At 27.2% G+C, this 72089-nt stretch overlaps 4 protein-coding genes across 7 annotated transcripts in view; 1 reads left to right on the top strand and 3 right to left on the bottom strand.

Annotated features, from left to right (window-relative positions):
• Positions 1 to 3535, bottom strand: part of LOC100200423 (prenylcysteine oxidase 1) — an 8787-nt gene extending 5252 nt beyond the window's left edge. The window contains exons 1-4 of one of the 2 annotated variants that reach the window (XM_065795949.1): positions 3216 to 3535; positions 2918 to 3075; positions 1034 to 1247; positions 600 to 775 (exon numbers count right to left, since the gene is read on the bottom strand). In XM_065795949.1, the coding sequence (XP_065652021.1) occupies positions 600 to 775; positions 1034 to 1247; positions 2918 to 3075; positions 3216 to 3427 (760 nt within the window). In that variant the 5' untranslated portion in view covers positions 3428 to 3535. Of the gene's footprint in view, positions 1 to 599; positions 776 to 1033; positions 1248 to 2917; positions 3093 to 3215 lie in introns of both variants that reach the window. The other variant, XM_065795950.1, reaches the window with a different exon arrangement.
• An 11352-nt stretch (positions 3536 to 14887) lies between these two features.
• Positions 14888 to 49221, top strand: LOC100215940 (uncharacterized). Of its 2 annotated transcripts, XM_065795947.1 has the most exons (18): positions 14888 to 16006; positions 16487 to 16679; positions 16783 to 16913; positions 19453 to 19553; positions 19637 to 19731; positions 19819 to 20015; positions 21186 to 21270; positions 21354 to 21456; positions 28153 to 28236; positions 42819 to 42974; positions 43293 to 43412; positions 43597 to 43676; positions 45463 to 45529; positions 46414 to 46538; positions 47294 to 47365; positions 47538 to 47733; positions 48755 to 48821; positions 48857 to 49221. In XM_065795947.1, exons 1-18 carry the CDS (start codon positions 15765 to 15767, stop codon positions 48864 to 48866), a joined length of 2124 nt encoding a protein of 707 aa, XP_065652019.1. In that variant the 5' UTR covers positions 14888 to 15764; the 3' UTR covers positions 48867 to 49221. The 2 variants fall into 2 exon arrangements, with proteins under 2 accessions (XP_065652019.1, XP_065652018.1); XM_065795946.1 differs by having other exon boundaries at positions 48755 to 49221.
• Positions 21742 to 25973, bottom strand: LOC136079719 (uncharacterized). 2 transcript variants are annotated; one of them, XR_010638156.1, is made up of 6 exons: positions 25795 to 25973; positions 25513 to 25621; positions 24833 to 25160; positions 24335 to 24452; positions 22072 to 22252; positions 21742 to 21972 (listed from the first exon to the last, which is right to left on the bottom strand). XR_010638156.1 is itself a non-coding variant. In XM_065795948.1 (5 exons), exons 1-5 carry the CDS (start codon positions 25895 to 25897, stop codon positions 21803 to 21805), a joined length of 681 nt encoding a protein of 226 aa, XP_065652020.1. In that variant the 5' UTR covers positions 25898 to 25973; the 3' UTR covers positions 21742 to 21802. The 2 variants fall into 2 exon arrangements, 1 of the variants encoding a protein (XP_065652020.1); XM_065795948.1 differs by lacking the exon at positions 24833 to 25160.
• Positions 49222 to 60422: 11201 nt separating the features above from the next.
• LOC100198097 (DNA replication licensing factor MCM3) overlaps positions 60423 to 72089 on the bottom strand; it is a 72846-nt gene continuing 61179 nt past the window's right edge. Inside the window, exons 16-21 of the mRNA XM_065795945.1 lie at positions 68521 to 68613; positions 68350 to 68439; positions 65115 to 65165; positions 64786 to 64999; positions 64584 to 64677; positions 60423 to 60774 (exon numbers count right to left, since the gene is read on the bottom strand). Coding sequence (XP_065652017.1) covers positions 60573 to 60774; positions 64584 to 64677; positions 64786 to 64999; positions 65115 to 65165; positions 68350 to 68439; positions 68521 to 68613 — 744 coding nt within the window. The 3' untranslated portion in view covers positions 60423 to 60572. The remainder of the gene's footprint in view (positions 60775 to 64583; positions 64678 to 64785; positions 65000 to 65114; positions 65166 to 68349; positions 68440 to 68520; positions 68614 to 72089) is intronic.

Raw genomic sequence — 72089 nt, 5'->3', positions numbered from 1 at the left:
GGAAATATTGGACGAAAGTCAAAAGTAATTAAAAGTGACAAATATGTTGGCATAAGAATCATTTTTTTTTCTTCCATACTCCCAAATGCAGTAATCTATATATATATATATATATATATATATATACACACATATATATCAATCAATATTCACGCACATACATATCAACCCTCGGAATTGGGGTCAGCATTCGGCAATGCCGACCTGAAAGTATTTGAGGTTGGCAAAAAACTGCCAACCTCATTTCTATGTTTTATGGTTAGACTTTTGTATCAAATTTTTATTTGATACAAAGGTTGTCAGACTCTTTTTAAGGCCGACCTGATGCCGACCTCAAAAAGATTGAGGTCGGCAAATTATTGCCAACCTCATTTTTCCTAATTCTGAGGGTTGATATATATATAGGCCTTGTTTTGAGATTTTATGGCACAACAAAAATGCATAACGCTAATAAATATAGCTTTAATACAGTTTTTTTAAATTTAAAAAAAAATTCAACTATACAATGGAATTAAAAATAATTCTCATAACCAAGCAATCCAAATAAAGTAATAAGTATAAGAATATAGTATAAGAAATAATTTCATTTTCACATATACCTGCAAAAGCATTTATGTTTGTATTTTGTCCATAATTAACTCTAATGGCAGCAGTAACTAGTTCATCTATTAACTTTTTACTAACTCCTTCTTTTAACATTATATTTGCCAGAGTTTCCTTAGTGTATTGCAGAAATTTTTTTCCCCCAATATCTACAAGAAGTTCCTCTACAGTTCTAAAAGAGCAAAGTTTAAAATGTTAAAAGTTTAAAAGAGCAAAGTTAAAAAAATTAAATTACAACATACATATAAAGTCAAAATATAATTATATAAATTAATGTAAAATATTGCTTTGTGAATGAGTTTTTAGTAAACTCTAGTTTGACCCTGTTCTTAGAAAGTTCTACTATTGTTCTTAGCTGTTTGTGTAATACAAAAAGAAACAAAAACAAGTAGTTTGGCAATTATATTGTTCTTTTTAAAGTATGGCTCACCTGTATGCTTTTTGATACTCTTGCAAGCTATATATGTTATCAAACTGCTTTAATGTTTCATTCACTACTAAATTCATTTTGTATAAGGTATATGGCCCATATCTCCACAGTAATTTAAGAAAATTACAAATTTTAACTCCACTTTCCACAAAAACAAAATGTTCATCATTATAGATACCGAAATTCTTTTCAGGTTTAAAGTTGGGTTGAAGTCCTTAAAAAATATAACAAATATTTAACAATATTTACAATAAATATTTAACATGATTACATAATGAAAAATTAAATATTTATTATTTTATTTATACAAAAGAACAACAGATAAATGACAAATCAAAAAAGTTTTTTTAGTCTTATGCTCCAAATATTATATTAAAACTCCTATTAATTCTTTCACTACTGCAAGCCACCAACAGCAGTTTTAGTTATTTATTTATTTTGACTACAAGCCATTGGTAGCAGCTTTCTAATAGGCCGCACATTTATTCCATTTTATACATAAATTACATTTTTCAACACATTTGATTGGTTTGTTCAAAAAACTGAATTAATTCTTTGTATAATTAATAAAAATAAAAGTCATGTTGTGTAATTATATAAAGTTGTTATATATTAATGTTTTATATTTTTAAAGTCATATATTATTTTAAAAGCTATATATTATTTTTAAAGTCATTAAAAATAATATATAGCGCAAATAATACTTCTAAAAAGTAATGTATAATGCAAATAATACTTCTAAAATGCTTGAATCAAGATCATAGTAAATCTGAAAGTTTGAAAACAGACCTTAAGAGAATCAGTTGAAGTTTGGTTTGATAATCAACGGATAATGATTTGATTAATAAAGATGATGAAATTTCTTCATAGAAGCTGCTATTATAAATAAAAGTAAAAGCACTCATATCTACTTATTGTAAAAATAATTTTTCATTGGTACATCTTGAATGAGAACCCATTAAAATCCAATACATTTTTTTGTTTTTTCTCCTTCCAAAAGACCTTAACTAAAACCAAACACTTTTAGACTTTTTTAAAAAACTTTTTAGTGATGAAATTCAAGACGAATTATTTAGTATTTTTTTTTTTTTTCATTTTGTATCTTTTTGTCTTTTATAAAATGCAGATAAACATGATATAAATGTTTTCTAGTCAATTAGTAGTACTCAACTAAGACCCCAATTAATAAATATGATTCTAAATAATAGACCCTCAATTAAAGACTATTTGTCAATAACTGACATTTATCACACCTTTATGAATGAAATGGTCATTAAATTTAAGACTCCATGAATAATCAAAAAAATAATCAATATAACACCAGCAAACCAAGCAAACACCCTATTTAAACATTTGGTTTGTTGTGACAGTGTTACTGGTTATGCCTATAATATTTTATATACTTTGGAAGTGATAAATCCTATAACCTAGGTACATAATACCTTTTGGGAAAAGATATTAATATATGAAAAGAACAAAAAGTAAACGAATTTTGCCATATTTTTACCAATAGACATTACACAACAGGCTCCTTGATCTCTTATCTAACATAAAAATCACTAAACTGAAATCTTACATACTAATCTATATCCTAAAAATTAAATAAAAAAAAAGTTGCATTATCTTTAATAAAATTAGACTCCTCAATTTTTGAACATTTACAGTTTAACAAAAAAAGAGCCAACAAACAGAAACTCTGTTTTTAAATGGTTTTTAACAATTTCTAATCTCATCTCTATATACTAGAGAGAGTGGTTTAAAAAAATCTTAGACAAAAATAACTTTAACTAAAAAAACTCTTGAACAAAAAGCTTTTTCAGAATTTCTACCCCTGCCTGTACTTTATTGTTGTAACATGAAAACAAAAATTTGTAAATAATGTACCTGTTTCTTTCATGAAGTTAACCATATATTGATTTTTATTGTGTATAATACTACCTCCTGCTTCAAATTCATGGTCTCCAACTTTTACTATAGATAAGCGACCTCCTACAATATGACTTTTCTCATAAACATCAATCTTCACATTTGGCATCAATTTTCTTGTGAAAATAAGTTCCTTATCAAAACAAACCACTCAAAAAATTCATTATCTTTTTTATTAATTTTAAATTTTTATGATTTAATTAAGCAATCATAAAACTTGAATAAATAACTTAGCTATAAATTAGATTATTTGTACCTCAAGAAATAGGCAGCAGAACAACCTCCTATTCCAGAGCCAATAATTGCAACCTTATGACAAGATTCATTTAAATGTAATTTTTTGTTATTAGTTACAATTTTTTCTTTTATCTCACATTCAACTTTAGTATTTAAACTATGGTATAATGAGTGGCATCCAAAACAAGAAAGAGCAGTGGCAGTCGCAGTAACTGATACTAGTTTTAGCATTTTACAAATTCAAAAGGAAACTTCAAAAGTTCAATTCTAAGCAAATAAATTAGCAAATTTAACATCATTATTACAGCCTTTTGAATTAACTATACAAAAATTGATAAACAATTTTCTAAAATATTTTCTTATTATAACGGTACATAATCAAACATTTTTTTAAATATTTCATCATTATAATGGTATTAAAATAAACCAAAAAAACAATTTTCTAAAATATTTCAATATTATAGTGGTATACAACAAACCAAACAAATAATTTTCTAAAATATTTCAATATTATAATAGTACATAATAAATAACATAAAGTACAACAAAATAAAAAAAAACATAATGACAAACGTAATTTTTCTTTAGAAGTATTTCAATCATGTAAAAACATGATTGAAATACTTCTAATTTTTACATGATTGAAATACTTCATATCGCTAATTTTATGCATAAAAATCGTAAAAACGAAAAATAAAAATTTATAAACAACAACAAAAACATAAAAAGAATACATTCAGCCAACTAACTTACAGATTATTTTTGTTTTAAAGAAATTATGAGGTAATCATCAGAATTTTCTTTTCGCTTCTTGCCTCATTTGTCTCGATTAAAAAGATTTTTACTTTATTTTTCTGAAGTTCAATAAAATAAAATGGAGATAGTGTCGATAAAACTCTTTTTTTATTTTAAAAGTGTATTAGATTGTTACTGTAAAAGTTGTATAAAAAAAATAAAAATAAAATTGCATAGTTGTTTTCTCAACGTCAAAGATTTTTTGAAATAAAAAAACAACTTTGCTACATTGTTTTATTTTTGTTTTATGCAGTTTTATACTGTATATGTAAAACATTGTATCACTTTATAAAACATTATTTTAAATAACGTTTTAAATATAACATTAAAAAAACATAAAACCCATTTAAAATAAAATGTGGTTTGTTGTCATTTGTCAAAATAAATGTTGTATGAACAGAATTTTTAGTTCTTTTTAGAAAACTTTCACTTGTTATGGTCTTGGTTATAAGAACCGGGGCGGTCACTTAAAACCATGTCTTAAAAAAATGCAGAGTGTTATTTTAAAAATCTAGGATAAAAAATAATTTAATGAACTTATCTCAAAGTAAAATGAACTTATCTCAAAGTAAAATTTTTGTTTTGTATTTCGATAGCAGCAGGGTCACTGAAGTTCATAAAGCAAGATAACGATTAGCAAACAACCTGTTATTTTAAAAATCTAGGATAAAAAATAATTTAATGAACTTATCTCAAAGAAAAATTATCAAACTTATCTCAAAGTAAAATGAACTTATCTCAAAGTAAAATTTTTGTTTTATATTTCGATAGCACCAGGGCCACTGAAGTTCATAAAGCAAGATAACGATTAGCAAACAACCTAAAAGATTTCAAACTATATGAATCAGGAAAACAAAATGAAGGGACTGAACTCCAAAGAACTGATGTTCAAGGAAAAAAACTAGACAGAAAAGAATTTTTCGAGTACAGTAAAAAGTTAAAACTTAATTGAATGACGAGTAACAAGAGAATGAATTTTAGTAGATGGCACAAGGACTTTAGCTCATTAGAGCAGCGCCAAATATAGTTTTTATAGAAAAGAGAAAGAAAAGCAACATTACAACGATGTGACAATGGTTGAAAGTTATTGCAACAGCAGGACCAACTATGTTTACAATGCATTCTGCACCTTGTCCAAAAGAGAAAGAGCACCATTTGAAGAACCACTTCAGATATGGCAGCAATATTCGATAAAAGGACGGATTTGAGATTTATAGAGAAAAATAATAGAATCCGCATTAAGAAAGTGACAAGCACAAAAAAAAATGCAACCTTAGCAGATGCTAATTTTGCAATGGGTTTGATATTTGATTTTCAAGAAAGATCGAAAGTAAGAGTTAATCATAGAAAACAAAGTGTAGATGACTTATCGAGTGAATTACCGTTCATAAATATTAGAAGATATAGATTATTGCGATAGCAATTAGCTGAGTTTTATTTGATTTAAAGTTCACCAGTCACTGAGAGCTCCGTGCTGCAGCAGAAATGAGATCTTTTTCAAACTCAAATTTCCCTCCAAAAAATCAGAGCTTCTTATCAAGACAAGAATAAATGAAATTAAAATCAACGAACAATCCCACCTTAGATGTGAGAGTTACTCGGAGATTGTTAATGTAAATTAAAAAAGTATTGGGCCCAGGATAGAACTTTAAGGAACCTCTGAAATTGCAGAAACTAAAGAAGAGTATTTATCGAGAACAACTTTTATATACGGTTGTTAAGAAAGGATTCAATAATCTTAAAGATGCTACCTGATACACCGTAAGAAGAGAGCTTATAGAGAAGACCAGTATGCCAAACTATATCAAAGGCTTTTAGAAATGACGAAAGCAAAACCCCTAACCTCTTTACCTCTATCTAATGAACAATAAAACTTATCTGTTGTTACTCTTAGCAAACCAGCTGTAGAACGAGAAGATCGAAATCCATATTGATGATCAGAAAGTAAGTTATTAGATTCAAGATTCAAGATTAAGTGTTTGTTAATTAAAGACTCAAAAACCTTGCTTATGATAGTAAGAAGAGTAATGTGACGGTAGTTAGATAAGTCAGATCGCTAGAATTTTTTAAAATTGAGATAACAGATGCCGCTCCGACAAGCACTTCTTAAATAGTTTTTAAAGGATAGACAACAGCTCCGGAGAACACTTCTGCAATACTATAACAGGTATGTTATCCGAACCACAAGCTGAAGAAGAGTCTAAGCACAAAATTACTTTAGATATAGAAGCTGGAGTAATATGAATGTCAAGCAATGGATAAACTTGTTTGTCAGCTGTATCAGGTAGGATGGGATGAGTGGAATCAAGAGACAAGATTAATAAAAACTTCTTAGCAAATAATTCAGCTTTGTTTTTAGGTGAGGTAATAAAATCTGAACTATGCAAGAGAGTTGGAATAATAATTTTGCCTTATTATAGATATTCCTTCAAGAAGTTATATAAAAAGTCAGCGGGAAGCCGAAAGACTTCTACCCCAGGGCCATCACAAAGAAAATCACGGAAAATGGACTATATGACTATATATAACTATGCAACTATATAAAAGGACTTTATCAATTTGATCAGAAATCACATCAAAAAGAGTGCAGTCTTGAGATGAAGGAGAGCAATATAGAACAAAGAGAATGGTGATAAAGTAATGTGGTGCTTAACAAATACACATAAAAGAATATTCTGTGGATTTAAACCTAGTTTAAATCCACAGAATATTCTTTTATGTGTTAAAGGAAGATAATCATCAACATATTCTTTATGAATTAAAGGAAGATAATCATCAACACTAAGATCACAAGATGAGACAGCTGAGATAATAGAATGAGTTGCCTAGTCATAAAAATAAAGGCATTGAGTCAAGAAGATCCAGCATTCAACATCTTAAACTGGAAACAATAAATTATACATACATCTTTGCCAGCTTAATTGATGAAGAAGGGGTGAGAACCTGATCAACAGGTAGAATTTGTTTATTTAAGCCTTTGCCTTGGAGGTCTTCTACAAGACAGTAGCCGGATGCCTTTTCAAGCCCTTATTTTTACCGGTTTTTGATGTTTCAACCAGATCAATGAGAGTCTTAATGAAGCATTTTTTGCAATGCAAGTTTTAAATTAAACTTGCACAAGTTAAAAATACTCACTATAAGGTTTTTTTTGAGGATTTTGTGGAAAAAATTTGTATTTCCAAGTTTATCGTGATTTTGCTATATTCATTTACTTTGCCAAAAATAATGCTTTATACTCAAGACGAGTCATCTGCTTATCATGGGTCAATATTTATGTTTGAAAACTTTTTATATAATATATATTTTGATGTAAAACGAATTTATACTGAAGATGAAATAAAGATAAAATATTTTGCTTGAAGTTAAAGTAACAGCTTTAGTGCAGCAGTATTTTTCAGTCGTTTTGCAATTAGTTTTATAGTGGCAATCTGACCATCTGGGGTCCGAAAGCTTATGAAGCAAGACTTAGTTAGCCATCTCGTGGGACAACAGTTGAAAACATAAAAAAATTTTGATGAACTTGTACATCAAAAGTTCCATATTAATGAAGAAAAGCAGGCCAGGCTTTTACATACTGACAATTAACATTACTGCAGCCGAAGTAGCATCATAAACATTACTTTTTAAAAGAGTTTACTGAAGGTGCATCAATTATATCCTGGGATAATTTATACTAATGGTTCGCAACACAGTTTGTAAAAAAGTGCTGACGTTTAGGATAATCTTTTGTTTTTAAAGACGTGGAACAGATTTGTAGACAATAATTTGATACCTTTAGTAATTGTGAAAGTTGCATGTCTGAAACTTCCATTGTGTTATCTTGAAATAAGAATTTTTACAATTTTCTCTTATTATTACTGCTTTCGGGTTTTAAGAAATATCTTTTACTGACTTGTAGAATTCAATCAAAAGTAATTTTACATTATATCATAAAGCTATTTTACAAGTTTTGTGTAACTTTTAACATATTATATACCTAATATCATTGCGTGATTGTATGGAAATTAAACTTCATACCTATAAGTTTTTAAAACTGAAGAAATATTCTGTCCATAAATATAGCCAATACTTGTGCAACAATTATAATTCTTCTTTTTTACATGGCTCCTTCGATATCCCGAATGATATTTTTTTAATATATGGGTACAAACCCCTAAAGTTTGATGCAATTATGAGTTACGCTATAGCAAAAATAGGAGACATTGGAGTATCTGATGCTACTTTCAAGTGTTTTGAAACTTCAAGCTTTTATCAAACACTTAAGAAAAGATGGACACCTATTCTACTTAAATAAGTAAAAACTTTGAACTTTGCCAAGTACCTACCAACACGGTATTATAAAAATCAGACCTGGCCGACCAACAAAAACTTTCAGCGCTTGCAGTCATAAAGTTCAAAAATACAAAGCGCAACATCTCCTTGAATTAATAAGCCAAGAGCAAACTATGACAACGGCAATAAAGCCAAGGAAAGAAGATAACAGGAATTCAGCTTCCATTGTTAAAAAAGTTTAAATATTTTCTCCAAAATGATGTAAAATTTCAAAAAAGACGCTAGAGCAATTTTTAAAGCAACTAGCATTATTGTCGGTAAAAAAAACTTGCATTATTAGTTGATGATAACCTTTCCACTCAATAGTCAGGGGCGGGTCGAGCATTTTTTGGTCTTTGAAATAGCTAACTTTTAGACATAAATCAAACTCTAAACGTTTTTATGTTTATACTTATGTCAAGCAAGGATGTTTTGCAAAAAATTGTGATGGTTGGAGCTTTGGAACAAAATAACCCCCAAAATTTCACCCTCGCCGCCCTGAAATATTATACTAACAAACTTAAAATTTATTGAAAAAATTTTTATTGTATAATATATAGTCATATTATATTTATTAAATATAAATCTGATTAATAATAGTAAAAAACGTTTTTTATCAACTTGTTACTCTTACGTTTGAGGCAGGAGGGAGGTGGGACAAAAAATTTAAGTCTTTTTTAGTTCCAAAGCTCCAATCATCGCAATTTTTTGCAAAGCATCCTTATTTGACACAAGTATAAACATATAAATGTTTGGAGTTTGCTCCATATCTGGAAGTTCCATCAAGCCAATCTCAGAAACCAAAAAATGATGGATCCACCCCTGTCAACATTACCAATGAATTTGCGAGCAAGCTGATAGCTAAAATTGCAAGTTAAATCCTTTGAACAAACTGTTTACGGTTAGTAAGATAACTTTGAACCGTAACAGGGTTTCATTTTTAATACCATATGAGATTAGATTTTTTAACAGGATTTGATGGTTGGCAATATCAAATGCTTTTAATAAACCAATAAACACTCCTAATGTAAAATAAGAGTCGTTAAAAGCGCCAGTTATATTTCTTGTAAGTTGAAGAATAGCATGATTGGTTGAATACTTTTTTTCAAAACCAAATTGGTTCTCGTACAGAATTTCATTTTCCACAAGATAAGAGTAGATTCGGTTATATATTATTCTTTCTAATATTTTCAAAAAAGAAGAACTGGAAGAACTGAAGTAGGGAGATAACTTTGTTGTATACGATCAAATGTCTTAAAAATTAAAGTTAGTTTTGCTATTTCGATTTTATCTAAAAAAGACCCTTATGCAATGGATACTCTGAAGATTTTATAAACAATATCTTTTATAACATTTTTTTTTTTTTTTTTATACATGTTTTATTTTACAACTACAAAGTAATTACAAGTTACCAATCACCGATTGGCAGTAAAGATATACAAATTTAAATCATAAATATAAAGTTCAAAATATACGAGGTAAATAAAAATATAGTTGCTAACAACTCCGAGACATGAATAAAAAAAATATACCAATTACAACAAGATAATAACGTGTAAGTAAAAATAATCCGAGAAATACATCTCTATATTACTCCAATTAAAATAAAAAATACAATAAATAAAAATAATCTGCTGATTTTGTGGAGGAGAGTTTAGATGTTTCACTATAAGTTAATTTACCACATTTCAAGATAATGTTAGTGTATAAATATGATAAAAACAAAATTTATGTAAGATTGATAAGAAGAAATACTTATTTGTAGTGATAGGAAGGTATCTTAAAGTTGCCTGTTGCTCTTGTATTGTATTTATTTATATTGTTTTTAAAAAAGTGTACTGTAAAATGCTCTGGAACCAGACTTAGTTTATATTTAAACATGAAAAGTATATTTAAAAAAATATTTATTTGGAATATATTTAGTGCGTTCATTTGTTCCAGTAAGGGTTGAGCATGAGTAAATTTGCTTTTGTTGTATACTAATCTTGAAGCGTGTTTTTGACGTAAGTAAAGTGGTTGTAATTTAGATTTGTGGGTACTGCCCCATGCTATATTGTAGGAATTATTAGGAATATATAGGAATACATCGTAGGAATTAGTCACAATATTTGAGTTAATATTATCATATCCAGTAGTTTTATCGAGACAACATTGCCTTTACTCAAGTTTTATTTTATTTTAATAACTTAAAAGCTTTAAATTCATTATAAGATAACTCAACGAGATTTATATTTGAGTTTTGAGATTTATATTGGTGTTTCAAACTCATCAACAAGTTTAATTTTAATATATGGAATATTATTGATTAATTTTGTGCTGATAGTTTGGTGTTTAAACCTATTTCCCTTAATAGAAAACTAGAAACAATTGGTAAAAGTTTTTTTAAAAAGTTGTCATAAAATCTTTATCTTAAAATCATCGATGTTAAGATAATCTATGTATTTATTTATATTGTTTTTAATACATATTAAGATAATCTATGACAACTTTTTTAAATTTACCAAGTGTATGATTCTAGTTTTCTATTAAAAGAAATAGTTTTAAAAAATGCATATTTAAAAACTTTCTCCTTTAATCCTCCTTTAATTATTATAAAAATAAAAATTTTCTCGAATTTTGATTTTCATAATAATTAAAGGAGTTTATGTAGAAATATCTGATCAAGTAATATTAAACGATTAAAAATATCGAATCGTAATTTTACTTTTCAAAGTAAATAATCTCATACAGAAATAAAGCAGAACATTCACAAGCTGAATAGTTAGACATTCTAGAAAACACTTTCAGCGTAAAATTACTATCTATTGTAGCAATTTTGTTATTTTTGAACTATAAATTGAAATAAACTGATGGTCTATGATTTAATACTAAAATCTCCTAATATATTTTGTTAAATTTTATTAAATTAAATGTTTTCTATTAATATAGCCACAACTGGGTTACGCAAGACATATTCTTATTTTATATATATATATATATATATATATATATATATATATATATATATATATATATATATATATATATATATATATATATATATAGCAAATACCATCCCCTCCTCCCACATGGATACGTCACTGAGCATAGTAATAGTCTTAATCATTAATAATAGTCTTAATAGTTCAAATCTAAGCTAAGGGTTCTCTCTCTTTTTCTACAGATGTCGAAATAATCTTGAAGACACTTGATTGTTTATTCTGCACACAGATTTGTTATGGGAACTTCCAGTCTTATTTTAATTTTCCAGAATTTCCAGTTTAATTCTTTTATGTGACCGTGCAAGCTGCTACGTAGTTTCTGATAATCATCTGCATTGTACATTTAGTCAGTAAACCAATGGTCCGTCCACCTGTAAAATATAAATATAAAAATGAAGAGTGAATCATTTCTCTGTGGTAGAAGAATAAATTCCAAAAGAGCTAGTATTGTTCGGGAATTCCATCTTGCTTTATTTAATTTAGGTATTTTCTGAAACTTCACTTTAGGAAATATTCCAGGTTCTTCAAAAAAGCGTAATACCCGAGTTAAATGAAATAAAAGTATTCAATATTGAGCAAGTTTACAAGTTTACAAACTTTTCAAGTTCTTGGATAAAAAAATATTATACATATGGTTTCCTCCAAGTTTTTTATCGCACGTTTACTACGCACAGAACTCGGTCAAAAATATGATGTTGAAAACCAATGAGTTTTAGTTTTTCCAATTTTTTTTTCGGCAATTTTTCTCATCTTTGTAACTGACTGACAATTCCATTCCTTCTTCAAGTGTTTGAATTTGTAATGTCCGCTACATTTATTTGTATACACTTGCATTAAATGAATTCATCAAGATTAGCTGTTATACCTTTAACAACAGTATCTGCTTTTCCGTCTGGTAGATCTAGTGCTTGTAGCTTAACTTCTCTTTATTTATTCTTTAACACTAACACTTAATATTCTTGTGACTAATACGTTTATCATAAAAATGCAGAGACCAGCATTCTAAATGTAGTGTTTTCTTCTTTAAGTTTAACAGCTTCTTTAATAGTTGATCTTAATATACCAGACTGTGAAGATGTCTGAATGTTCATCCCATCTTGAGAAAACTGTTAACTAATGGATGCTGCTTTGCAAGTTGATAAAAATGGTTGCTGCTTTGGAGGTTAAACTTTGAAGATGGTAATGATTTTGTTGCAGCTTTGGTTTCGTTGTAGTTTTTGCTGGTACTTGTGGACTGTTCTTCTGAATCTTCAAACTCTCGATATTCTGCCTCACTCTCGGATTCGTAAATTTACGTTGTTGCCATTACCGTGGAATTTTTTCTCATCTGGAATCTTAAAAGTTGATTGTAATAGGCTTATACTTTTCTATAGCATGGGTGGGTTTTATTTTGACTTTTGCTGGTTGTTTGCTGATTGATATAATTTAAATCTTCATGTGCAGTAGATTGACGGTGTAGCTGGATCATCACGTTATCTAAATAAAAAAATAGACAGCCACACTTCCATAAATCTGCTTCTTAAGCCTGTAACTACTGCATCTGTGCCGTAATTACCAATAACCTAAACTTTGTTATTTGTGGTATTTTTCAAGCCATTGTAACTAACATAATGTTTTTGAAATCACTAAATCAGGAATTAATTTAAACTATATAGTTATAGGCTGCTGCAAACAATAAAAGTATTGCAACAAGTGAATGCGGTGCCAACTATTTTACAAAATTAATGCATGTCAGTACGGAGTAATGCGCGTAACAATGTACTGCAAAAATAACCGTATTGAAAGATATTAAAAACTCTATCTTTTGTTGCAAAGTATTCTGAACAGTCTCCACATTGCATAAGCCATTATAAAATACTTTCTTTTATGAGCGAATTTGTTGTACGGGATGTCATTCACATTATTAGGGTATAACTTTAAAAAGTTCAATTTCAGTAAGAGGCAAATTCTTGAAATGAAGAGGATGCAAAAATGTGAACAAACTAGTATACTTCCATGACCTGTGTGTGGCCAAGGAAAAACTCTAGTCACATCAACTACATGGACGGCAGTTGACATTGTGCAATACCAATAACAGGATAAAATTCATTTTATCATATGCTTAACAAATATTTTTTTTGAAACCTCTGATCTTATTGCATGTTGTCATGATATATGAACCTATATATGATATGTCATGAACCTGATATTTCTCTTACGGATGTTGGCGAACGTGCTAGTTGTGTTCCAGATTCTGGCAAGTGACTTTTGAAGTTAGGTTGTCATGGGGCTAGTAAACAGCTGTGACATAACTGTTAGAGTGATGATCTATGGGAGAGCACGCCTTTAACTTCAAAAGTCACTTGCCAGAATCTGGAACACAACTAGCACGTTCTCCAACATCCGTAAGAGAAATATCAGGTTATATCATGACAACATGCAATAAGATTAGAGGTTTCAAAAAAAATATTTGTTAAGCATATGATAAAATGAATTTTATCCTGTTATTGATATTGCACAATGTCAACTGCCGTCCATGTAGTTGATGTGACTAGAGTTTTTCCATGGCCACACACAGGTCATGGAAGTATACTAGTTTGTTCACATTTTTGCATCCTCTTCATTTCAAGAATTTGCCTCTTACTGAAATTGAACTTTTTAAAGTTATACCCTAATAATGTGAGTGACATCCTGTACAACAAATTCGCTCATATAAGGAAGTATTTTATAATGGCTTATGCAATGTGGAGACTGTTCAGGATACTTTGCAACAAAAGATAGAGTTTTTAATATCTTTCAATACGGTTATTTTTGCAGTACATTGTTACGCGCATTACTCCGTACTGACATGCATTAATTTTGTAAAATAGTTGGCACCGCATTCACTTGTTGCAATACTTTTATTGTTTGCAGTAGCCTATAACTATATAGTTTAAAATAATTCCAGTGTGCGCAACACTTTAAAAATTCTTTATTGCAAGGCGACTTTTTAGTGTAATTAAGTTAAAGCAACTTTATATAATATAACGCTGTCTTCTAAAAAGAACATTTGGTAACTCGAGAGTGTCTGATATTGATTAAATGTCTGATAATAAAATTAGTCGGTTATATTAGCTTTTAATAATATTTTACTTTTGTAAAAAAAAATTTGAATCAAAATAACCAAACTGCTGAACTGCCCCTCCAAATTATTTAAGAATTTTTAAATATAGGTAAACCAATCTAAGCAGAACAGCAATTTTTTTATCTTATATAGATATATTCTACACATAATTTTTATTTTACGCATCATTTTTTTTTTAATTGAAAAACGAATTGAAAATGTAAAATTTTTTAAGAAAAAAAGAGTTATGAAACATTGATACAAGTATCGAACTTTTCCCTATAAGTACTTCCTTTATTTTACTGCTTTTGCTAAACCGTGTTTTAATGTTTAGCATAACCTTTTAGTGGGAACTTGTGTGACCACGAAAACTTGTTTTATGGTCAAGGAAACAGAAAAAAAAAACAATAATATTTATCAAAAATTAATAAAAATAATTCAAGTGGTTCATCACACTGAGACATGAATTCTTTTTTAATTATGCATATTTTCTGTATAGAAAACTTTTTCTGCGTTGCTAACAAATTTATTATATCTAATGAAATGGCGAACGCGTATGTGGAAACTTATTGCAAAATCTTAAAAAAAAATTTTTAAGAACTTTCGTAACACAAATAAAATCGGTTTTTAATGGTTTATTATTAAATAGTGTGAAAGGTTTAAAAGTAAGAAAATGTTTGCAGAGATAAACTGAAGGCTTCTGCTAAAAAAACAAAGTTGTTTAATCCAACAAAATTTTGGTTTTATTTCTTTTCTTTTTTTCAGGTTCTGCTTTAATATTTTATTAATTTAATTAAAATAATTTTATTTGTTTGTGTTGTACAAATTTTAGATCTTCTTTAAGTAGCGTTTTAATCGCAGTTTATACCAGACATACAAATCAAATATCAAGAGATACAAGAAATTTACTATTATAGTATGTTAACGAATAATATAGTATGTTAACAAACGATATAGTATGTTAACGTAAATTAAAATAAATGTAAAGGCAAAACCTAAAAAAGAAAAAAAAACTTTGACTCATTTAGTCAAACTGTTATTTATTTTAATACTTTGTTAAATACAATATTAACTATAAAGAAATCTGTTTTTTAAAAACACCTCTTGGAACTCTCAATTTCATCCCAAGCTCTAGTTAAGCCCCAAAAATGAAAAAAGTAGCTACGTATACCCAGGTGAGTTAGATGAATATTATTTAAAATAGCCCGACATATTTTACATGAAGAGAATTATTGCACTTAAAGCCTTTGCAAAAAAATAAATGAGAGCCGTTTAAAAAATATCTTCAAGATATTCTTGAACAAAAATTACTGAAATATTCTTTATTAATCGAGTATTTTTCTATTGTCTGAGTAAATTGGTTTTATTGTTTAATATTTTTTATAGATAACTAATAAGAATGTATCGAGGAGAAAGAGCGGTCGTGAACGATATGCGAATCTTTCGAAAAATTATCGATGAAAGATTTGCGAGTTTAATTCGCATGGATATAGAATTTAGACAAATATTAGAAGATCTTGTCATTGACCTTCATGAAAATCCTAAGGGTATGATTGATCACTTGGTTGAACACAGATACTTTAATGAATTAGTTTATGGTATACTAAGAATTATGGATCATCATACTCCAATGGCTCCAAGGTAATTTCTTTTGAACTATACAATTTAAAATTAAGTAATGCAAAATTAGGTTGCCATGGGGCTAGTAAACAGCTGTGACATAACTGTTAGAGTGATGACCTCAGGCCAAAACGTTCAAGATTCAATCCTGAATTTGCCGTAAATGCAACGTATGTAAAGAAAACGGCAGAAAACATTAAACTTTTAATGATGATTGATGTAGATAAAATGCCTTTTGGTTTTCGTTTTTATATTTTTTCAATTAGTTATTATTCATAACTATTTGTTATTATCAGTTTTGAAGTTATATTTTACGATCATATCAAAGAAAAACTAAAAAATTTTGTGACAAAAGTCTGAGGTTTGTGACAAGTGAAAGGGTTCAAAAATATCTAATATATACGTGATGTAATTTATGAACAGTTTTTAAGCAATAATATTTACATTGATAATAAACATTAAGTAATGTTTTTTTCTCTAATATTAAACTTTTGATTAAAGGATTGCTGGAAACGCAGCGTATGTCATTGGAGCTTTAATTGATTCACCCGTCGGAAAAGAAAAGGTTGTTGCGTTACTTCAAAATGAAGATCGAGTTGAAGATACGCAGCATTGTTTACCAAACCTTGCTGCTATTATTGAGACTGGTGATCCTGAACCAATGACAAATGCATCTGGAACTGCATCACTTATTGTAAATATTTGAGATTTAAACTTTTTTTTGCTTAAACTTTAAAAAATATTTAAATGTTTGAAATATATGAACGTTAAAAATATTTTAATATTTTTTTAAAAAGTTTGAAAGTGAACAATGTTTGAACTGGGCTTTGGAACAACCATCTTGTGAATGGTTTATATCAGTGTTAGGTCAAGCACTTGTTAAAGGTGACATGTGGGTTGCCAGCAATTGCGCGTTGACTCTTGCTCGGTAAGTGTCGAACATTTTAATGCACAGTTACCATCAATGTTTTTTAATATTGATTAAATGTTAAATTTGTGGCATCATATAAAATAAATGCTTTGATTTAAGTAAATATTTAATATCATTAAATATTAAATATGCCGCACCATATAGAATAAATTATGCAAATTTATCATATTTTTTAATTTTACCTCGATAAATAATTTTATTTTAAAAAACTTCACTTTTAAAAGTTTCTTTCAATTGCGTTTAGCATCTTTTACTATTTATATTTAATAAACATTTAAAAAGGTTCAACATAACATTCAAAAACATAAACATTTAAAAAGGTTTAACATAACATTCAAAAACATAAAAATGACATAGTGAGAGTATACTCCCGGTTATTCGAAGTTCCAAGGGAAATTTTTTTCAAATAACTATTATTTCGAATAACTGAAAATTATTTAAACTCTATTTTTAATCAAATTTTCACAGAACTTCAAAAACTTACGTTATAATTTATGTAAAAAAATTTGAAATGCCTTCAAATTTAGAATGTCTTAATGTTAAATCAGCCGTCGCACAGTCGTCGCGAGCAGCCGTGGCGCAGTGGTAGTGCACTTGCTTCAGAAATAAAGGATTCGTTGTTCAAACTTTACCTCTGAAAAAGTTTTACGACATCTGTTAGGAAGGAGACGTGAACTTCCAACTAAATGCTCATCTGCGGTGCTCTGTGATTAGACCCTAAGGACTTTTTGGGGCACCTAAATTAAAAAAAGTAAAATAAAAAAAAAGTCTTATTCTTGTAAAATAACTTTAAAATTTATTGTAAAATTTACAATCTTTTGAAAGAATTGTACATTTCTAAAAAGTGGTTGTCGAACTTCTCAATGATATGATACTTAGTAGTTGTCTAAATTAACCAAGTCTGTTTTCTAAATAAGATCACCTACTGTGCATATCTCTGATATCAGATATAAAAAAATATCTGTCCGGTTTTTTTTGTCAAAGGGGACATCCTTTTGACAAAAAAAATCGGACAGATAATTTTACGATAAATTGATAATTTACGTCACGCTAAAGGAGGGGGAGAAGGTTAGTGGTTTTGTTACCCATACCGAACTTTTTACAAAAGAGTTACAATATTGTGATAGGGTGGGGTGGGGGGTGGGGAGGAGGAAGTTTAAATCGGTCAAAAATTGCGTGACGTAATTTGTGGACAACTCCAAAGAAAACAAAAAAATCCCTTTGAATAAACAAAATTTTGAATTACCTCAGGTTCTAAAAGCTGAATATTTCACGACTTTGTTAAGTAAAGTCCGCGGGAATAAAAATTGCTTTGAATTAGAGAAAACTTTAAATAAGTGTCAGTTCAACGGTTGTCTACTGTAAAGAAAACGTTTTATTTATTTATCAAACTTTAACAAGAGGAAAAGGTTTTATTAAAGTGTAAGATGAAAACTGTCAGTAAAACAAAAAAGAGTCTTACGCTTGGTTAAATAGAATCATAGTTTACAGTCAGGGCCGACAACACCGGGGAAAAGAGGGGAAAATTCCCCCCCCCCCCCTTCTTCCAAGGTAAGGTCATATACTATTTTAAGTAACGGTTATTATCTTTAAAAAATAAATTTTAATTTTTTTTTAGATTTTGTGAGAATTCTAATTTTGCAAAAAAAAAAAAAAAAGATACTAGCATTATGATTCGCTATTAATAATGAGGGTTGTTTCTAAAAGTTTATAGAAAATTTTTGAAGCTTTGAAAAGTTTCCATAAATTGAGTATTTGTATAGAGGATGGAATGGAATCTCTGGTTAATTAAAATTTCTGTTTTGCAACTTTTGTATATTGCATTAAAAGGATCGAAGTTAAAGATTATGTATCAAAGTTATACGGAATATATGCGATTAGATAGGTCAGAATTTAGTGTCTGTGGCGGCAGCAAAGAGTTGGTTCCAATGGTTTTGTAACAGTGATTTGACGTTGCATAATCAACCCATATCATTGGATTTAAAGCGTTTAAAGCAGCATATTAAAAGCAATAGTTAATTAATTGCATAAATCGTTGTTGTAAAAATCATTGGAGCTTGTCTGGTAGGTGTTGCCTCATTTGCCCAACTTGTCTGACTTAGCGCCAACATATTACTTTTCCGATTGCTTTCTGATCGCAGTAGTCACAAGACGGAAAAAAAACCCCGTCTTTTAAACGTCTTTAGAACTTTTATAAGACGTCTTTTTTCAAACCCCGTGCTCACTGGGTGAGCAACAGTTTGCGCAATAAAAGAATTGATCACGATAAAGTGCTCCGACAGCACCTCGATTACTTCTTTAGTTCAAAGTCAAAAAAGTCCAACGACAATAGCATTCGTTCTTTGTTTAAGCATTAGGTCATTGACAACCAACTTTTTTGAAAAAATGCTTATTGCTTTTTGCCTACCCAAAATATTATAGATGAGATTTAAATTTTAGTTATGATTGTAGATGCATATAATACATACATTATTATTGATAGATGCATACATTACTTACACATATATGATAAATTGCATACAAACTCATATTTTAGAATTTCTATGAATAAAAATGGTTTGGAAAAAATTGCGAGACATCCCGATTTTGACGAACTAGCAATGCAATTAATTGCTTCTGTAGGTGTTGACGATGAAGGTAATCTTAGTTTAAAATTGCTTTTGAATTACTTGATGTTTGATAAAAAATTATAGTAAAGTTTTTCAATTTAATTTGATAAGGACGAGGCATGAACGCAGCATTTGCATTGGGATATCTTTGCGAAAATGAGGATTTAATTGCAAAGATTGTCGATTATAAAGAGTTTTGGGACCTGGTACGAATTTATTGTTATTTTATCACCACACAACATCAAACAAAAACATAAAAAAACTTTAAATTCTTTAACTTTACTTAAATTTAGATGCATGGTTTAATTCAGATGTTAAGAAGCCTTGATGATGGTTGCAAAAAAAACTCGGCTTTTTGTCTTAAAGCAATTTCACAGTGGAAAATTGGTCAACAACAAATAAATGATGATCCTGATATCACTTACCTTCTTGAAATACTTACGAAACTTCTTACTGCAGGTGATGAAGATCTTGCAAAAATGGCTGCCAAGTATTCTTTTTTGAATTTTGATTATATGTAATTAAAACATAACAGTAACAAACAAGAGGTTATCCAAACATAACAGTAACAAACAAGAGGTTATCCAAACATAGGTGTTAAGAATTTCAAAAACTTTATTTTATTTTACTAATCAATTATAAACAAATTATTTTTTACATAGCTATCGAATCACTATAATTTTTATATCATAATAAGATCTAAAAATGTTAAACTATATAATTCGATTGATCTAAACTTAAAACCGTTTAAAAGATTAAAAAATAATTACAGCACGTCATCGTTGATTTTTTTCCCCCGACAAAACACTGGACGTAACTTAGCAAATTTTCATTACTACAATGATAAAGTAATTATTTTTAGTAATACCAATTAATTAAGTATAAATTAGGGAAAAACAAGTCAGATTGTTCAGTAATCTGGTAAACAGATTTAACTTATTTTCAATGAGGATAGTAGACATTTCATTAATTTTAAAAAAGGATAGTTTTTGCTATCCTTTAATATGCTAAAAAGTAATTTTAATAGAATCCTCCAACAGCTTATAATTTATTAAGAAATGCATTGTGATAATAATAAAATTTCTAAGCCGTATGATAGATTCGGTACAACCATAGATTTGAACAAATGCGTTAAGTTAATGAATTCCAAATTTTATAAGAGCTTTGATTGATTAAAATAGAAATCGAAACAGATTATAATATATTGCAATACTATTTTAATAAAAATATTTTTTGTATTTTTGAACTTTTGTTGTGATCTGATTTTGTTAAAAAAGTGAATCACAACAAAACTGCTAAAATTAATTTTCAAAAAAATTTTTGAAAATTAATTTTAGCAATTCTACAATATTACTATTAGTTTGGTTAATTTTATTTTGGTGTTGATATTTTTGACAGTTGTTTTGTCACAATTTATAGACACTAAACAGACAAGTCTTAGGTACTTTTTATAGATGTTAAGATATTACCATATTGTTAAAATATTTTCAAAATACCTCTAAAGTTGTATTATATTTATGCTTCCCTTTTTTATCCGAAATTAATTGATTAAAATCATGATAGCAATCGGACTCAGTTATTAGCTTTACACTGCTAAATGATGCATTCATAAATGCCGAAACCGTAAACACATTATACATACTTTTAAATTATTCTTTAGTATTTTGTGCAACTTGGCTCAAATAAAAAAAGGATATATGCTGCAAAAAGATGATGAAAAAATTGCTGTAAAGCCAACTTTAAAAGTAAAAAGTTTAAAATTTTTCTTAAATTAAATAAAAAAGAAAAAGTTTTTTTAACAATATTAATTTACAAAATCTCATTTTAGCACGTGTTATCTCAAATGTCAATAAGTGAAAATTATAGAGAAGAAGCATTTAAAGCAATGAAAGCTTTAATGCTAGACAAGCCAGACCCTCCAGTGCTTAAAGGTAAATCACTTATTTTAGTATCACTCTTATAGATGTCACATCTGAATAATCTGAATTTTACAAATCCCCAAAGAATAGTAATAGTAGTAGCAGTAGTATTAGTAGTAGTAGTAGTATTAGTAGTAGTAGTAGTAGTAGTAGTAGTAGTAGTAGTAGTAGTAGTAGTAGTAGTAGTAGTAGTAGTAGTAGTAGTAGTAGTAGTAGTAGTAGTAGTAGTAGTAGTAGTAGTAGTAGTAGTAGTAGTAGTAGTAGTAGTAGTAGTAAAAAAAGCTAAAAATTATAATATTATAAACAGTAAAATATATATAATACAATACAATAATATATAATACAACAGTAAAATATTTTACAAATATTTCAATAATTTTCTATCTTTAATGCTCATTTGTGTAAAACTGTTGATTAGTTTAGGATAAACATTTGAAGGGATACTTTCTATGTTTTTTGAAAACATATCAGCATACGATGAAATGTATCTTGTCTTCATTATAGGCAAACATAAGGTAGCGGCGGGTACTATAAAAATAAAATATCTTTTTTATTACATTAGTTTGAAAAATCTTTAGACTGATTTCTTTAAAACATGTTTTTATACATTAATAATGCAATCATTACCTATGCCATTTGCAGCAATGGAGTTCTTGTGATAACATCCGTATCTTGATCGAGGACCATTCAGAATTGTTTGGTAGTTTGCCCATTTAGCTGAGTTTATTTTTTCTGGAAAGAACTTTTCATTTTCATCAAAAACCACTGTTTGATGCTTTTCTTTTTTTCGATTTAAATAATAGTCAGCCTTCAAAAATTTAATTTAAAAATTTTTAATTTGTTTAAAAAAAAAAAAATTAGAAAATTCTAACAATGTCACAACCTTAACGTCACAATGTCACGACCTTAACGTCACATGTTCCAACCGTAATGCCAAAAATTTATAATTGATAGGCATCTTACGTAATTCATCTCATATAAAACTTTTTTTTCAGTTTTTTAATTTTATCTTTTAGTTTTACAATAATAATGATAATGGTAATAATGATAATGGTAGTAATAATATTTTAAATTTACCTGATACGTTTTATTTGCTGCTTAGCTGAGTTTTTTTTTAAACTTGTTTTTGTAACTTCTTTTTGAGTTTAGATAAACATTTTAAATTAATCTTTGAAAAGTTTAATAACAACTTTAAATAGTTGTATTTTGTTTCATATTTAGACAGTAAAGCTGTCAAAACTTTTAGCTGTCTAGTTTTGTTTTACATGTCATAAACTGTACTTTTACCATTTATTTTATATACCACGAACTTAACGTGACAAATGCCTTGAGATCTTACTTTTAATTAGATTTGGCGCATCGCAATAAAATGATTTTTTCGGGAGGCTGAATAAGCGCGAACTAGCATATGTGCGAATTGGCAAAAGTGCGCCAAAAAATTTTGCATACATTGACATAAGTGCAAATTGGCATTAGTGCGGTCTGGCATAAGTGTGATGCAGTTACAAAAACTGGTACAAGTGCGAACTGGTATAAGTGCAAACTGGCATAAGTTAGCCGAACAAATTTTGGCATGAGTGCAAATTGGTATTTCGAACTTATGCCAATTCGCACTTATGCCAGTTCGTGTATATACCAATGTTTGCAAATTTGTTCGGCGCACTTATGCCAGTTTGCACTTGTGCCAGTTTGCACTTGTGTCAGCTTTTGTAACTGCTTCGCACTTATGCCAGTTCGCACTTATAAAATTCGCGCTTATTTTGTCGTCCCGATTTTTTGATTGATAAATGACTAGAAACCATTTTATCCAGAATAATTTTATTGCCTTTGTTCTTTTCAATATTTATGAAAAAAATATGAATAATAGATTTTTGCTTTATTATATGTAGTAAAGTTCTTTTAAACACAAAAGCCGTTTTTTTTTAAATGAAAACAGAAAAGTTTTTTTCTCATTATGGTTTTCTGTAACAAGAAAGCCATAATAAGCAAGACAAGTGAAAATGAAAAATAAAATTATGTCCCCTGATCTGATAAATAAGCTGATGAGTAAGGTTAATGGTTAACAAATTTGTTAAAATGAAGAACAAAAAACCCCTTGACTGGGCTAAAATAAATATGTATCATCTTTAAATTATTTGACAGAAAAACTTTTATAAACACCTATAGCGGGTAGAATTTTTTTTTTCACGATGGTAGGACGGGGAAAGGGAGGTGTAAAGATAGTCAAACTGCGTACGTACTCGCTGTCTTTAACACTCCTTTCTTCTTTGTACGCTTTAGTACGTTTTCAGTCAACCCCCTCCCCTATACCTGCCTACGTACTTTATGGAAGATTCTTTTAGATTTTTAATAACACATACCAAAGATAACTGACTAACCAGGTGACACCAATAGCAAGAAATATTCTAAAATTATACTATTTAGTCAATTACAGTTAAACTTATGTAATTCGAATCCTTCGAAGGGTCTCAAAATATGTTAGAGTTACAAAAGTTATTCAAACTATAAGAGTTCAGCCCTAAATATTTAACCCTGAAGGGATCGAAGAATTTGTTTTATTTAAATGATCTTTTAAATTATAGGAGTCCGAATTACAAATGTTCAACTGTGTGTTAAAGTAAGGTTTTGATGTCATAATATGTAATCTACATGTGCAAAACAGCAAATAAATACGACACTTAAGTTTGTTTTTGCATGACAACATTTTTTTTTAAATCATGCAACAAGAAGAAATTAAAACGTGTTTATTTTTGAAATTTACTCGGTATCTTAAGTAATTGAGAAAAATTCTTAAGTTAAGTCAAGAAATTTTTGAATTTTGAAACAAACAAAAACTACCTTTCAAATAAAACTCTTTAAAAAATGAAATATGCATAATTAAAAAATTTACCTGGTAAGTTGATTTTGCAGCTTCGTGTTGTTTTTTATTGCAATTTATAATTTGTTTGTCTTCCGGTAAACTTTTAATATACTTCCAGATCATAAAAGATTCTTGAGGATGAGGTTTACTAAATTATAATATTGTAAAAGAGTCACAATAAATTTATCGTGTCGATAATGTATCGCGTTTATAGAATTCAACAATACTATGAGCACGAAACTTGTAATAACAAGGAAGAAGTAGGTTGACAGGAATAGTGTCGAAAAATGAACTTCAGAATAGTGTCGAATATATTAAAAAAAGGCCTAATGTCGCAAAAAAAAAAAAGGAATAGTTTCGCAAATGAATTTAATGAACAAATTGTAAAAACGGAATAGTGTTGCAGATAGTTAATTTCAGCAAGTGCTTACTCGTTTTGCTTATCTTTATAGCATACGGCTTTTACAGAAGAAAAAAAAGAAAAGAACAAAGAATAATGAAAGAAAAGATTGCTAATAAACTACAAACCCTTAGTCTTGTAGCAGTACTCCTTTGCGGCAGCAGGATATAAGATAGTTGGCGTATATATATATAAGATAGTTGGTGTATGTACTGAAGTCCCCGGCAGCAGGCTATTTCAGTATGACATCAAATATGTTATCTAAACACACATTTATAGTTATTATTATTTTTTTATTTTTGTTCTATTTTCAACACTATTCATTAAATTTATTTGCGATACTATTCCTTTTTTTTGTTTTCGACACTATTCATTAAACTCCTTTGCGACATTATTCCTTTTTTTATTTTCGACACTAAATTCATTTGCGACATTATTCCATCGGCATCGGCGACGCTACATTGATATGCAAAAACTTTAGACAATATTATTTTGAAATATAAAAAATTAGCAGAGAAAGTATTAAGAATTAAAATATGGGAAAAAAAGTTTATAGTCATGACTAAGAAAAGAAAGATGCAATCTAAACTAGCTAAAATTTTAACTAAAATTTCAAAAGTTAAAAGTAAATCTTTACAATTATAACCTGTTTTTACAAGTTTTGTAATTCAAGTTCATTTAAATGGAGTTTACTTATTTGAAACAAAACTTTTTTACTAAATATGATTTTTAGGGGAGTGGACAGAGTTATTAAAAAGCTTCCTCTTCCTCTCTTCTTTAGAAAATATTCCATAAGTGCAAATTATACTTTTTTCGATTTTTTTCTGTTGTAACCAAATGAGTGTAATGATTGTCTTCTTTGTTTATTTCTTTCCAGCCAAATTCATTGTAGTATTCCGTCTTTCCAGTATTTATATCTTAAAAGCAAATTGAATTTCAATATTTTACTCCAATTTGCAAATGTACTTTGACACACACGCATGCTTATTTACAAATGTATGCATATATGTGTAGGCGCGCGAGTGTATGTATTTAAACTATCGAGATATTAATTAAAAGTTATGCAGCTAAAAAATTATAACAATTGCACCTGAAAAAAAATTTAAAGACATAATGGCTGGAAGCTTTGACATAATGGCTGGATCTCCATGAAGACCTTTAAAATCTCTTCTGTTTGATGTTTCGTATTCCATTAGGAAAAAAATATGGTAAAACTTAGTACAAAGTTTGAACAAGAATTGATACTATAAAATAAATGATGACGTTAAATTTAAGATGACGTTAACATACATATTTATTTATTAATTATTCCTTAATTTTTACTAGGAGTAAAATAAGGAATAATAATTATACATACTAATTAAATAATAGTTATAGTAATTTGTTTATAAGACTTTATTTATTTATATTTATACTTAAATATATTTATTATATATATAGATATTTACATATATTTATATTATTATTATTATATAAATAAAGTATTTTGCTAATAAAAATTTCTATGTTTTTAAAACTCTAAAGCCTTATTGCATTTTGTAAACTTTTGCATTGCAAAAGCATTTCCAGATTTAAAGCAATGAGAAATAAAAAATTGGAGTTTTTAATATACCGCAATTTTTTGGTTTGTTGGTGGACAGAAATTGACTAATCAACTGTCAACAGTTGATTAAAGTCAATTTCTGTCCACCAACAAACACTATTAAATTTGCTGCGTGTTCTCCATTTTTTGAGGTAGTTAAAAACCTTTTAGATAACCAGAAAGTTAATAGCTTTAAAACATGTTTGAAAACTCTTTTAATTAACATGATTTCTGTGACTTAAAGATAAAAAAATTAAAGCAACGGTACCGCTGCGCTAGACACAATGTAAATAAAAACACTACTTTTATTTAAATAATATTTGTGATATTTCGGGAATATATGGGCAGTCCCACCATCAGACAACAGCGTTAAATATTTTTTACAAAATCTTTAAAAAGAAAAAAGTATAAAAACACTGCCCCAATTTTTAGAACGCAAAAAACGGATCATTAATTTCCGAAACTAGTTAAAAACATATTGGTTGTCGTCTAGATTTATACCATGAGGTCACTTGGTCTTGTTGATAATGTTAAATTTCTAAGGCCTCCTACTTTTTTTCAAATTTGTTGGGAATTATACTTCCTTATTACCCCAGTTTATTGCACTTTGGTACAGTTTTTTTATGACTTGATATTTCAGAGGAATCCCAATCAGAGGCGATTTTACGAATTTACAGTCGATTTTTTTACGAATTTAGTCGGCTAGTTGGGTATTTGACACAACTCAGTTGGGTGAATTTTAGTTTTGAGAACCTATTTTTTTAGAAGCCAGCCCTCATTTTATTCATAGAATTGCCTTTGATTTTATTTACAATTTTAAACGGATTTCTCATGTTGTAATATTGTTGTTGTTTATAAAAAGTTTTGGAAACCAATAGCAGAGTTTTTTCAGTTTTTTTTTCAACGATTTTATAAAAAATATTATAACGATTTTTAAAAAATAAAAACATGTTTTCGAGCATAAAAAAACCGTGACAAACATATTTTAGCTGAAAAGGAAATGGTTGCTTTTTTTTATAGCAAAGCCTTAAAATTATTTTCAAGATGGTATTTTTAAACATTTAATTTTTGGAAATTAACGACCACTTGTAAAAATTTTGTAAAAAATAATACATTTACTTTGCGGTATTTGATTTATATACAACAGTCCAGAAGTTGATTTATTTTCGTTTAGTTACCTCTATTTTTATCTCGAAATTCAATGCTTTCGTTAAAAAAAAGAAATCAGACTTTAGGAGAGAGGTCGTCCATAAATTACGTCACACTCTAAGGGTGGAGGTGGGTGGTTAGTGGTTTTGTGACGGCTCATTTAGGACTTGCTACTAAAGTGTTACGATGTTTTTGGGTCCCTTTCCGCATACCTGCGTACGTACATAGTGGAAACCCAATATTATATTTGAACAATTATTTTTGAAGAGACAATAACTATTTTAAATTGAATTCTTTTTGTTTAGTTACTTTAATTTTTTTTCACTAAAGTTATCGACCAATTAATTTTCAAAAGGCCCATAAAGATTTTCTAACTTCTTTTTATAAATCTTAAGTTATATGAAAGACATCTGTACAAAAATGAGAATGTCCACACAAAATGTTTTTCAATTTTTTGTCTTGATTATTATAGTAGCTAATTTTTATTTTATTTAAAAAAAAGAAAGAAACGCAGTTAATGAATAATTAGTTTTTCAAATGAAATAAGAAACTACAATTTTAATCATTCTGTTTACTTACTTAAAACGTTGAAAGGTAATTTGAATAAACTTTTCTTTTTAAGGAATTACTTTTATAAATTTTTATAAATTGTGAGACATAATGACTAATATGATTAATCATAGTAAAACACAATACAATCATATACTTTAATTTTAGTTCTTGATGCACATTCAATTCATGCCACTTGGGAAGTTATTTCGTCCAAATGCAATGCAAATGTTCAATACGAATTGCAGTCTGGTACAATTTCATATTTTAATGTCTAAGTTTAAAAATTTTATATGTTATAAATGAATATTCTGCGTTAGTGTATTTAAAACTTAATTTAAATACATTTATATAAATAGTATGGTGACACAATTATTATCATTTTTAATGCCATTAGGGTTACCAGGTGTCCAGTTTTTATGTAGGAGAAAGTACAATGTCATACCTGATAAAATTAAAATTTTCTTGATTTTAATAGAATTTTAAAAAATAACCCTACAAGTAGGGTTGCATCCTACAAGAAGGGTTACCAGATGTCCAGCTTTTACAAACGAGGACACAGTGAAAAAATTTATTTTTACAGGTTTGGCACTGTTTCTTCTTCGTAAAAGCACAATATCTGTCAACCCTGTCTACAATCTTTTTTTTAATTAAAATTTTCTCATATATAATTAATGATTTTATAAAAGTTAAATATACAAAAATGTTAAACATCTAAAATTAGTTTAATGTTATCAAATTTTTTTTAATCAAAACAATGTATGTATTGTTCTAATTAAAAAAAGAGCTTTGATTACATTTAGCAGTTTTCGACTAACAGTATTTCAAACTTTTTGACACATTAGTTATTTACCGTAAAACTTTGTTATAAGTTTTTGTTTAAAAAAGCAATGATTTGATTTAAAATTATGTTGAAAGTAATACTTTTATAGCATAAAGTTTTTTTTTTCAAAGTTTAGTAAGTGTTTTAAAACAAAAATTAAAACACTGTACAAGAGTTTTTAATTGGCTGGCGTATAAAAACTATTGACTGTCGATTCTATGTGTTAACCGGTTTATTTTTTATTTTGTGTTATATATATATATATATATATATATATAAGAAATGGCAGTGGTAGCAGACATGATAAGGCATGGTCAGCTTCAGACATTCAACAAAACAATTCTGAGAATTGAAAAAACAAGAGCAAGTGCATGTGATATTGTTAATGAGATAAAAGTATTGCAGAATAATCTGAAGGAGAGATTTGAGAATAAGTTTATTCTACTGGAAGCTAAAAAGATAATTGCAAAACTATTTGAAGACGGAATTATTGACGAAATTGCTGTCAAAAAAGAATTTACTGGTTTTTACGAGAGATGTCTTTCTTATATTGACCTTTGGAAAGATAGCTTTGCTGATGCTGAAAAGTTCATGCGGATTCAAAACAGTGCAATAACATTTCCAGTGTTGGAAGAAGCTGCAGAAAGAATTAACCGAAAAATTGGACGTACAGCAATAAATACTGATGAACTATTTGATGAAGTTGTTTTGGTCAAGGCATACTTGTCAACTAATTCTGAAACTTGGAAATCTGATGATATGAGTTGTGAAGAAAAATGGGTCCTGATGATGAAACATTTTGGAGAAAAGGGCATTTCAGTAGCAAATTTTTCACTGGTGTTGGAATACATTCTCAGTCTTCCTGGAACTTCAGCTGCTGTGGAAAGGGTGTTTTCAATGATGAACAATATTTGGTCTCCTGAAAGAGGTTCTTTGCTAGTTTCTACTGTGAAAAGTTTGCTTTTTTGTAAGTTAAATATTGATCTCAATTGCTCACAGTTCTATGAAAAGATAAAAAATGACCAGTTGTTCCTGAAAAAAGTACACTCTAGTAAAAAATATGACTGGTTTAAAAGCAAAGAAAAGAAATAATTCTTGTAGTCATTACAAAAATGTAAAATAAAGCTGGTTTTTAATGTTGTATTTTTTGTTATTTTCACTTTTAGTGTGACGAGCTTTTGTCCTGATTTAGACTTTCTGCTTATTTATATTTGTCCTGATTTGACAGGATAAAAAAGACATGATGTCCTGATTTGTCCAAAATTTCATATGGTAGCCTTATATATACATATATATATATATATATATATATATATATATATATATATATATATATATATATATATATATATATATATATATATATATATATATATATATATATCTGAAAGATGACATCTTATATGAGACTTTATTATATATTATTTTTAAACATCAAGAAATACAGTTTTTTTTCGATACTAATAATTTCATTATTTAAGAAACTTTTGTTGGGTTATAGATACCAGCATCATCAGCTTATTGAATATTACAATAATTTTTAACCGTTAGTTTATATAAAATTGTTACTATTGACTTCAGCGGTTGAATGGCTTCTTTCCCTTTTAAATTTAAAAATGGTGTCCAAAGTATAGTTTTGACAAATTGATTAATCCAACCGTTTTGCGCAGAACACTTGTTTTTTCGTATTTCTAGTGCCTTCCTAACTTATTTTTCAAACATTTTATTTTCTACCTTTAAAATTCTTTTTTTTTCCCAAATTATATCTTGTTTGCAAAAGATTTTATGAAATGCTAATGCAGATTGATAAGGTTTCTTTTTGTCAATGCTCCTCTGTTGTTGATGCATCCGTGTATTTACCTGCGTTTTTGTTTCACCTATGTAAACTTTGGAACAGTTGCGTTTTATTATATAGGCTTCAGACTGGTTTTTATTACGTAGTTTTGATTTGTTTTTTGATGTTAACAAAGATCTTAAATTTGGTTCTGATGTAAATACTGCTCTGGAAATCTGCTTTTCGGAATATTTTTCGAAGTTTTAATAAAGGCCTGGTACCCATGGTAAAGATACTGTTTTTTAACAAAAATTTTTTTTTGGAATTCCTAATATTATGATTTTTTTTACTTAGTTTCATTCAATCTTAAGACAGCTGTTATAAGCGTATGAGAATGTAAAATATGGTCGGAAATGTTCCGTGTGCAAACATTTCTGTTGCTAATTTATTTATTTTTGTTATGACAACTTTTCAAAAGCTCTGACAAAGCTATCGACAAGTTTTACACCAAATTAAAGTTACTTCATCTGAATCATTTGATTAAAAGCTGCAGGACTTAAATCCCCATTTTTCAATAACAGTTTTGTAAGGTATTTTTGCTTGCTGATTTTGCTTTGTATAACATTGCTGCGTTTATTATTTTGAATAGATTTAATAAAAACTTTAAAGGTATCCCAAACCTCTGAGACATTTTGTGTTCATACTCAAGAAATTAATAAAAAAAATGTTTGGGCTAAATTTTTTTGATTAAAGCAAAAGAATAAATGCATACCAAAAAAAACTAACTTTTTTATTTTAGTCGAAGCTTGTTTCTCCGTTTTGTTGTAGGCCAAAAAGTCAGCATAATATATGCCGCAATCTACAGACTTAATAATTTATTTAAGTGCATTTTATTCCTAAGAGTTTTAGTTCATGATGTCATTGATTTTTTTGTTTGTTTACATAATCGATCTTTTAGACATCTTTAGCTTACAACAAAACTAGGAAGGCGAGCTTCAATTAAAATAAAAAAGTAAGTTTTTCTTGGTGCATTATTTATTATATATGCACATTATATATGCATTTATTTTTATTTTTTTATCAAAAAAATTTCGCCTAAACATTTTTTTTATCTTTATCTTTAATATGAACACAACATATCTCAGAGGTTTGGGATCTCTTTAACTTGTATCAAATATTTAAAATTTTAATGTTTTTCAATCAACATGTTTCTTCTCTACATGTGTTTAACATAACTATACCAGGACTAAATTTAATAGACTTTCTAATCTTAAATAATGTTAAAAAAGCCATAAACATGTAAATTTTAATGGTTTGTTTAATATTATTAAAGATCAGTTGTAAACTATTTAAGATCAAATGTTACGGTTATGTTTATAAATTATGTTTAATAAATCATTAGATTTTAAAACTTAATAAAATAATAATCGTGCTATAATTTCGAGTAAAATAGTGTTAGAACATTTGGAATAAATTTGAGAAAAAACATCATAAATTTATAATAAACGAATATTACATATTTTTTATATATATTTATTTTTGCATACTTTTATATATATTTATTTTTGCATACCTTAAGAGATTTAGGTCGGTAGCTGTATGCCGTCGTAAGTAGATAGCATAGGAAATTAATACTTAATAATTAATTAGAAATTAGTGCTTAATGGAAATCGCTTCAGGCATGCATAAAACAGCTTTAGGCGTAAATAAATTGCTGACAGCGTAACGCTTTAAAACTAGACCTGATATAAATATATATATATATATATATATATATATATATATATATATATATATATATATATATATATATATATATATATATATATATACATATATATCGAGGCCGTTGACAACCTTTTTGATGTTTAAGCTAAGCATCTTTGAAACATGAAGAAAACTCCATATTTAAGTATGTTCATGAGGATGCTATGCAAAAAGTTGTGGTGATTGGAGACTGGAAACAACAAAAATCCCAAAACGTTCGTCCCCCCCCCCCAGCCCCAAAGAAGAGAGCAATGAGTCAATTTTGTCATTTTTTTAATCTTAAACTTAATCTATATTTATCGACGAATTTCAAATTTGATTCAATAATCTTATGTTGATCAGCTTTTATGACCTTATAAAGTTTACAGCTCCCTCAATTTGAGGGGGGTGTAAACTTTATAAGGTCCAAGTCTCCAAAAGTTTACACAAAAGTGTAAACTGTTGTTATTCCCAGCCTCCAATCACCGCTTAGCTCAAAGATCAAAAAAAGTTGTCTACGGCCTTGATATATATATATACATATATATATATATATATATATATACATATATATATATATATATATATATATATATATATATATATATATATATATATATATATATATATATATATATATATATATATATATATATATCAGGCCTTGTTTTAAATCGTTACGCTGCCGGCAATTTATGCGCAGAAGTGTCCCGAGGAGGAGATCATAAGGGGTGTCTAGCTCCCTACTAAATTTATTAGTCTACATATTATACACTGATGTTAGTAAAATTGGATCTATAGTTGGCAGTTGGCAAAAGTCAGGTAACAAGTACATTTTTTTTTCTTTTTTCTTCTTTTTTAAATCTTAATCGGCAAAAAAAAAACGATACGTCACCCCCTCCTTTTAAACCTCTTCAGGACGACCTTGTGTACGCATAAAGCTATTATATGTACAGCGGTGGCCAAATTGTTAGACAAAATGCAATTTTTGATGCATTTGTGAAACTTATTCATAAATAATGCAACATTTTTACTTCAAAACATTACAAAAAATTAGAAAAGTTAAGAAGCGCAATATTTTAATGTAAAAAAGCACAAAATTGAACCGTTTAAGTATAAAAACAATTAAATACAATACAAAATTAGGATTTGATATTCAAATGCTAAGATGACTTAAAGTTCGCATTAATAAGACTAAGTTAAAATTACAATAAAAATGTAAAAAGTAACAATAGAAAATGAAATAAATTACAATGGCAACGAAAGTTTGAATAGATGAAACATGTCAGTTAATATTTGTATGGTTTCTCTTATTTTTAAGCAGTGCCGGGACTCTTGAAGGCATCCTATGAATAAGTTTCGGACAAAGCTTACGGATTTTGTCGTCATAATGCCAGACTTTGATCAAAGCCCCGGTCAGTTCCATCTTGTTTTTTGGTTTCATCCCTCCTACTCTTATTTTGAAAATCTCCCACAGGTTCTCAATGGGGTTCATGTCAGATGAATTACCTGGCCACTGCAGAAGCCTGATGTGGTTGTCAGTTAAGTATTTCTTGACTGTCTTTGCAGTGTGACAAGGTGCTCCATCTTGTATAAAAGTGAACGGTCTCCGTCGACACCACTCGCCAAGTTGAGGCAGCAGTTGTGTCTCAAGCACCTTCTTGTATTGAACTTGATTCATGGTGCCTTCAACAATATACAGTTGTCCAGGCCCATAAATAGAGATAACTGACCAGACCATGACATACGTTGGGTGCTTTACTGTCTCTGCAACACAGTCAGGATAAAATTCTTCACCAAGTCTCCTACGTACATAGGCTGCTTTCTCATCCATGATGTAAAAGGATGATTCATCACTGAAACACACCTGACTCCAATCATTTTCAGTAAAATTCTTGTGTTGCTTTCCCCATGCCGTCGAGCTCGAAAACCATTCAAAACTAATTGTCTTCTGACTGTTCTGGTACTCACATGTACATTACTTTTTTGTAATTCTTTCTGCAACATCTTGCTTGTTGCTTTACGGTTTCTTAAACAGCATTTCATGAGAAACCTGTTGTCTCGCACAGACATTGATTTTTTTCTGCCACAATTGCCAACACGGTTACCTCGTAATTTTTCAGCAGTCTGCATCTTCTTCTTCATTCTCGATACCGATTTCTGACTTATTCCAACATTTTTAGCAATCTCCTTATTAATTTACATTTTCCTTTAATTTCTCTTCATAAACATCAAACAAATAAGAAAATACTGACCTCTAACAGAAAGTAGGTGACCAAATTTTAATATTCAATTTACAGTTAAAATTTTCAATAAAATGAATCTTGAGCGGAAATAAAAATAAATTGCACTTATTATCACTTAAGCAACATTGGGCTATACATCTATACATGCACTAACTATATATACATTAATTTAATAACTAGTTTGTGCCAAGGCAGGCATTCGAAAATAATCTCGGTTTTATAGCCTAGTCTAATAATTTGGCCACCAGTGTATACCTAAAGCAATTTACATTAGGCAACATTTTATCATTATTTAACTTTTAAATTAGTCAATAAGCGGTAACTTACAAGAAGTAATTAATTTTATAAAAAACCACTGTAACATTTGATTATGTATTAACAGATGATTATGTAAAAAAGTTTGTACAAAAGTTTGAATGGCAATTATGTTAGATATAAGCACTATTTACTAATAAACAAAATTCAGATAATACTAAACTAATAAAACTTAATCTCTATTAAGTTAATTATTTTATCAAAATATTTAGTAACAGAAAACAGAATTGTTTATTGTTAACGACTAATTTTTTTTGTATATGCAAAAAATATTTGTCGTTAACATTTTTTTTGTATATACAAAAAAATTAGTCGTTAACAATAAACAATTTTGTTTTGTGTTGCTATATAGGAATCATGTTCTGTTACTATATAGAAAGTTATCAAACAATACGTAAAAAAAATATACCATAAAATAAATATACAATAAAAACTTGGATTTATCATCTTGCAAGTAAATTCTATTATTGCAATCAAAAGTTGTATCAAAAAAGAATATTTATACAACTTTTGATTGCAATAAAAGAATTTACTTAAATTTCTATTTAATAAAAAATAAATTATTTTAAAAAAAAAAATTATTTTATATTATCTTTGTTTTATATTATGATTATTTTTATTTTATTGTAATGATTTTTTTGTTTAAAAAACGCTAATATTTCCTGCTTGAAGCGATGATCATAACAAATATATAATTTAATTCTGATAAAAATTATATGATTTAAAATTAATTTAATAAAACACAATTTTATTCTGATAAAAAAAATATAGAACTTAATTTTGATTTAAAAATATAATTTTTTTTTTTTTTAATTATTCACCTCCCAATGCCGAGAAGGTCACTACAGTCGAGGAGGCTACTTTTGTGGTTACAACCCTCTCTCTACTCTATAATTTCGAAACACGAACCTCGACGAACAAGGCTGCTGCGCGGAGAAACAAGTTGAGCGCGGTACTACCAAGGACGTGGTGGGGACTAAACTCGGAACTTCTCGCTTATGAGGCGAGTGCTCTACCACTATATTACTACCGCATTAAGTTCTGATTCGAAAAATATATTCAACAAAATCAAAGTTTCCGGCCTTGTATTAAAGCGTTAGGTGTACGTCTTAAGTGATTTTACGTAAGCAATAAGTAATTCTGGTTGCGCGATTTAATCGCTTAACCATTTTTGACGTAAGATAATTTTTATAGTAATTAATTTTAATAGTAATTAATTTTAAAAAATCACATTAACTTTTAAATGACGTTTATGTAAAAAATATTTGTTACTAAAGTTTGAATGACAATTATGTTAGATATAATTACTAATGAAAATTAGATATATATTAGATAAATATACTAATGAAAAAAACTCAAATAAAATTAAAAAAATTTTTTTCTTGTTTTTATTGTATTGTAATGATTGATTTTATCGCTTCTAAAATGAAGCAAAGATCATAATAATATAATTAAATTTTGATTAAAAATATATAGTTTAATTTAAAACTAATTTAATAAAAACATATAATTTTATTCTGATAAAAAAAATACAGTTTAATTTATATTTAAAAAATATACATTTTAACTTTGACTTGAAAAATATATTAAAGTTTATTAAAGTTAAAGGTAATGCTTGGGTTTAATTTAACTGTCAAATTTATTTTAAAATGTTACTAAATATTGTTCAATATTAAATATTATTGTTCTTAAAAAAAATTAGGTCATTTTTATCGCTTTTTTAGGTTTTCCTTCCTAAACATTTTTTTTACTCAAAATTAAATTTTAAATCTATGTATATATATATATATATATATATATATATATATATATATATATATATATATATATATATATATATATATATATATATATATATATATATATATATATATGTTAATTCTATTTTTGAATATTTTCTAAAATATATATATATATATATATATATATATATATATATATATATATATATATATATATATATATATATATATATATATATATATATATATATATATATACATATATATATATATATATATATATATATATATATATATATATATATATATTAATATATTAGTTCTATTTTTGATTATTTCCTAAAATTTTTACAATAATAATGATTTTTTTACAAATAATAATGATTTTTTACTTTAAAAAAGTTAAACAAAATTAAAAAATATTACGTACAAAAAAAAAATTATTTGTTGCAAATAAAAAAAAAAATTGAATTACTTTACCAGCGCTTATTTGTGTGCCAAGCAAAGATTTAAGTTTCCAAGCACCATTTATTAAAAAATAGATACTGTTGCGCTTTCACTTGCCTTATGACAAAAAAGTTGCCTTATGACAAATGTACGCTTTATTAAAATTTTTGATACAGTGTTATAACATGTTTACAAGGAATTTGAGTAACTTTTTTAATCAAGTTTCGCTTTTTTGAAATTGCACAATTGGTTAGTTATATAAACTTATTTAATTATAAAATATTATTTTTCTAAACTATTATTTTTCCCATAATTAAACTTATATAAACAAATGAACAAGACATTGCAAGAGCTTGCAAGAGCTATATTGCTTCAAGCATAAATACTTGTAATAATTAATTAAATAAAAAACTTCTTAGATATAAATCTGTTATTAATTTTTTATTTAATATATCGAAGGAGTTTAGATACCCACATTATCAAATAAATTTATACTTAATAGCGTTTTCAAATATATAATGTTGGTATCTAAACTCTCTCAAAATACTATTTTGAAAAATTAATAATAGAGTTATATCTATAGAAGGTTTTTTTATTTAATTTAAAGTTTGTAATAATTAATATATTTTCATTTATTTTATAAAATCAATCATTATAATAAAACAAACATAAGCAAAATATTTAAATATCTTAAATTAAAAATTAAATGTGCCGCTAATGAAAGATAAAATTTAAAGGGATCCTAAACCTCCAAGACTTGTTGTGTTCATATTAAAAAGAATGATAAAAAAAATGTTTGGGCTAAATTTTTTTGATTAAAACAAAAAAATAAATGCATACCACGAAAAACTATTTTTTTTATTTTAGTCGAAGCTCGTTTTGTTGTGGACCAAAAGTCTTCATAATATACGCCCCAAATCTACAGACTTGATAATTTATTCGAGCGCTTTTTATTTCTAAGAGTACATGACATCTTTAATTTTTTTGTTTGATTAATTGATCTTATAAACAAACAAACAAAAATTCAATTGAATAAATTAAATAAAAGTTTTTTTATTATATTTCATTTATGATTTCTATTTTTACGCGTTATATATCTTTTTTTTATATATTTTTAATGGAAAAATGTTAATAAAAATAAAAGTTTCTTATTATCTTTGCAAATTGCGCTAATATCAAATTTAATTGTCTTTCAAACTTTTATATATACAGCGCGGAAAATAAGAAGTTGAAGGCGAGTGGTCAATTTGACCGGCTAGCAAATTGAATTGATGGTCGAATGTTTTCTTTGAATGGTCAAAAGTTTTTATTTAAAAAAAAATTTTGTTGAAATTTTTATCTTAGTAATGGCACTTTGTGACTAACTTTTATTTATACAAAAATAACTTGATGCTTGAAAAATAACGAATTCATATTCCTTCTAAAACAATAATTTTAAATAATATCAATACATTTTTAAAATGAAAATGCAAATAAGTAACTCAAATTACCAGCTGATGTTTATAGTTTTAAATAACTCTTATGCGCTAATTTTGATATCAAAACAATTTTTATAAAATATTAAAAATCTGAATAAATTGAAAAATTTGATAAATAAATCTGAAAAGAAATTGTTTTATGAAATGCTACCATAATTATTTATGTTACATAAAGATTTTACTAAAAATGTATTTTCAAATAAATGTTTCGTCTGATTCTTTGACTAATGGGGGGAAAAAATAGCAAATCTCCAATTAATAATTTTAAACTTATTTAAAAATAATTTATTAATTTCAATGATTTCACAAGCGACAGAAAAAGTTACGAATAGAATAAAAAGATTGAAAAAAAAAAAAAAAAAAAAAATACAGTGGAGAAAATAGAGTTAGCCTCGCCATGTACTGATACAATATTTTGTAAATCTGTAAGCAAGTTTGTGCGGTGCATCTTTTGTCTTCTTTACACACATAATTATTGTTAAGAAAAACAACTTTTTAGATTATAATATAGCATAATTAAATTGCAGTACATTTGATAAAACCATAAAATATATAATACTTGATATTTGCAGTAACAAATAGAATAAGCCTCATCAATAATTATTTTCAGTTAACTTGTATATTTTGATCTGGTGATACGCATTTGTGAAGTTTTTTGTTATTATTTGTAAGTTAAACAAAGACTGTGAAATCAGTGTCATAAAGTTTTTAACATTTGGTTTTTGATACCTTAATTTGAAATGGGGCGTGGTAAGCATTTAACAAATGAAGAATTAGTAGTAATCAAAGCATACAAAGATACAGGCTTATCTAATTGGGAAATTGCAAAGAAAATTAAAAGATCTCCAATAGTGGTTAATAATTACTTCAAGATTGGCATTAATTATGGAGCTTATAAAGAAAGTGGTGGAAAGCGTAAAATTGATAATCATACTAATCGAGTTATTGTACGTTGTGCTGCTGCTCAGCACATGACTGCATCTCAAATTCGTCCTGATTTACAATTACCTGTATCTGTTCAATGTGTGAGACAAATCTTACATGAAGATCCAAACTAAGTTTAGAAAAAGCATAAACCAAAATCAAAACTTACTGCTCATCATAAAGAAGTTAGATTACAATTTGCAAAAGAACACATGTAGGAAGAGTGGCATCAAGTTCTCTTTAGTGATAAAAAAAAAGTTCAACCTAGATGATCCTGATGGCTATCAATATTACTGGCACGATCTTTGAAAAGAGAAAGAAACTTGAATGAGTCGTAACTTTGGTGGTGGAGCTGTTATGGTTTTGGGGACTTTTTCCTTTTCTGGAAAACTTCCACTGGCATGGATTTCAACAAAAATGAGTTCACAGGACTACATTGACTTATTAGAAATAAGTTTGCTTGAACATGGTGAGGAATTGATGGGTGAAAATTTCACTTTTCAACAAGATAATGATGCTATCCATAACTCAAAGCTTACAAAAGCTTAGTTTAGAGAAAAAATATCCACGTAATAGAATGGCCTGCATATAGTCCAGGTCTTAACCCAATTGAAAATCTATGGGGAATACTTTCTAGAAAGGTTTATAAAAATGGTAAGCAATTTGAATCCACCTTTGAGCTGAAATCTCGTATCAGAGAAGCTAGGAATGAAATATCTATAGAAACTATCCAAAATCTTTTGACTAGTATGTCAAGTTGTTTATTTGAAGTCATTAACAATTGAAGAAGCTATAATAAATATTAAATGAATGTAAAAACAAAACATTTTCTGTATTTTCTTGTATGTAATGTAAATGAGGCTAATTCTATTTTCTCCACAAATTGAATACTTTTAATTTTTTTTCCATTTGTAATTAATTAAACATACCAATTTATAAGCTTTTTAGTTGTAGTAGAAGATAATAAGAAAAAAGGTAGACTTAATAATTGTTTTACTGCCATTTTTGTTAAATTAGGACAAAAAATAAAGGTGAAGCTAATTCTATTTTCTCCACTGTACATTTAGAAGAGAAAATGTTCTTAGTTATGTATTCATAATAATAATAACAATAATAATAAAATAAGAACTTGAATCTTTGAGGTCAACGACGTTAAAGAAAAATATTTGCTCATTTTATATCTTTGCTCATTAAAAACATTTTAAAAACAGCTAATGTTAATTACATAACTATAATGTCATTAACTCTTGTGCACAGATACTATTTAAACTAAATACTTAATACTAAGAATTATTTTTTAAACACTATAAAAATTACTAGCGTTACATAAAACCAGATTTTTATTGAAAAGTTATCTAAATAAATGAAGCAAAAAAATTTAAAGTTAGAGTTTAAGTATATTTATAATATGTATTTATATTTATAATATTTATATATAATATTTGTCAATTAGCGAATTAAAGTAGTGGTAGCAAGAAAAAATCCACTGAGAAAAAATCCCCAGGATTTATTTTTACTACATAAAATAAACAATATATCAATATAATAGTTAAATATTTAATACATATTATGTCACAAGCAAAACCTTAATCCTTCATTTTTTATAAATCAACTGACAAATAGGTAGAACATACAAGGAGTGTACATACATTAACTGGAAAATAGTTAGAATATGCAAGTAGTGTACGTACATCAACTGAGAAATAGGTAGAACACACAAGGAGTGCCGCAAAAACAACATATTTGGCTGGAGCCAGGGCCTGGGTCACTTCCTTATATATATAATATACATATTAATATATATATATATATATATATATATATATATATATATATATATATATATATATATATATATTAAAATAAATTTTATTTTAACTTGTATATAAAAGTAACTAAAATATAATAAAACTATATTTTTAAAGTCACAGTGTCAAAGTTTGTTTTCTGCATTTTCTATTATAAATTAAATTAAATTTAGGAAAATCGTATGAGCGTTTAAACAAATTTAATGAAATACTTCCTAAATAAAAACTAAAATTTTTTTGCATAAATACAAAAATACTATTTTTTATTTTTTTACAAATTTTATTTAAAAATTTTAGAGATAAAGTAATAAAACTAAATTAACTAAAACTAAAGTACTTTGACAGACCTTGTTAAGAAGCGTTATGCAGCTTGCATTTCCCATAAGTCATAAGCGTTAAGTTAAGTGAAAACTTTTTTGTAAAATGTAAACGTTGAAAGCGTTAGGCAAAATCTTTTTGTGACGTTTGTTCAGAAAATTTTAGATAGTAATAAATAAGCATTTAATCACAACGGATAATTTTTTAAAGAAACAAGTTATTTTATTTAAAAAAAAATTAATTTTAAAAGACTTTAAATTAAATGTAATTTTAAAAATTTAGATTTAGTTTGAAGGAATGTAAAATTTAGTTCAAATGAGTGTAAAATAGTTACTCAATTTTTTATAAAGAAGTTTTTTTCTAATCGTCTGTTAACAAAATCATTAGGTAAATGTCCCTCCATCATAGATTAAATATTATTATTAAGATTATTATGAGCGAAAAGAAATTTAAAACTTTTTTTCTTGTAAAAAGGGTAAAGTGCTTTTGTTTAAAGGAATTCCTTTCATAAATATACTATTCTGTTATTAATTCAATATCGTGTAAAGTTCTTTTATGGTAATATCTTTATAAACATAAATTATGTTTCAGATATCTTATTGGTAACTGATAAAATCTATCTATAAATTGTTTATAATCTTTATTAAAAATACTACATTAAATACTACATTAAAATAAATAAATTGTGATTAACAAACAAAAGATTATGTTAAGTATAAGATTTTTTAAGAAATAAATTATAAATAAATGTAATCTTTTTCAAATACAGAATTTAGATTCTAGTAATTATTTTTGTTTAATAAGTTTTTGTTTATATAATTTTTAAATTTAAATTTAATTACGGTTTAAAATTAAATTTAATTACAACGCGATACTTTAAAATACTTTCAAAATGAAAATAGTTTTTAGGCTCCTGTAGCGAATAAGATCTTAATAATTAGAATACATAAAAAGCAGAGGGTTTTAAAGTATTTGTAAATTATTTTTTTAAATTTGTCAATACTTTGTTGTTGTAAAAAAAGAGTGCATATTTTTCAGCAACTCAAAAAGTCAGTAGACAACCAAAATTAACAAACTGGTTACTTTTGCTACTTAACTTTTTTTTATATATGTATATATAAATATATATATATATATATATATATATATATATATATATATATATATATATATATATATATATATATATATATATATTCACACACACATATAGATGGAGCTAATATTGTATACCTGGGTCCTGACACCTCATACACAGTTACTGGTTTGAAGGAAAAAACTTTTTATGAGTTTACACTAAGAGCTATTACAGATGAAAATGAAGAGAGCTTTACAAGTGATCCTGTGACTGTTCAAACATTTCGTTCAGGTACTAATTTTTTTTTTTTGAATTTTTTGTTTTCATATTTATGTATAATTTTGGTGTTGATTTTCATTGTTAAAACTTGTGTTTTTATTTATTTGTCATTATCAGTCATACAAACATAAAATATATGGAAAAAGAAAGGGTTTTATTTGTCTTAAAAGATTTGAAGAAAATATAACAATGATTTATATGACTACAAAAGTCTTTAAAAATCTAAAGAAAAGATAACAATATGATATATAAAGCTATAAAGGTTTTTGGATTGTTATCTGAGTATAATTTGGTGTATATAATTCTAATAAGTACCTATGTAATCTTTAGTTTCTACACCTCCTCAAAATTTAAGAGCAATACAAGTTACAGCTAGCCAGGTCAAGATAGTTTGGGAGAAACCATTAAAGATTATTGGCAATCTTAAAGGCTATCGTGTTAAAGAAACAGGTAATATTTTTTTAAAGTTTTTAATGTGCATTATATTGGTTTTATTTTTTTATTATTTTTGATGTTAGATTTTTTTTTTTTTAATTAAAATTTTTTTTTTTATTGTTGCAGTTGTATTAGTTACAAATTTATTTCCTTATAAAATTTTTTTTTGTTACAAATTCCTTTTACTATACTTTTTTAGGAAGTTCAATTCATTATGAACCTGTTTCTTTATACTATATTGCCAGCAATTTAGAAGCAGACAAAGAGTACACGTTTGAAGTTTGTTTATATATATATATATTTTAAATATTTTTATAACATAGTACTTTATGAAATTGTCTGTAGTTTACTATTTTTTGTTTTTATATTAGTTATTTATTTATACATTAATTATTTATTTATACATTAGCCTATTCTATCCCAAGCTTCTAATTATAATAACTGTTCTTTTTAGAAACACAAATTAAACACAGTACATATTAAATTAAACACAATTCATATTAAATTAAACACTTGCCATCAACAGTTAACAGTTTACTATCGAAAATATGATTTTTTATTTAGAATATTAGGATGTTGACTATTGGCTATCACTATATGATACTGTTGGTATCATTGGGACAAATTCTAAATTGATGCAATCAAAAATTCTAAATTTAAAATAAGAAAATTATGTGACAGTTACAGCACTCAGAATTAGGGTCAGTATTTGGCAATGCTGATCTAAATACTGTCTGAGGTTGGCAAAAAATTGTCGACTTCAGAATTTTAAATCTTAGTTTCACTTCAAATAAATTAAAAACGATAAAACAAATGCCATTTTAAGTTCTAAATAAAATAATTAAAATGACAAACATTTTCTTTAAAATCTAGATAAAACTATTTTTAAAAAAATGGCAAAATAAATGTAATTGTTCAATTTCTAAATAGAATAGTTAAATTAAAAATGATGGAGCAAATGTTTTATTTTAATTCTGAACAAATTAATTTAAAAACACATCAACAAAACGAACATTTTATTTTAATTCTAAATAAAATAATAAAAATAAAAAACAACTATTTTAAATAAATTCTAAATTAAATAATACACAACATCATTTTTTCCTACATATTCTGGAAAGTGGTCAAAACTATCTTGACAAATATCACTTATGGGCAAAAGATATAGCTGCTGCATGACACCTTGACAGTTAGAGTAGGCCGCTCACCCATCTACCCTAGCTCTGTCGATTCAGGAGGTGATGATATAAATGCTGCCTAAATTGATAAAATTTGAAATCCAGAAGAGATAAAACTTTTTTGTCTTTTGCTTTTCAATGACATGCTGGTATAAAAGCCAAATATTTTAAACAGCCAAAATCAAAACAATAAAACATTAGCTGTATCAAATTGATTTTTAATCAAAAAGATTTGAAGTCTGAGATCTATCTTAGGCTTTTATTAGTTGCTAGACTCTTTGTTGACACTGTTCAACCATTGATTATGACATACTTGTAACAACTTCAGTTGATGTAGTAGCACCTGTGTTGCATCTTCTTCTTATATCAGTTGATGTATGTACTGAAGCCCCTGGCAGGTCCCTTTACTATGTTTTCAGATTGCTTATCTAAGTGTGCTTACTTACTTGTGTGTGTGCATGTGTGTGTGCAGGGCTCAATTTAACGGTCAAACATTGCCGCCGCCTCTCCCTAGACTATTTTTAAAATCTGATTTATGGGAACAAACAACCATTGTTCATTTTTACTGGCACACACCAGGAACCTCTCGCTTTATAAGCAAGAGGTTCCGAGATCAATCCCCACTACGTCCCTGGAAGTACCGCGCTCAACTTGTTTCTCTGCGCAGCGGCCTTGTTTGTCAAGGTACGTGTTTCGGAGTTATAGAGTTGAGAGAGGGTTATAACCACAATTAAGTAGCCTCCTCATCTGAAGTGGCCTTTTTGGCCTTGGATAGGTGAATTAATAAATATATATATATATATATATATATATATATATATGTATATATATACACATATTTATGTTTACGCATATATGTTTCTATTATTGTAAAAAATTATTGATAGGTTTGTGCAGTAACACAACGAGGAGATGGAGAAGTAGCTTCAGTTAGTGTTAGAACGCTTGGTCATGGTAAATATTTTTGTAAATATTCAGCATTATATCATTTAAAAATTTTTTGCATTTTTAAAACTTAATCCTGAGCTGTAAAAGTTATTTTTTATATCTTTAAAGCTCAAGCATTAAGGTAATTATATATATATAATTATTATATATAATATAAATATATAATATAAAGTAATCATACATCTTATAAATGTTATCATTTATCATAAATGTAACATATATCATATGAATGTTATCATATATAATAAATAAATAAATTTTGTTACATAATATTGCACCTACTTTTATCATTTTTTCTGTAACTTATAAAAGAAATTTAGAATTTCTTAACTTATAAAAAAAATTACAAAAAATATCTATTGATTTTATGCATTATTGTAATTATATAAATAAATAATCAATTAAAAGTAATCAGGATTCACTGAAAAGGTTTTTAGCAATAAAACAACCTGCTACATTATAATTAGCTATATTATTATTTATATATAATTAAAGCTACATAATAGCTGCTTGGTTACATCTAAGTACAAAAATTCATTCTCATCAATATTTGAATGAAAAAAATATTGTTTTTTTTAAAAGGTTTTTAGGAATTAATAAATATAATAAAAGTTTCAAATTTTAGGTTAGCCTTGTAGTTGCACTTTTTGCAAGATAGAGACTAATAAATAATGATTGAAACAGACAGGTGGTTAGACAGAGGCAAATAAACAATGTTTGAAGCATACAGGTGGTTATAATGAGGCAAATAAATAATGATTGAAAAAAATAGGTGGTAACATAGAGGCTAATAAATAATTATTGAGACATACAGGTGGTGATATTGTTAATTAGGGGGTAAAAGAAAAGAAAAAGGTTAAACAATTTTAATAACATTTTAATTTTGATAGATTATCATGCACCATCCAAACCCAGGTTGGTATGTATAGGTCCAAATGAAATTGTTTGTACATGGGAACCACCTGCAGCAAAAAATCTTAGAATAAAGAATTATGAAGTCATATGTAATGGAAAGGTAATCTTTGTTATTACTCTTGTTGTTTTTAATTGTCTTTGTGTTTTATTTAAAATTTTTTTCAAGTTTATTTAAATTATTTATTAAATCCTTAATTTAAATTCAGTTAAAGCTATTAAACATTTTACAACCCATAATCCTCCTCCTCATCATCATCATTATTAGTATCATTATCATCATCATTATTTATCTTTAATTTAAATTCAATTAAAACTATTATACATTTTGCAACCCATTATCCTCCTTCTCTTCCTTTTCCTCTTCCTCCTCCTTCTCCTTCTCATCATCATCATCATCATCATCATCATCATCATCATCATCATCATCATCATCATCAATATCATCATCATCAATATCATCAACCCACTAACATCATTATCAACATCATCATCATCATCATCATCAATATCATCAACCCACTAACATCATTATCAACATCATCATCATCATCATCATCATCATCATCATCATCATCATCATCATCATCATCATCATCATCATCATCATCATCATCATCATCAACAACAACCCACTATCATACTCATCTAAAATCTATCATTTTCATTCATCCTCATTAAGATCTATTCACCTCATTCATCCATCATCCTCACAATCATCATTCATAGTCTAGCTTAAACTCAATTTGAACCTAGCCTGCACCCAATTTAAACATAGTCTGCATACACTAATTAGATTTTTATAATTTTTATGGTTTACATGTCTTTAAATATTTATGTTTACACTTTTTACAAAAGGCTATCTATTTTGGAACAGTAAGAAAGTGTATTGCAAACAGATTAAAAGAAAACACAATCCACACATTTTCAGTGAGTATCAAATGTTGTTACAGTAAATAATCTTATAAACTTCTCAAAGCTTAATTACAAGCTTAATTATTGTAAAAAAAATAATTTGATTAAAGTTACTGTTCAGATAATGTTTTTGTTGGTGATAAATTTAAAACGCAATCAACTTTAAAAAATTAAAAAATTTTTCAAGGTAATTGCATGGACAAGTGAGGGTCGCAGAGAAAGTCTTCCAGCAACAAAAAAAACTACAGGTGGTTATAAGAAAAAAGCATTAAAAAAGCGACCTTGGAAGAATGAGTCAGAACTTCAAAAATGGTTGAAAGATGAAGAAACTGAGGAATTAAAATCAGATTCAGAAGAATCAGATAATGGTTCAGCACCAACAGGTTTTCTATTTGTTTAGTAATTAAAACCAAAAAAGGGAAAACAATATAAGCTAGTAAAAAAAGCTGAAAAGTTAAAAACAAATATGTAATTAATAGTTGAAAATTTAAAAGTCTAAAGTTGAAAATGAAAGTTAATAATAGCTCTATGTAATAATTGATCAATTATTGTTTTGGATGTGGTTTACCTCTTTGTAGTGAAGTATTATTGTTTTGGGTGTGATTTACTTTTTAATACTGAAGTATTGTTATTACTATTTACTGCAGTATGGAACAGGCGTAAATTGCGGGCTTAAGTGACGATAGCAGGATATTTATTTGACAGAATAAACTAGTTACAGTAAACTAGTACTTTTAGAAAAATTGAAAAATTCTGAAAATTTTCTTCTGTTACCCTCCCTTTTAGAAATTAAGGCATAATTATGAGAAGTTTTCTCTTACCGTCCCTTTTAGTTTTGTGTTTATTTTCTTTTTCTTTTAGTAATACTTGTATTATATTTTTGTTCATCAAAATGAAGATTGATGAACATTGTTGTTTATGTAGTTTACATTTTTTATATTATATTTAGAAATACATGTTGAGGTGTTTTACATTTTTTATATTACATTTTAAAACACATGTTCATGTGCTTTACATTTGTCTTTTAAAAAAATATAATTTATACTGTTCTTATAATTGCGATTATTCTAATAGTTGTGACCATGGTGACCATTCGGCAAATTTTTATTGAAAAAATTTAAATAATTATAAATATAAAATAAATATCTAAGATAAAAAAATTGAAATAAGTTATAATTGAAATAACTAATAATTGATCAATTATTATTATTTTATTTATTGTTATAATTTTTTTTTAATTTATTGTTAAATTTTTTTTTTAATATAATTTTAATTTAATCTGTGTTTCAAGCGACATTTTGTTTATGTAGATATCTTCGCAAGGTATTTATTTCAAGGTATTTAATGGTGAGAAGTTTTAGTAAAAATTAAAAAAAAAAATAATTGTTTGTAAAAAATATTTAGATGCAAATGATAACGAGAATGAGGATTCTGAAAATCCACAAAAAACAGACAGTGAAAACGAAGAAGATAGCTCATAAAAACAGACAGTGAAAACGAAGAAGACAGCTCATAAAAACCTAGTGTTTATTTTACAGTTTATTGGTGTTTAAATAAATAAGACATTTTGTGTACATTTTGTTATCACGAAAATTTGTTTTTACTTATTTTAAATAATTTCAAATTAAACATTTTCATTAAAACGTTTTGAAATGTTTTGTATGTATATTTGTTATATATAATATTAAACTTCTTTTGATTTTAATGAATTTGTTTTTGTGTTGGAATATTTATTAAAGTGTTTATAAAGTTTTTGTTTCTAGTTTGTCAGTTATGTATGTATATGTATCTATGTGTATATGTAAGAGTATTGTTTGTTTATTTAAGTTTTTCAAATTTTGTAGCCAGAAATAAACTTAAATTTTTATTAAGCTGTGAAATGTCTTATGGAGTACTGTACTCATTAAGCCTTATGAGTACAGAAGTAAAATCCAAAAATTTATTGCTAATGGCTATAATATTTATAACAATCTATTATTCAATTTTGAGACATTTGAATATTGTTTGTCACATTTCAATTTCGTTTGCGAAGTTTAGTTTTTCCTTTTCACATTTCATTCAAATAAGCACACGTTATAACATTGTAAATTTTTGGCTTGATAACAAAGTAGCTACCTTCAACACTAACTCTAAAATAAATGTCTCTAAAATAGCTTTTTTTTAAGTTTGTCTCATATTGCGTAAATTTCATTATTTAACACCTCATAAATAAAATTTTGGACAAAATTTAAAAATTAATATTTTAGGAACTAATAAGTTTTATTTAATATTTCAACTGTTAATATGTTAGTATACGCAGTTTATAAATATATTAAAATAATTATTTCAAATATCATATTTAGCAATATTATAAAGTTTTTTTGAAAGATGTTTTATCTGACTAAAGAAAATTTCTTTATTCACCTTTGAATAACAATATCTAATTCTTGTTTCAAGCTCTTCCAAATTCTCAGCTCTCCAATAATTCTCGTAACTAGCCGTTTTAAATCACCCCAAAAGTTTTCAATTGGTCTTGCTTCTGGAACGTTAGCTGGGTTAATATCTTTGGGAACAACTTTGATTTTTTTTCAATTTTAAAAAGTCGATGACCGACTTGCGTAATGTGATCGAGCTAGATCAGGCCAGAAGATAAACTCATTGTATTTTTTATAATATTCTGAAACTAGAGGAAGTAAAGTTTTTTTTAGTATCTCTTTATAAGTGTACTGGTTGATTGCCTGCTTACTGTGAAGAACATAAAGAGGGTTTATTCCACGGGGGCTGATGCAACAAGAAACTAAAAGCTTGTCCTCGTACTTGTTACGCAAGTTGTTTCTTACTTGGTCAGAACATTGAGAAGGATCAGCGGCATAAAACCTATCGTTACCAGCTAATGTGCTATTGTTTAAGGTAAAATAGCTTTCATCATCCATAACAAAATCCAAGTATTTACAATTTTCGCACAATTTACGACATTTAGGACGCATAGCTTTCTTCTGCTGATGGCTACAATCTGGACGATTTGTTTTTTTGAAAGTTCAAATGTTAGTCATTGTTTTTAATACTTGGGAAATTCGAGTTTGACTACACTTGAACAATTTTTTTTGGGAGCACCCTGACTTATTTTCAAAAAATGCAGCAATTTTTGGAATATTTTCTTTAGTAGCTACCTTAGCGATTCGACCACTTCCAACTTTTCTTTTTAGAGATCCATTCTCCAGTTTTACGATTTTATCGTAAGCAGTTGATCTGGGTAAACATTCCATAAACTGCTTAGCAACAAACGCTTTACCTTTTTCTCGATTTTTTTGGAAAAAAATTTCCATAATTTTTTCGAGGCCCTTTACTTCGACCATTTTATTTTCAATATTTAAATAATATTTTTAACTTAATTAAATTAAGTTTAAATAGATTACAAAATCCTCTTTCAAATAAGTATAAAGGTTTTTTGCGTGCATTAAATAATTTACATAATAAATGCAATCAAAATTTGTCCGAAATTTTATTTATAGGGTGTTATGTTACGAATAGCATTTTCATAACATTTTAATTACTCAATGAAATGCTTTCAAATTTTTACAGGCAATAAAACCAAGAGTCTAATCTATTATTTTATATTATTTTTTACCAACTTTAGTGTTGAAATTCCACAAAATAACTTAATTAAAAAATGCGAGTTAATTTAATAATAAAAATGTAAAATTAAAATAAAAAGAAATTTTTTTTCGTAAACAAATTAAAATATTATTTTGAATTCGTTTTCAAATTGGTTTAAAAATAATGAAGTTAGTACACGTCACGTTAATCTTAGTCGAGTCTTTTAAGCACGATAATTCTTCAAATATACGTTTACAAACATAGAGAAGTAGACTTCGTCTCGAAAGTTAAACATTGTGTTAACTTTTGAGACTTCCAGTAGTAGCCATTACATTTCATGGCACAAAAACGCTTTTTTTTCTCGTATTTAAATATTTTTTTTTTAATAATAGTAGCTATAAATTCGATTGAAGAATGAAAAATCCGAACAAAAATACAGTTTTGAATGATGTTTTGAAGAAACTGTATTTTTTAAATTGATTATTTTAAATTAGATAAGCTAAAGAGAGCTTAGTTTCGAGTGTTCTCTGGAGGGCAATCACGCTGCTTTGTTGTTTTGTTTATCAAAGGAATGTTCAGAATGTTCCTTTTGATGTTTAAATTTTTTTATCGGTTAAAACTTTTTTTTGCTCTGCACGAATAGTTCTTTGATTTTTTACCTTTTTCGCTATTTTTATTGGTTTTGGTTTCTTTCTGAAATTTTTAAATTATTTGCTGACTGGTTAAAACACCATTTTTTAACCTCCTCTTACCTTTCGCTCAAAATTGTTTTCGTACTTAAAGAACATCCTGAATTGATTTGAATATTTTATCATAGGATTGAATGAAAATAGAATAAAGGAATTTGTCGATGTAGAAGACGAAAAATCTAAATTTGAATGTTTACTTGTAAGTATGTTTATCTGCTGTTGTATAATAAGCACATTATAAATCACGATCATTCTTTTGTCGCGTGAACTCAAACAAGTCTTCTCGCTTTGAATTCAAGCTTAAAATACAGTTTAATATTTTTGTAACGTTTGGTTCAGTTGATACTATTGAAAAATCTATGCATTCCATTCCAATTGTAAGTAAAACAATGGAACAAGTTGGAATTGATGTTTGTAAATTGCCAGAGGTTGATGGTTTTAAACATTTAGTTGTCTGTATTTTACAAAATGGTCAGAAGTTAAACCTGCTTATTCAATTGTAAAAACTGCTTATTCAATTGTACTCCTTTTATATAAAGTAACCTGTCGACACGGGTGCATTAAAATACAAATTAATGATCAAGGAAGAGAGTTTGTAAATGAAGTCAGCGAAAAATTGCATGCAATGACAGGAACTGAGCAAAAGGTAGCTTCTGCTTACCATCCCCAATCTAATGGCTTATGTGAGCGTTAGAATAGAACTATAAAAGAAGCATTAGTTAAATTTGAAAAAGCTGTGGAATGAATGGCAGTGGAATGGCCCTACATTATTGAAGGAATATTATTTGCACATCGTGTTAGCAAGCACACTTCAACAAAATATTCACCATTTGTTCTATTATATAAACGAGAACCTACTTTACCTGCAGATGTTCAATACAGAATGGTTGATATTTAAAAGCATGACATTGAAAGTTTTGACAGAGAAACTTTTGATGCAGTTCTTACTTCTTTTATTTTTTTACGAGAAAAAGTTTACCATACCGCATTCAAAAACATTCAAACATCTCAAAATAAACAGCAGAAAGATTATAATAAGCGCCATCAAGCACCTCATTTGATTGGAATTGATGATAAAGTTCTTTTAAAAAATCAAAAAAGAATAGATAGAAAATGAGGAAAATTTTCATTTAAATGGCTTGGTCCAAATACAGTACATTCAATTTCTAAAAACAACTTGTGCACTTTGGTTAACCAAAAAAATACTACTCTAAAGAAAAAATACGTAACTTTGCTTAAGTCATACATTGATAAAAATAAAAAGTCATTATATAATGATATGTTGAGTTCTTGTGTTGAAACTGAAGAGAAAGTTACAAGTTTATGGTGCATGCTACCTGACGAAGTTGTTGAAATGATATTGATTCGTGCAGTGAAAACATCCATTATTGTTACGGCAACATATCAATCGTTGTATCATACCTGTAAGAGATTTGAAACATTTTGCAACAAAAAACAAAGTTTCTTCTTCCGCGTATTTTCCTTAAATTTCAAGATCACGAACTCTCAAGTTTAATGCAACGGAACAATAAAATAAAAGTAAGTATTCAAAAGTTATTAAAAATATTTGGACCTTTTAGTCGAGTTGCAGCTAGCTTGAACAATGTTGTCAATTATGAAAAATGGAAACCTGCACTCATGGTTTACAGTTGAACAAACATTTTTGAAATCACATCAAGTAATCAATTTAGTTGACTCAAAAAAGACTTTAAAACCTCAGAATCTACGGTTAAATTTTCCAAATCTTTATATCTTAAAAATGAAGATAAACAGATTTTATTGTCTCATAGTTCGTGGCTAAATGACAACATCATGGATGCTGCCCAAATGCTTATTTGTAAACAGCTAGGACCAAATGCAGAATTGCAATCTGTACTAAATGCTCAAAAATGTTTAAATAATCCATACCAACCAGTCAATACTAAACATATTCAACTTATGCATAATGGTTCATGACATTGGTTTCTTACATTTTGCTCTAATGGAAGAGTCAATATTTGTGATAGTCTTTAAGATTCACTGAATCCTGTTTCTTTGAAATGTGTTCAGTCTTTGTATAAAAACAATGCTAATAGTAATAAAGACTTACTTATAACTTTTCTGCCTGTACAAAAATAAACCGATGATTTTAGTTGTGGATTGCTGTTGCCTTTGCAGCCGAATTATTAGCAGGTAAACCACCTACAGAAACGAACTTTGATGTTTTTAGAAAAGAAAAGTTAGAAAGAAATTTTTAATAAGGGATTTTCTCATAATAATCCCAAGGAATCATAAAGATTCTAAATACTACAAGATATAAACGTTCAAAATAAAAATAAAAAATCTACCATGGGAAACTCAATAAAATGCCGATTAAAGCCGATTACCAAAAAAAGCGGTACAAATAGAAAGGAAAAATATCCTCTTGATAAAATTTGGAGTTGCCATGCCTTTAAAAGAAGTAAAATAACAAAATATGCAACCTCTTTTCAATGTAAAAATACTGTAGAAACCATCTGTTTTTTAACCAATATTATTACGCTTAAAATTATTTAATCAGTAGGCATCAGAGAGCCATATATAAAAAATATAACACTGAATTTGAGGTACGCGCCACCTCAAATTCAGTGTTATATTAAAATTTTTCAAATTCAACTTTAGGAGAGTACTTATATCCTGGGGAGTATTTATATCCTAGAAAATAATTACTCCCATGAGTAATTATTTCCTAGGATATAAATACTCCGGGAGTATTTATTGACGGGATTAATTTTAGACTGCCATACCGGTCGCTTTCACTCCTATTTTCTACAAGTAATTCTGGAAAAACTCTTTTTTTGCTATTCGTTAAGTGAGTCAAAAAAAATTGGAAGTAATTTCATACATTGAATAAGACTGAATAAATATGAATTGAGGTCGATACATTAACCCATCCACAGAAAAACACTAGGAGCATTGATATTTTCTTAGACTCTTGCAGAATCAACAGAGTAGACATAAAAATTGGTTTTTTTAGCAAAACCTTTTAGCTTCGAGATTCATGAATCTTAAAACTTCACTTGGCCAGTCAAGAGACAAAAAATTCATAGATTTTCTTAAAAACATCCTCAAACTTAAAAAAAATACTCAATATGTATTTCTTAATGTTACGTTGTTATTTCGACTTCAGAAATTTTTAATCAAGAATAGCCATTCTTGAATTTAGGAGACGAACTGTCGTTTCTTTGCATCCGTATTTTAGCCACTGTTTTATCGATTCCTCCTGTTTTATTGGATGACCAAGTTTTGCCAATTAGCTATTGATTTTTCCTCGTCCTTTGTTATTACAGTTCCAACTCTTCTTTTTCGTTTCTCGTATATTTTAATCTTTTAAATATACGATATTTAAAAGATTAAAATATACGAGAAAACATTATCTCAACAGAATATTATATATAAATATATATATTAATAATAATAATATATATTAATGATAAATAAAACATATATATAATATTCTGTTGAGATGTTTTCTTTATTTACATTGCAAGAATAAACTTCAACAGGATAGAGAGAAAAGAAAAAGAAAAAAAAAAGAAAGATTAAACAAATTTTACACAACTTAAAGTCGATTTAGACATTTTTTGTTATAAAAAATAGGGGCTGATTAAGCACGATGCAATTTAACATTTGAAGAGTTCACGGGAAAAAACGGCATAGTCTTTAGTTTTTAGATGTTTTTAGAAAGTATATGTTGATCATTTATAAAAGCCTTCATATAAAGCCAAAAGTTTAATAAATTAGAGAAAAAAGACATTTCTTGATTAATTTGTCTAAAGTTATTTTTCTTTCTTTTTTCTAGGTTATTTAGGTGCTCCCAGAAGTCCTTACGGTCTTATCACGGAGCACCGCGGGAGAGCATTTAACTAGAAGTTCACGCCTCCTTCCTTACTAATGTCGCTTAAAGTAATCCTTCCTTACTAATGTCGCTTAAAAAATTAGGTTAAACTTTTTAAATGAGACAATGACGTTTTTTTTTTCGACCTGATTTTTTTACGACCAAATAAAATATTTCGCCCAAATAATAGGTCCAAAAGTAAGCCTGGGTATTTAACCAAATCAATTAGTTATGTTTGTAAAACACTAAAGAGCATATTAAAATAAGGGGGACTTAAGAGCTTTAAGGTGGTCCAATACTAATAAAATCAAAATTTTAAAAATACATTCATATTTTATGGTTTTTAAATAAGATATAATATTTGATTTTTAAACCACAGTAAATAAAAAAAATTAATTTTTTTTGGGGTCAAGATTTTGGGTTTATTGCAGTATGTAGTCCATATTTAGGGTCCATGGACCCTAAATATGGACTACATGCTGCGATAAACAGGCTGTGAACTAATAATAGTATGACCATAAAATTTTTAATAATTTTTTTAATGGTATGACCATGAAACTTTTTAAATATCAGATGATTTCACTCACCCTGCCAAAATCAAATAACTTAACAAATTATTTAAGCTTTTGTATAAAAACTGGTTTTAAGGCCAAAAAAGTAGCCTTAAAAAGGCTTAGAACCTAGACCTTTTTTTAAGAACCAGTTTACTATTATGAACTATTTTGGTAAGGTGAATGTACATATATACATATTGAACAATTCTCATTTTAAAGAAAATTAAATTATCGTGGCTATGCTCCTGGCATGGAAGTAATCGGTGCACAAAGAATATTTGTCGTTTTATTTCACAAATAAACTAAGGTATGTTAACTATTATTTTGATGGCGACTGTAAAAGCTATTTTTATGTTAAGGAATTGGAGGTAACGGCAAAATATCAAACTCTATAATTGACCGCCTAAACTATGGAATTGGTGTTAGGCAAAATGCCAATGATTTATAAGGTATGAAAAAGGCCATACTTGCTGATGATACAACATTGTTCCATGTTGCACCATCAGCTGAAAATAATTGGCATACTTATTGCCCTGATGGCATACATAGTTGGTGTCATTATAAACGGGACAAAGCTAATTCAACATCTACTTACAAGCTAGGTGCTGGTCTTCCTATCTCAGTCGTCAGTCATCTAAAGCCTGTATATATCGATATATCTCAAGAAGAACTCTCAAAATAAAATGCCTTCACGGTAAGACGCAAAACCAGAATGAAAGTTTTAATGGGATGATATGGCAGCGCATACCTAAAACAAAGTTAGTATCGTTAACGCAGTTGGAGTTAGGTACATATGATGTTGCTTCAAATTTTAATATTGGAAGAAAAGAAGTATACTTTTATTTGAAAGGTTAAATATGGTTCCTGGTATATATACTCTTCAAGGTGTTCAACTATGAACAAAAAACCTTTAATTTTCGCAGAATATCAAAATCGACCAAGATCTAAAAAGATGACGCAAAGAATGACCTAAAAGGTTTTCTATATGATCCTGGTTCTTGTTCATATAAATAACAGATTTTAAATTGAGTATTTGACATTATTATTTGGCAAAGTTGTTAATGTAATATTTAAATGCTTTTTTCTAAATTTTTCTAAACTTTAAACTCCCAGCTATTCTATCTCAATAACCGTATGTTAATTGCATTTAGTACAACTGGAATTTTTACAATACTGTTAGGAGTTTTTGATTTAGTTAACAAAAATGCATTTTTTTAAATACGCCATTTTGAAAAAGAAGCTTAAATACTTTGTTTTTTAAAACAAATTTAGTTCATTATCATAATTTGTAGATTACTATGCTATTAATGTATGCCAAAAAATCATATCTTACTTGCTGAGACTGAATGGCCGGGGTGGTCTAAACATTTTTGGATGACTCTTATTTTACTTAGTAACCTTGGCACCAAATAAACTTATTTTGCATTATCTAAAATCCGGTTATATAGTTGTTTCTCAGGATATAATTAGTTTCTTATTGAAAAGATTTTTTTAAGGGGTCTTTATATATATATATGTATATATATATTATTAGGGTGGAGCGGTTTTGAAAATTTTTGAAATTTGATTTGCCTGAGCAGCAAATCAATATCTTTTGGTGAAAAAAGAAAAAAATAATATTTGTTTTTATTAAAAATATAAAATTAAAAAAGTAGAGTTATTTTTTTCATTAAAAACCCCCGTCCTCAACAAAACGGGGGTTTCAAGGTATATTTTTGCAAGTATTTTTTTCACTAAAAAATTTTTTTAATAAAATTATTATTTATGAAATAAGCATTTTTTTCTGCTTTTTTTGAGTCCAAGGTTGATATGGTTTAGAAAAAAAAAAATTCAAAATATTAGGACCTGTCACGAATTTAAATTCCAATAAGGACCCTCAAGATCTCATCAAAATCAAAAAATATTTTTTTTCTTTTATCTTATAATTAATAGACATTGATTCGTGTCTCAGTAATATTGTTTTTTAAACTCTTTTTTTTTTTCTATGAAAATCTCTCCACACCAATATATATATATATATATATATATATATATATATATATATATATATATATATATATATATATATATATATATATATATATATATATATATATATATATATATATATATATAAGTATATATATATATACATACATATATATACATATATTTTTTTAATAAAAATTTTTTGAGGGGTTTTATTCTATATATATATATGTATATATATATATATACATATTTATATATATATATATATATATACAGTGGTGGCCAAAAGTCTTGGAACAAAACATTTAACGACCAAAAAAATTTATTTTTGATCTAAAGTATAAATTTTGAAAGTTTGATGCTTTTGTTTTTACATAGCAATATGTTTATAGTTACATATTTGTATATTGCGCAATTTATTATTGTTTTTTATTATTCATAAGCAATTTATCAGCTATATTATGCCAGAACTTTCACCTAAAAAAAGAGGAATTATTGCTGCATTATATGAACAAGGTTTAGTTCAAAGAGAAATATCTGAAAAGCTTGGTTGTTCATTATCAACTGTAAGTAGAACTTTAAAAAGGCATAAAGAAGAGCCCCAATTAAATTTTACTTCAAAGATGAGATCAAGCAGGCCCAGAGCAACCACCTCAAGAACTGACAAACTTATTGGCCGGATCAGCCATGCAAATCCACGGCACACGAGATTTCAAAATAAATTTTTATTGAGAAAAAAGTAAGTGACCAAACAGTTAAAAGAAGGCTTTTGGTTGATTTCAAAATGAAGGCATGCAAGCCAGCAAAAAAACCTTTTTTATCATTAAAAAACCTAAAAGATCGAAAAACATTTTGTCAGCGCTACAAAAATTGGTCTAAAGTTCTTTTTTCTGATGAAACATGTATTAAACAATTTAATGTTACAAACAACTTTGTAAGAAGACCAAAAAACTGCAGATATCATGTATATGCCAAAATATACAGTTAGCAGTGTCAAGGCTCCTGTGTCTTGTATGGTTTGGGGTGCTATTTCTGCCAAAGGACGTGGGCCATTATGGATAATGCCCAAGAATACCACAATAAACAGCAAAGTCTATTTGGATGTTATGAAGGAGAAGTTGCCACCTTTCATGCAGATCTTGAACTGCACTTATTTCCAACAGGATGGTGCACCATGCCACACAGCCAAAATTGTAAAGAAGTGGTTTGCTGATGAAGGAATTCAAACCCTTGAAAATTGGCCTGAGTCATCACCAGATCTTAATGTTATTGAAAATTGTTGGCATATTATGAAAGTAAAAGTTGCTGCCAAAAAGCCTAGATCCTATAATGATTTAGTTGAAGCAATCAAATCAGTGTGGATCCATGAAATTACACCAGACTATTGTACAAAACTTGTTAACAGCATGCCAAAACGTATATAAATGGTAATTGACAATAACTATGCTTCCATTAAATATTGAACTTTTATCATGTATGTGCATGTACCTATCATCTTTAAAATTGTTATAAACACTTATTTTATTGAAAAAAATAAAAAAATTTACTAATAAATTGTTTTTCACACAAATATATTGATTTCATAACATAAAATATGATGAACCAGGACTTTTGGCCACCACTGTACATAGATTTTTTTAATAAAATTTTTTTGAAGGGTCTTATTCTATACATATATATATATATGTACTTATACTTTTGAGGGGTCTTATACTAGTCTTAAACTATAAAAAGGATGAAAAAAACAAAAAAATATATAAATAAATATTGAGACAAAAAATATCAGAATTCACTTGAACAATAGCAACAAAAAGCAACAGCACAAAAAGACACACAAAAAAAAAAAACACTGTAAGATAAACAATGGAGTGCCGCTTCACTGACTAAGGGTTTGGGCAGGCCAATCTATCAATTTGAAAAAAAAAAAATAATAAAAATTTTTTTTTAACGGGTGATTTTTTCCTAGAAATGCATGACAATAATACCATTTCACAAAAATGCATGACAGCATAAGCATTACACAAATATGCAACGCTTCAAATTAACTTCCAGGTACAGTACGAACCCTAGAATAAACTATATATATAAAATATATATATTTTTTTCTCTAAAAAAAAAATTTCTTTTTATAGATATTCACAAATATTAGATTATTTAACATATTGAAAACTTTACCCGAGACTCAAGAAACTGCAAGACTCTGCTTAGAACATAAATTGCTCAACAAAATGAATTTTAAATAAACTATAATCGTCTTAATCTTTCGGTTAAAGAAAGTTGTTAAATTTTTACATTTAAAGCAAAAAAAAAATAACGCAAAAATAGAACAAACATCCGAAAAAAGTTTCGTGCCGACTACTTACACACCTAAATAAAGAATTTTTTAAAAACAATTTTAAATTAAAGTACTAAAAATAACAAACGTATGTGTTAAAAAAAATATATTTTTCACGGTAAAATGTATATAATATATAATTTTTTTTTTTAAATGGAAAAATAGAACGTTAACTTTCGTATTCATGAAAGCATTCCAACACAATGATTAACATTGTTTTTATTCCAAAATAAAGACAAGTTTAAACCAAAAAAATATGTCCATCCGATAGCATTATATGATTATCTTCCGTCATACGCTCCACAGCCGCGTCGATTTCTGATTTGCTATATTTTGAATCAGGATAATCTCGAGCAAGTTTTTCAACAACTTTTAAAAGAGGTAACGTTTGCGCATGTTCAGAACTAAATAGTGACTGAAGAGACGAACGAAATGTTTGAAATCTATAAATAAAGAATTTAACTTTAACACAATAAACACACTTGGCCTTTATGATTTGCCTAAAACTCTTAAAACTAAAACATGAAGCGCTTGTATTTTATGTAAAATAAAAACTTTTAGTAGAAAAAATCTTTAACTATACAGAAACGTCTCACACCAAAATTTTTTTTTTGAAAAAATAAATTTTATTGATTTTAGTTGCAAGCAAACTATTATTTACAGCAAATTATTAAAAAAAAAAAAAATTACAATTTTGTTCAATTTTTTCGGCAAAACCAGCCAAATTAACTTTGATGAAAAATCCTAGCAAACCTTAAATCTAACAACTCAAGAAAACCTTGTTCATTTTGAAAAAAAAAAAAACTTAACAAATGGTCTCTTTTCATACTGAACTAGAGAATGAGCAAAAAAAAAAAAAAAACTAAATTAATGAAGCTAAAACTAGTTTTTAATTAATTTTTGTAAATCTAGTAATTTGTGAAGTAAATTAATGAATTTTTGGTTGAGTTATTATGTTTTAAGTAAAGAAAAAAGAAGGTAAATTCCAAGTGTCATAAGAACAATTTAAAAAATAAACTATTGTTAAAAAACTGTATTTTAGTTGAAAGGTAGTCAACCAAACTAACATCATTTGAGCTACATTATGAACAACTGAATCATTAAAAATTTTTAAAAGTTTAAAGTTCATTATTATTCTCATTATAATTGAACAAACTTGATTGTAACTAAGGCGTTGCCAAGGACTCATTAGTTTATGTATCTAACTTAAAATTTAAATATCACAAAAAATAGAAAAAAAGTAACTGAAATAATCTCTCATCTTATTTTTATTTGAAGATCAATTCGTTTTTCAAAAAATAAAATATCTCTTTTACAGAAAAAATATACAAAATATAGAGCAAACTCGAAATAAAAAAATACGAAAATATTTTTCAATAATTGATGGAACTCGCTTTTTAGAGACCAAAAAGTTCAAAGAAAAACATACTAACAGATAAATTTTTTTTAAATCTTTATTAGTAGAAAGATTTAAAATCATATTTTGAATAAAAAAAATTATGAATATGAAAATTAAAAAAAAAAAAAATTATTATTTTTAAACTTTTCGGTTAGGTATTGAACATCCTCATCACAAAATACTAATTTTTTTAGAAGAAATGTAAGCCTTTCATTTATGAAGATGAATAAAAACCATTAAAAAAAATCTATATAATTTCACCCATTGTTAAAACTCCTCACAACAACAATCATTCAATATAGTCATTAATGAGACAAAGTTTTAAATATCAAGCATGTTCAAAATAAATATTAAGTATAACATCTAATAATGATGAATGAGCATAACATCTTTTTTTAAACTCTCTGCTAACAAGGCTGCAGCAAACAATATTAAATTGGGAGTTATTAGAAAACAAAGAATAGTGTTAAAGAGCAATGAATCAGTTGACATGAAAATTTTGACTTAAAAAATTGTACAAGTCAGAAAAACATGGGAGAGAGTTCCAAAGAATTGAAGTCTGAGGAAAATAACTAGACTAATAAAAGACAGGAAAAGTTAAGTCTTAGATAGACAGGAGTATAAAGACAAGGAGTATAAAGACAGGAGTATAAAGTTAAGTCATCAGCAAATAGAGACACTTTAGATTGAAAATTGCCAGGAAGATCTTTAATGTAGATAAGAAACAATACAAGACATTGGATAGAACCCTGGTACCCCAGAGGTTACTGCAAAGGAAGAAGAGTGTTGGCCTTCAAGGATAACTTTAATAACTGTGGTTAGAAAGAAATGATTTAACAATCTCAAAATTTTTACCAGATAAACCATATGAAGCAAGCGTCTGTAGAAGACCAGCATGCTAATTTTAATTGAAAGCTTTAGATACTTACGTCAAGAGCAATAGCCCTTACCTGGCCACCCTTATCTAATGCACATTAGAATCTTTCAGTTTCAACAGTTAGCAAGTCAGCCTCAGATCTAAAACAAGAAGATCTAAAATCATATTGATTGTCAGAGAGTAAGCTATTCTAGCTTTAATTGACAGATTTCTAGCATCTCAAAATGAGATGCTAGAAATTTGTCAATTAAAGACTCCAAGATCTTGCTGATAATAAAAAGAAAACTGATCGGATAATAGTTTGACGGGTCAGAATGTTCTCCAGAGTTTTTACAAATTGAAACTACAAATGTCATTTTCCAGCAGGCAGGAAAAATAGATTCAGTCAAACAATTATTAAATAGTTTAGAGAAAATTGAGAGAAAAAGAGAGTTCACTTTTGTAAGACCATGACAGGTTGTCTGAACCACAAGTTGTAGAAGAGTTTAATTGAGACTTTAGAAATAGAAGCATATTTACACTGATTTCTTGGCCTATTTACATTGATTTCTTGCAATAATAAAAAGGCATTTATTCTTAAGAGAGTTATTTTTTTTAGAAAAAGATGAAAAAATATTTTATAACAATTAAATATAGCAGTTGCACAAGAAGATGAAAACCATGGAGTAGAATGAGAATTGACTTAGGACTAATGAGAAGGAGCAAAAAATTGAGGTTACAAAGGAGGAACATTTATCAGCAGAGTAACAAAAGACATAAGCGCAAGGATTATCACTATAAGAAAATCATGAAAAGAATATCAGCCATGATATTCTTTTCATGATAATGTTAGTCTGAAGAAGTACAAAATGAAAGATTTACAAAGATCATTGCATGATTGGAACCACCTAAAGGAGAACAATGAAAAACTGAACATAAGCTAGCTGGCTTCAGAAGTTTTAGAGTCAAAAACTAATTTTTTTGATTCATATACAGTAAGAAATATTCAGTAAAAAACCACAAATAACTACAAGCAAATAAACGTAAAACATGAAGTTTTAAAAGATATAAACTAAACTATGTTTAGTTTATATCTTTTAAAATTTCGATAAGCATAACAGAAAATGCATCTAAATAAACAAGTTACGAATGTAAAAATAACAAAATATAAAAGTAAAACAAACTCATTCTTTTCTTTTTCATGTTTTTTTTTTTAATTTCATGTTTAATTTTTTTTATTCAAAGTTTTTTCTACTTTTATCTTGATTTCCTTTTACTTTACATTAAATACTTATTTGTTTATTTATTTATTAGTTTCCTTTTTCTTTTCACAGTCATGAAGTTCTTTGACTTAATTATTTATTTTTAGTTTACTAAAACTAATGAAATGTAAAAAAAATGTTAACTATTAGCTAAATTTATAGTTCAGCATTTTTTTAGAAAGATATTAATTTGTTGATCATTGCAACATGTTAATCATTCATTAATTGTTTATCATTGCGCCATGAAAAAAATTGTTAATCATTCCAATAAAGAAAACATGTAAAGATTTGTTGATCAATGCAACATGAAGAAGATAGTCTGACTTTTCAATTTTTACATAAAGAAATAATTAAAATTTTTTGTTGTTGTTGTTCTTGTAATAGATTCAAAATTTAAACAGGTCATGTCTAAAAATATATAGTAGGTGCAACCTGCTCACTTTTCAGTAAATATATGTACATCTTATCTATCATTATTATTATCTTATTATACCAATCTTTTCAATGTAGCCCTAAATTCATGTGTGCAAGTGAAATATATATATATATATATATATATATATATTATATATATATATATATATATATATATATATATATATATACATACATACATACATACAAATACACTATAAAATTTGTATATATCAAAATATTACCACATCTATATCAAGATATTATGATATACAAATTTTATAGTGTTTAAAAATATAAACAGATACAACAAATAAAAACCTAGCTTCTGTAATTATTGGCTTCGTCTTAACTGCATCAACTGTTTCAGTTCCAGATACTGTTACCTGATCATGTTTGGAACTAAGTGCTTCAACTTAATAAAATAACAAAAGTATTTTAAATTTTCTAAGCTTTTAAAACAAAACAATTATAAAAATTTTGAAACATTTTATTAATCAATTTTAGGATTCAATAGACTCACCCTGGCTGTCAACTTCTTGTAAATCAAAATCAAATGGATCATATCCTTCATCGCCTGGCACAAGTTTCATTTTCTTTGTTTTTTTATCCTCATTATCTGATATTTTTTTCTTTCGTTTTTTTTGCTGAACTTCATGTTCAACTTCAGACTCAGAATCACTACCTGAACCTCTTTTCTCTTCATTTTTTTTCTTTTTTCCTGTACGTTGCTCAACCTAATTACATTCAATTGCAAATAAAAAACATAACTAAAAAAAAATTGATTAATTATGTGATTTAAATGCATAAGCAATTATTAAACAAATAGAAGTAAAAAATTTAGAATAAAACCTTATGAAAGTATGCAAACTCCACCATTTCAATAGCAGATTCTGCATCAACCTAAAAGTTTAAACCAACTTTGTAGATAATTGAAATTTTTAAAATAACAGCCAAAACAAAAATTTTCTCAAATCTTTACTAAAATTTGAATTATATATGTTTTATATATATATATATATATATATATATATATATATATATATATATATATATATATATATATATATATATATACACATATATATTTAAAATATATTTAAAAAATAGTTATACGCTGCCTTTTTTATTAAAATCAATTTATATTATTGTTTTTATGGAACTTAAATTTGTTAGCAAAAAACAATTAAAACTCTAATCACTACCTGCATTGTAATTGTAATAACACTATAATAGTTATTATTTTATAAGAAATATTACTAATAGTACATAAAAATGTGCGGTAATTTTAAAATTACCCAATAAAAAATTTTAATTGGTTGATTTTAAAGTTTACGCATATTTTTACGTACCATTAGTAACATTATTTGAAATGATAAACTTTTTATAAAAAAAAATACATATTAGTTTAAGTTCCTAAAGTTTTTAATATTATTTAAATATCCACTCTATTTTTTCTAGATGGTTTTCTACTTCAGTTAAAATTTGGGATTACTTATGGTGTTTGAACAAAGAATGATGAACAAAAAATGAATATATAAATACAAGGGTGAATATACATTCATTTTTTACATGAACAATCATCTAAAAAATACTTCTCTATGACTAATCCACATTTTATTTTCTATTAGTTATACAAACTCTGTAGTTGTCAAGTATTATATAACTAGGTTGACAGACAATTTATGCCTATACAATTTATTGTAAAAGCTTAATGTTAAAACAAAACAAAATAAAAAAAAGAATCATAAAAGTTATAAGTGCATTAAAAAAGTAATAACACTATTATTGTTTTATAACTTTTATAATGCAGTTAGTGACTAGTTAATTGTTCTGTTTTTTACAACTATTTTGCTTGGAAATTTAAGTTAATTAGCATATATTTATATAAATTTAAGTTAATTTGCATATATATATATATATATATATATATATATATATATATATATATATATATATATATATATATATATATATATATATATATATATATATATATATATATATGTATATATATATATATATATGTATATATATATGTATATATATAAAAACATATATAGACACACACATATCATAACTATCGCTATAACATATATCGTAACTATCGTTATAACACATAAAACTTAAATCTCATATATTTTTGACTTTAAAGTCAACCTATCATTGCACTTCATACTATCTCACTACATGATGAACATCACACACACGAAAAAAAATAAATAAATAACTTGAAAAAAAAAAAAAATTCCAATTTTTAAACTTAGTATTTTGTATTAATCTTTCAGTTATATTTTAAATTAGTTTTCATGATTTTATTTTAAGGGTTTCATGAATATTTTTAGGGTAATTTAAAAGGTTTAAAATTTTGAAGGTCAAAAAAGCAAACTAAGATAAAACAAGTTAAAATAATTTCAGAATTTTTAAAAATTTATTAAGTATACATGAAAACTATATTTAAGGTTGTATGTCATTTTATGTTTTGAAATTCTGTGTCTTTTTAGAAATGATTAATAATCTAATCATTCTTTTAGAGTTTAGAAAAAAAAATTATGTTTAATTTTAAAAATTGATTACGCAGTTTACATTCTTAATGTATTCAATATGGTAGCTTAATTCTTAAACTGAAACAATTGTGTTTAGCTGTAGCTTTAAGAGAATATTGTTCAACTTTTCATCTTCCATACAAATATTTAAAAAGTCAATTGTTTATTGCCAACCTTATAAGACTTTTGAATTTTAATATAAAGATTGGTTTACAAAGTAATTTGAAATTCTTAAAGATAATCAAATTTAATATGTTGATATAGGGAGTCCAGCCTTATTATATGAAGAAAGTTCAGACAGAACTAAACAAAGATAAGTTGCACCAGTTCTTCAAATTGTTAAAAATGGTCAGACTTTACTATTACATACTGCAAAACAGTCTGGGAACTTAACTGAAACATGTTTTCTACCTGCTGAAAAATAGCATCTGTGGTTCCAGTTTTTAAAAACTCTAGAGATTGCTCTAATCCCAATTGACCAATCATTTTACCTTCATTAATTTTATTTACTGATCGTTTTACTATTAATGAATTCTTTATTCAACAGCTAATATCTCATCTTGAACCACTTATTAGTTATTAACTGTAATAACACCAACTTATTAGTTCATAGATCATCCTAGTCATATTTTAAAAATCCAGATAATTGTTTGGATGAAATATGCGGAAAAAATCAGGAATTTATTTTTCATTATTTTCTTTTTAATTTCGCTTTTAGCTAAGTTGTTTCTAATTTTTTGTGTGACACTTTTCATAATTTTTCTATGAATGATGAGTGAAAAAGCTTAAAAAACAAATATATTACAAAAATATATACTTCAACTCGCATGTATTGAAAATATTTTGGATATCCCGAAAAACTAAAAGTTGAAAAAAATATCCCGAATTCCGAAAATATCTGGAAAAAGATAATTCCTGTTAGTTATTGAAATAACAAAAACATATTAGTTATTAATTGTGATAACAACTTATTAGTTATTGATCACAATAACAGAAAAATTTAAATGGAAAATTACTATTGTTCTTGGTATACTAAAGATTTTTTTAAAAAGCCTGATTTGCTGGTCTTCTCCATTATCTCCCTCCATACAATGACCTGGAAAATTTTTTTGAAATTGTTTAGCCATTCCTTTCTAACCACAGTATAAAAAGTTGATTGACCACTCCTCTTTTATTTCCAATAACCTCTAGGGTACCAAAAGTTTTTATCCTTGATCCTGTGTTGTCTTGTATTATGTATTAATTTATGTTTTCCTGACTTAAAAGTTATAACTTATAAGTGACTGATAAAAACTTTTGGTTTTATAAGTCTTCTGTCAACCTTTTTTTCTTCTCTTCTTTACTCTCCAACATAAATAGCGGTTGTTTTCAGACAAAACTGGGAATTTGTTTTAAAAGAAAATTCATTACAAAGCTTGTATTACAATAAGTTTGCAGAATTATATATAATGGTTAAACAAAGAAAAAACCAATTAAAAAAAAACAAAAAAAAACAAACAACAAATTGTATTCATCATTGCAAAAACTATTTTAAAACTTACACTTTCTATAGTTTTGCTCATCCGAGCCTTTGCGTGAGCCGTTGATAATCTGATTAGTGTTTCTAGAGTACGAGCGGTAACTGGAGCTGTCTAATTTAAAATGATAAATAAAGATAAATAATAAATACAAAGTATAAATTTAAAAAAAGTTTAATAATTTTAAAATCATACTTTGCATTTTCCTGTAGCATTTTCATCATCCTGATCTCTTAGGTCAGCATATGCATTTACTATGAGGTCAATTGCTGGTTTACTCAAAACAGGCTGACATTTAAACAAGAAAAAAATTGATTTACCAAATTTTCACATATAAAAATAATATATAAACATATATAAAAGGGTAATCCAAATAGAAAAAAGTTTGCAGGGTATTATACTCTTGCGCCAATACCTAATTGTAACATAAATAGAGTAACAAATTACATTTATTTGCATTACTGCAATTGATTTTTTTTGTGAATTTTTACTTTTTAATTATATTTCAAAATGTGTACTTTTACTTTTGCTCAAGATTTTTTTAAAGTATTGCACTTTGCTACATTTTAAAGTATTGCACTTTGCTACATTTTAAATCATGTTACTTTTAAAGTATTGCACTTTACTACATTTTAAAGTATTGCACTTTGCTACATTTTAAATCATGTTACTTTTAAATCATATATCTGAGTAAAAAAATTACTGTGTAGTAGTATTTAATTTCACAAAAAGTATGATTTTTTAGTCAATAAAAATTAGAACCTGTTTTATAAATATTATTTCCTCATAATTTTCATAAATGTTTTAAATGAAGTTACAAAGATTTTAAAAACGTGCTTTGCTTAAGTTTCAAATTTTAATCTTTCTTATAGAATTTTGAAAAGAAATTTAAAAGAAAATTTATAAATTATTATGTTTAAATTTTATACAAAAATTTTATTAAACTTGTTGTTTTCAATTAATTATATATCCTAATTACATAATTACTGGCTTTACTTTGAAGATGTTTCTTTTAGATGCTACTTGTATTTAAGAAAAAAGTTATTTATTCAAAGCATTTTTTTTCATAAATGAATAACACGCATATCATTGCAAAATGTAATGATAAATTTGCCAATTCTATGTTTCTGGAAATCTTGAACAAAGAAAAAAATTTAACTGATAAAATGAGTTTAAAATAATGACACTCTATTGCCTAATAACTTCACTCTATTGCCTTTCTCTTTGTTCTATATCGATCTCCTTCATCTTAAGACTCCAGTCTTTTTGATGTTATTTCTGATCAAATTGACTGAGCTGTTTCTCTTTATCCTTCACCCAATATTATTGTTGTAGTAACTTTAATGCTTGTCACTCTGAATGGCTTGGCTCTGGTGTCAGGTGTTAAAGCCCACAACTTTTGCCTTTCTTAATCTCTATTACAAACAGTCTACTTTCCAACTTGCTTTCCAGACCATCTGAATCATTTACCTTCTATACTCAACTTATGTCTTGTTTCTGGATCCTAGTCAGTGCTAAGTTTCTCCACATTTTCCCTTAGGTGCTTCACGGTTTGATCTCTTTAAAACTATTATCTCATTCTTCTTCATCATCAGAGTCCCCTATGATTGTACCTATTACAACTACCTTAAGATGACACTCTTTCTGTGATTTTCTTTGTGATGGCCCTTGATTGAGTAGAAATCTATTGTCTTTCTGCCAACAAATGTACTTTTAATGTAACTTGTTGGATTCAGGCTGGGATGGAATCTTTTATTCCCTCAACTCAAGCCTCGCTCTTTTCCATGGTTTTCCTCTCATTGTACTGCTGCAAATTCCAATTGTAACAATTACTTTCATTCAGAAAACAGGTGTCTGTTTGCTATTGCAAGAAACCATTGTAAAAAGGTTTTGTCTAATGCCAAAATCTTACAAAATCTTGTATATTATCTCAAAAATTAGGCTCTCGTGACTTCTGGAGAATCTTTAACAATATCTATAATAAAGGCAAATCTGTTATTTTACCTCTCTTATGTGGTTCGTATTTGGTCACCCCACCTAGAAACAAAGCTGAATTGTTTGCTAAGAACTTTTTATCAATATTACCTCTTGATTCCACTAGTCGGGTTCTACCAAATATAGAAGACAAACAGATTGATCCATTGCTTAACCTTCATGACTCCAGGTTCTGTATCTAAAGTGATTTTCTGCTTAGACTCTTCTACAGCTTGTGGTCCAGATAACATACCTATTATAGTTTTGCTAAAAAGTTCTCCGGAGCTGTCCTCTATACTTTTAAAACTATTTATCGAGCGCTTATCAGAATCTTGTATTTCAGCTTGGTGTAAGTGGCATCTGTTATCCCTATTATCAAAAATTCTGGAGAGCGATCTTACTCCTCTAACTACCACACCATCAGTCTTCTTCTTATCATAAGCAAAATTTTTGAGTCTTTAATTAACAAACACTTAATCTTTTATCTTGAATCTAATGACATAATTTCTAATCTTCAATATGGATTTTGGTCTTTTCATTCTACTGCGGATTTGTTAACAGTAACAACCAATAGGCTTTATTGCGCATTAGATAGATGTAGTGAGGTTAAGGTAATCTCTCTCAACATTTCCTTTGATAAAGTTTGGCATGTTGTTATCATCCATAAGCTTTCTTCTTACGGTGTATCAGTCTTTAAGATTATTGAATCTCTTCTTTCTAATTGTAGAATAAAAGTTGCCCTCAATGGACAGCATTCTCCTTCATATCCTGTAACTTCAGGGGCTTCTCAAGGTTCTATTCTTACTTATCTATACTCTTTTTATATTACATTAACGATCTCTCAGAAATTCTCACATCTAAGGTATTGTTCACTTGATATATTATCATTTATTTTGGGGCTCTCGGTGGCTGGTGAATTTTAATTCAGATAAATTTTTTTTAGCTAACTGTTATCGCAATAATCTAGATCCTCCAATATTTATGAATAATAATGTACCTGAAGAGCCATCAACCTTTTGTCTTCTAGGATTAACTCTTACTTCCGACCTTTCTTGGAAACCATATATCAAATCAATTGCAAAATTAGAATCTGGAAATGTTGCATCTCTTTATCATGCTCACCACTTTCTTACGTTGTATTCTATTCTATATCTCTGTAAATCTCAAATTCGTCCTTGTATAGAATACTGTTGCCATATTTGAGGCAGATCTTCGATCTGTCTCAAATATGGCAACAGTATTCTATACAATGATGCCCTTTCTCTTTTGGACAAGGTGCTAAAACGCATTGTAAACATAGTTAGACCTGCTTTTGCAGCCAACATCCAACCATTTTAACGTCATCGTAATGTTGCTTCTCTTTCTCTTTTCTATAAATACTATAATGGTACACTGCTCTAAAGAGCTAGCATACAATGTACAAGCTGCAGAACACAGTCATACATAATGGTGCACTTTACTAAAACACAATCTTGATGTTTATCTTGCTTGGATTTTAGCTATAGACACTATGTTTAGGTTATGCCTTACAGGCTGTTTTCAATACGGCATTTGGTTCAGGACCAGAGTTAAGAATATATAGACATTTTAAGAAACAACTGTCAAAAATAAATCATATCAGTTTTCATACCTGCCAGCAACTCATTTTTCATATATATATATATATATATATATATATATATATATATATATATATATATATATATATATATATATATATATATATATATATATATATATATGTATATGTATATATATATATATATGTATATATATATATATATATGTAT

The sequence above is a fragment of the Hydra vulgaris genome, chromosome 04 (genome assembly GCF_038396675.1).
Source record: "Hydra vulgaris chromosome 04, alternate assembly HydraT2T_AEP".
In the NCBI taxonomy this organism is placed as follows: domain Eukaryota; kingdom Metazoa; phylum Cnidaria; class Hydrozoa; order Anthoathecata; family Hydridae; genus Hydra; species Hydra vulgaris.
The sequence above is the reverse complement of the archived record's forward strand: the minus strand, read 5'-3'. Positions and strand labels throughout refer to the sequence as shown.

Bases quoted from the DNA above. Each gene is read 5' to 3' on its own strand.
- LOC100215940 (XM_065795947.1), top strand. From the start codon at position 15,765: ATGTATCGAGGAGAAAGAGCGGTCGTGAACGATATGCGAATCTTTCGA. The intron at 19,554-19,636 runs GTAATCTTAGTT...TAATTTGATAAG, and splicing joins TGTAGGTGTTGACGATGAAG to GACGAGGCATGAACGCAGCA. The intron at 28,237-42,818 runs GTACAATTTCAT...ACACACATATAG, and splicing joins TCAATACGAATTGCAGTCTG to ATGGAGCTAATATTGTATAC.
- LOC136079719 (XM_065795948.1), bottom strand. From the start codon at position 25,897: ATGGAATACGAAACATCAAACAGAAGAGATTTTAAAGGTCTTCATGGA. The intron at 24,453-25,512 runs GTATAATTTGCA...ATTATAATTTAG, and splicing joins ACAGAAAAAAATCGAAAAAA to TAAACCTCATCCTCAAGAAT. The intron at 21,973-22,071 runs GTAATGATTGCA...TTATTTTTATAG, and splicing joins CATTGCTGCAAATGGCATAG to TACCCGCCGCTACCTTATGT.